Source organism: Sciurus carolinensis, unplaced genomic scaffold (genome assembly GCF_902686445.1).
Source record: "Sciurus carolinensis unplaced genomic scaffold, mSciCar1.2, whole genome shotgun sequence".
Taxonomy (NCBI): domain Eukaryota; kingdom Metazoa; phylum Chordata; class Mammalia; order Rodentia; family Sciuridae; genus Sciurus; species Sciurus carolinensis.
The window spans coordinates 1000438-1072526 of record NW_025920121.1 but is presented as its reverse complement, the minus strand read 5'-3'; the positions used below and the strand labels follow the sequence as shown (position 1 = coordinate 1072526).

At 45.3% G+C, this 72089-nt stretch overlaps 1 protein-coding gene and 2 pseudogenes across 20 annotated transcripts; 1 reads left to right on the top strand and 2 right to left on the bottom strand.

The window, feature by feature from the left end:
- LOC124973760 (high affinity choline transporter 1-like) overlaps positions 1–5257 on the bottom strand; it is an 18499-nt pseudogene extending 13242 nt beyond the window's left edge.
- An 18923-nt stretch (positions 5258–24180) lies between these two features.
- Positions 24181–41156, top strand: LOC124973773 (ral guanine nucleotide dissociation stimulator-like). Of its 20 annotated transcripts, none has more exons than XM_047537510.1 (13): positions 24181–24400; positions 24566–24776; positions 26802–27396; positions 27532–27651; positions 32150–32233; positions 33208–33416; positions 33650–33879; positions 34978–35092; positions 36887–37002; positions 37171–37401; positions 37492–37734; positions 38728–38842; positions 40836–41156. In XM_047537510.1, exons 3-13 carry the CDS (start codon positions 27392–27394, stop codon positions 41042–41044), a joined length of 1677 nt encoding a protein of 558 aa, XP_047393466.1. In that variant the 5' UTR covers positions 24181–24400; positions 24566–24776; positions 26802–27391; the 3' UTR covers positions 41045–41156. The 20 variants fall into 20 exon arrangements, with proteins under 20 accessions (XP_047393466.1, XP_047393461.1, XP_047393468.1 ...); XM_047537505.1 differs by lacking the exon at positions 26802–27396 and adding an exon at positions 25738–26771 and having other exon boundaries at positions 32040–32233; XM_047537500.1 differs by having other exon boundaries at positions 24182–24400; positions 32040–32233.
- Positions 41157–41611: 455 nt separating this feature from the next.
- On the bottom strand, positions 41612–67647 carry LOC124973775 (TBC1 domain family member 8-like; annotated as a pseudogene).
- Between the last annotated feature and the right edge of the window lie 4442 nt (positions 67648–72089).

The window sequence follows — 72089 nt, the reverse complement described above, 5'->3', positions numbered from 1 at the left end:
TTCCTCCTCCTCCTCCTCCTCCTTCTCTTACTCCTCCTCATCCTCATCCTCCTCTCCCTTAATTGGCATAACAGTATTTACAACCTACGGGGGATGAAATTCCATTATCCTAAACAGCAATTAAAATATTTTGACTCAAGATTCCAATATAAAGTTTTTTTGTGTGTTTTGGCCTTGATAATAATATAACATTATTCTCCTGAATAAAAAATCAATTAAAAGAAACATCTACTAAGGAGTCACAGGATGAAAGACAAAGGAGAGAGGTCAATTATTTATAAGTGACTTTAGGTAATTGTCTGAGTTATCACTTTATAGATATTTAAGAGGTTATTTTTTGCCCCTGAAATCCTATTCTTGATAGTGGAATTTTAGTTGCAACTCTTTGCCATTCTTCTTTGGGTGTCATGCTCCACTTTAATAACATGTGTAAGTTATCACCCTGTGAATATGAGAAGTTCAATTACCAGAAGAAAGATCACTGGGTTGAGATTTGCAGTCCTGGTAGATACCATCATATATTTATAACTCAGTGATCTTAAAGAAGTCACCTTCCTGTTTATCACTGATAAGATTGGGTTGAATTTTTTATCTAACATATTTTCTGAAGAATTATATCAATGGTAGTGAGTAAAACAAAGGTATACTTCCAGTTCTACTGAGAAATATACTCTACTTATGTAGTTACAAAATAAATACAATGTAAAGTTATGAAAAAACTTTCTTAATATTCTACTTCTCTTAGTAGTAGAAGTATACATTTAAAAGGTGTATACCAAACAGATAGTTTAAGATTCTCCTGTACTTTGCTCTCAGGACAAGATGGCAAGAATGCTGTCCTATCAACATTAGGCCAGGAGCTGCATAGTAATCAAGAATGGCACTAGAACTGGGCATGGTGACGCACACTTACATTCCCAGTGGTTCAGGAGGCTGAAGTAGGTGGATCAAGGGTTCAAAGCCAGCCTCAGCAAAACTGAAACACTAAGAAACTCAGTGAGACCCTGTATCTAAATAAAATACAAAATAGGACAGGGGATGTGGCTCAGTGACTGAGTGACCCTGAGTTCAATCCCTGGTAACTCCCACCAAATGGCACTAGAATTCTGCCGGATTCAAGAAACCAATTCAATAAACCACAGGATTTATCAATGTGAGATGTTTTACCAGGATGAAGATGTAAAAGAAGCCACATGAAGGCTTGGAGAATCTTTGATGACAGGGCGTTTCATGTTAAGAGAGCAGTGGACTTAACTATGAGACCTTGGACCTTGCCTCAAGAGCAAGGGACAAAATATGAGGAGGATAAATTCTACCTTGAAACAAATCCAAAAGAGGCTATTCAGGGTGAAAAAGAAAAACAGAGACAGGGAAGAAAAGGCAAAGATATTATCACACAGTTGACATCTGTGAATACAGTTGTCCTCAAAATATTTTGATGTAATTTGCTAAGGTTGTCTTTGAACTCATGGTCCTCCTGCCTCAGCATCCCAAGTCACTGGGAAAAAAGCTGTGCACCACAATGCCTGGTATAAATCTAACTCTTAGTTGTAGTGTGTGTACAAACAGGACCCTGAGGTTTAAAATCCCCATCTTTTTTGAAAAAATATTTTTTAGTCATCAATGGACCTTTATTTTCTTTATTTATGTGCAGTGATGAGAATCAAACCCAGTGCCTCATGCAAGCTAGGCAAGCACTCTACTGCTGAGCCACAACATCACCCCACAACTTTTTATATTGGTCATTAAGCATGCCTCTGTTTTCTTAAGTGAGAAATTATCCTTTGAAGTTGCCCATACACATTCTTAAAAAAAAAAAAAACCAAAAAACTCTAGAACAAATGCAGATTTCTTTTATGAGGGGTAAAACCATAGAGACACATGGAATATTACCTCACAGCAGTATACAGGAAATATCCTATAAAATTAGTAAGGTTTGAGTATGTACCCTATCTCCCCTCTTTTGCCCTGAGGAAGAGTTGGTTTCACTTACATTTGACTCTCCCAACAATAGTTAAAGGCAATCTGTGAGTTGTGACACACTTCCCACACACACTTCCCACACACACTTCACACACACACACACATACACACACACTCACACACATACATACCTACCTCCCTGCCTCAAAGCTTATTTAATTTAGGCTACACATAAAAAAGTAAGCTAGATGATTGGCGGCTCTGCAAAGGGAAGGCCCAGATCTGTGCTGTATCCCAGAATATTGAACAGTACCTGGCACCTAGTAGGACATCAAAATATATCTGTTCAATGCATATATGAACATAAATAACTGACTTCCCTATAGAATACTGTGTTCAGTTGGATGCACCATTTAAAAGTGAGATTTCCAATCTGTGAAACTACAAAAAGGCCTGAAGACTGACAGTTCAGGAAAATGCCATATGAGAAATAGTGAAGATACAAAATGTTTGTGACTTCCCAGGTGTTATGGTTTAGCTAGTAAGTGTCCCCTAAAAGTTCATGTGTGAGACAGGGCAAGTTATGAGAGCCTTAACCTAACTAGTGCATCAATCCACTGATACGGATTAATTGGCTGGTAACTGTAGGCAGGTAGGGTGTGGCTGGAGGAGGTGGCTCCCTCTGAGTTTGCCCTTAGGGTTTATATTCTGTCTTGGTGAGGGGAGTTCTCTCTCTCTCTCTCTCTCTCTCTCTCTCTCTCTCTCTCTATCTCTCTCTGCTTCCCTCCTCCATACCCTTCTGTGGTAATGTTCTCTACTCTGATGAGTTGTTCAAAAATCAACTCAAATAGACTATTGATTGCCTTTGTCTTCTCGAGGTCTGTGCACCTTGCTCAAGCAGCTGGTCACTAATAGCAGCCTCCCAGAAAGAGATTATCTCCTCTCAGCTGCAGCCTGAGTAAGGATCAGGATGATCACTTGGCAGTTTCTTAATACAACCAAACATACACCCATCATTGAAACCAACAAATCTCACTCCTAGCTACTTATTCTAGAGAAATAAGGTCTTAGGCTCACACAAAAGCCTACACATGAATGTTCAGATAGCTGTCTTTGTAATCACCCCAAAATGGAAACAAATTCCCAAGTTCTTCAACTGTTGAATGTAAAACAAATGGTGATACATTCAGACCAGTACCAGGCAGCAATAAAAAGGAACAAATTACTGATAAGTGTAACATCTTGAATAAATCCTAAAGGCACTGTGCTGAGTGAAAGAAAATAATCTCAAAAGTTTACTTGCTGTTTTTATTAATGTCTGTTCAAAACTATTGTAAAGAAGAATAAACCATGTTTGCCAGGGATTATACAAGTGATGGGCATGTGGCTACAATGGTGGATTGTGGTGCAGTTTGGGCAATAACAACTTTTTCTGTAACTGTATTATGCTGCTCTTTGCATGCATCTCAATGTACATTGGAACTCAAACAACTGTACGCCAAAAGGAAAGTTCATCTACAGTAGGTCAATTGGGGGGAAAAAAGGAGAAGAAGACAATAGTTTTCAAAAATGTTAATTTTATAAAGGACCAAGAAAGTCTGTGGAAATGTCCAGGTAAAGGAGGCTGAAGATACATGACTAATGCAAAGGACAAAACCCACAGTAAAGGGAAAAAATGATATAATGTCCTTTATAGGAACAGACAGAAATATAGCCCTGACGTTTCAGTTCTAAACTTTCTTAAAACCTGGAAAATGTTGATTAGTGATCTTGACTTCTGTTCCAATTATCCTTTTTTACATTAATTAGTTGATTCCCTTAAGTACCCATGTATACATAAATTATGTCCTCTCATATTAAATGCAATGTATTTGTGGACATAAGGCAGAAGAAATTCCTCTTTTCCTTTAAGACTGTTGAATACGTCATGCCAAAACATTTATCCACTCTTTTTTAAGAGAATTTACTATCATAAATGTATTAAAAATTCTGGTGGCTCTTAGTTTTCTAAATAATCATTTGAGATTATTTTTCTAATCCCACAGGAAAGTTCACACAGTGCAGAATGTGCAGCTTTGTGAACATTTTTTCAAACAGTCTCACTATTGAGAGATCTTTGTTTTGCAAGTTGGAAAACTCTTCTTCCCACAACGTTCTATACACTGACCAAGTAACAGGAAATCCCACTGCTAATTGACTCATTTACCAAAAGGAATTTATTGACTCACTGATCATAGATGGACATGGACTGCACCTTCACGCCTCTGTGGTGGTCTTTATCCTGCCTTATTTCTCTTAGAAATTTTGTCTTCAGTCTGTCTTCTACTGTAGTGGCAAATGTATGCTAGTGCAATCAGAGCTGCTGTGTTTCTTCAACCATATCCAAAGGACAAAAAACATTATGTCTAAATCAAAACATTAAAAGAAGTCCTGCACCTCACTGTCTGTATACCTTACAGCATGTGTTATCCCTGAACCAACAACAGCTAAACACACACTGTAGAAGACAAAAGACAATATCAGGGAGGACACCATCATATCTCTCTGCAGGAATAATCCTTTCTCTTAGTTGACACTTCCTTTTCCTGGAAAAGTAATCAGCTACCATTTATTTGATCCCTACTCTGTGCTGCCTCTTTGCATTCTTTGGACCATTTCAAACTACAGGGAACTGAGTTGTCTTTCTGGGTTCCCTTAGTTGATGGGAGTGTAAGGGAAACATCAGTGGAAGGTCAGGGTGACAGCCAAGCCTTGAGCAGTAGAGCAGGAGGGCTTCTGGGGAACTGGAGGCCCACCAGGACGCAGCAGCAGCTCTGACAGCTCCAAGGCCAATCTCATGGTGTGCCTGGGGAGGGAGGGTCCTGGCTGTCTCTTGGTGCAGGTTCTCCAGGTGCTTAGTGCCAGCACCCTGGCACAGTGTCTGTTTTCTACCACATCCTTGTCAGTACAGGGCCACCGCTGGGCAGTGCTACCCAGAGAGACGTGCCTGCTTGAGGGAAGGTCCCACTTCCTACCCGAGGCTGGGGCTGAGCTGACAATATATGCCAAAGAAAGCCCTCCCAGCACCTGGCTGTGCCAGAGGCCTTGGAGGCGGTCTGCGCACAGCCAGCAGATTGGCAGGCGCCCTTCCAGGCCCCTGTCGCGTGCAGCCCTCTCACTACCCTGTCTTGAAAAGCTGCTCTGATGGGAACCCGAGCATCGGGGGTCCACACGGTCTGGCCACGATGAGGCAGCCACAGGACTCACACCAACGGTGTTTGTGTCCAGGCAGGAGGCCCGATCCTGCCTCACCCTGAGTCCGCCAGCTGAGCTGACAGCCAGGCAGGCGGGGCATCCCGGGGAACCGCCCCCGAAGGCAGAGGTGGAAGTGGAAGCACGGGGAGCCGTCTCCACGGAGACAGGAGGGGAGGGGCCTAGCCCAGGGCGCGAACTTGACCCGCAGTGGCGCCTGGTCGCAGTCAGGCGGTGGGTCTTCGGATTGCTGGCAGGTCCCTGCGGGCAGCGTGGAAGGTGAGCGGGCGGGAGCGGCCACGGACCCTGCGCCAGGCCTGGGGACGGGGTGGGACCCGGGAGGGCGCCGCCGCCGCCTTCGCAGGCTCGGTCCACGCTGCCTGTTCCTCAGGCCCGCCTGGTGACCTCCGCACCGACGGCCGCCCGTCCCGCTGTCCTCCTTGTCCCAAGGGCGGGTCCTCTGCGTGGACTCCGCTCACAGCCGGGTGTGGTCTCGGCTGCAGGGTCCTGTCCAGGGCGGCGTGGCCGCAGCAGCCTCGCTTGGGACCCGGACTCCAGGTGAAGAGGATGCCCGGCCAGCAGGCGCCCTGGAGAGTGGAGGGCGATGGAGGAGGACCCTCCGCCAAGGCGAGGGAGGCCGCGTGGAGAGGAGCCGCCTCCAGGTACTTCGGTGTCCACTGACGGCCATTGGCAACCCGCCATCTAGTTTCTCTCGCGCGTCTCTCTCTTTCTTCCTCAACTTCCCGCCTCGAAACCTCTCCTGCTTTCTTCCTGCTCCTGGCTGACAGCGCCAGGAGACCCTCTGGCTTTAAGTGAAGTAGTGTAACATAGGAAAGTGTCTTTAGTGGAGCAGCTGCGAGAGCAGTGTCACGAGCACATCGTAACACTTGCGGCCTGTACTGGATCGGAACCGGGTAGGAATAAGATAACACTCACGGAGCCGGTTGTTGGTCCTCAGATGAGGTTTTATTGATGCTTGGTTCACAGCAAACGGCAATCAGTCATCGGAGTAACAGCATGCAGCGATCAGGGGCCTCGAGCTGGGGAGCACTATCTTGTCACTTGTCAGCGGGACATAGTGACAGACTCTGTCGGTGGAGTAGTGCCCGCTCGCTCCTGATCAGTCTGCAGTTTATATAGTCACATCAAAACAAGTTCACACATTACCTCATTTGTTTTTCAAGTCCTGAATTCTGCAAATTCATCTAGTAAATATTTTTACCAGTTTTACCATTAAAACTAATGTAAATTTGGTGTAAACAAACTGCCAAATGTTTTTCTCAGTGACTGCATAGTCACTGTGTGCGTCACTGCTCGTGACTTTACTTATCTTAACGCTACACACACATTTTGTTTTGATCTATCACAGCAAACAACATGTTTTTTTTATAAGTTTCACAAAATGGGGTCAAAAAGCAAAATGGGAGTTGTTTGGTTCACTTCAGCAATGTTCCATACAGTCCACCCCCTGGCACGGGAGACACTCTAAGGGGTGGCTTCCGCGCCAAAGAGAGCAGTCAAGTCTGAGGAGAGATCAGGTTCCGCGTATCTTCCGACCTTAAAGGGCTGCAAAGTTTGTAACAAATTGTCATGTCCCGGTAAATGTAGGATGTCCAGGGTGGCGTCCCGGCCTTTGTACTCCATGAACCATGGGATATGATCGGGCATCCTGTGGGTCAAAAGGATGCAATCATATACAGAGCCTGCGACGACGATGTACAGTCCTGTATTTTGTTGTATGTCTCACAGAGTCCAGTGGCGGTTCCGGGAACGGCCTATTACATAGCGCCTGAAAAGGTCGTCCATTATACCAGAATGAAGTGAACACCCAATGGGTTAGGAAGAGCTGCGAAAGGGAAAGTAATCAATATTATCCCGGTTGTCAACCTCCGAGGCGGTGAGGGCAAAATTGGGAGGAAAGAGAAGGACGGGGAGATCATGGTGATGCTCAACATATTTCCAGAGATTTAGTAAGTATGGCTGCAGGACAGCTTTCCAGCAGAGTATTCGGAGTGTAGGAGCAGTTTTAATCCTATAGGGGACAATCTGGTTCCTGTGGAGAAGGGAGAAATCAGGGAAGTATCTTCTCCATGGTCCTTTCCTTAAAGAAAGATGAATATTGATATACCATTGCCAGGCATTAGAGAAGCCACGGTGCTCATGGTCAGATTTCAGGGCTTCCGTGAGAAGGCCGAGAAGAAGTTGGTTATGCCTAGGGTATAGGCGATCACATGAAAATAATCGCCAATGATTGGCAAAAAAGTGTTGATGAGTCCATAAATGACAAAGTAGAGAAGCTAGATGGGGCATCGGGTCATTATAAAGGAATCTGAAGGAATCTGAGCAGAGGAGGCATGTCTCCCCTCTGGGGGAGTAAAGTCTGGCTAATCTATATAATGTGTAGAAGGTGTCAAAGTTCCAAGTTTTGAGGGCTGCAAGCAGAAAGAAGTTCCTTACATGGAACTGGCAACAAAGAGGGCAGTGGGCAAAGTGTTGTAGATTACGTTCGTCCAAGGTGTTCTCGGAACGGGGGAGGTGACGTCTGACAGTTCTGGAAGATCTCTTACGTGGAGGCATTCTGCAGGAGCAAAAGGAGATGGTTAGGCCTGTAGGGAAGGAGGGGCATAGATGATGGATTTTTCTCTTTTGAGAGTCACATCCTTCGCCACAGATCTACAAAGAAGTAAGCCAACCTTACTGAGGATCCATGCACATATAATAAATGCCACCCATGTCATGACTTCTTTCATCCAATGCAACGGATTCCATCGGGTAATACAGGCAAAATCCTTTGTAACGATTCTGCGGATTGTATTCAGCAGACTGCAGTCCTTAGACATGGTGTGGGAAGTATGTAGCAGAGTGAGCAGGTCATGTTGGACCATAAGTTCCGCTTTCTGTACCTCATGTTTGAGGTTAGCAATGCCATGGACAACAGAGTTATGAAGATTTTCCAGGACAGGCTTATTTTGTTGGAACAGATTGTCCAAGGCATCCATGTGTGCACGAATGTTGCGGTAGGTTTCAGATTCCACCTCAGGGGTTCTGAAGAAGGCATGTAGGCCAAAGGTGTGATTGGAGATGTAAGAGACCGAGGTCAGCACTTGGTTGCCTGTTGCAAGTCCGTGATGTTTTACCATCATTACATTGTGATGTATATGGCAACCAGCTATCAGGGAAAAGATTTCGCTGTAGGATGCGTTGTGCCATCTGGTGATGTTGTAGGTGGAATCATCACAGGTAAGGATCCTGTAATTGCCTAAATCTTGTATTTTGGTGGCGGGCTCATACAGCGTGATCCTGGAAGTGGGAGGTTCATTATTAAAAGCATTAAAGGCAATAATGGTATTCTTGCCAAAGGAGTAAGTATTGTCCGCGGGGAAGAACCAGTTCTTATCCCCCCACTGAGTCCAAAACATTTTATCATAAGGAAGTACCCAGGTGGTGCCAATACGTTTTGGAATTGCAATGGTATGATAGGCAACAAGGGCAGACGAAGTAGAGATCTCCCAAAGGTGTAGTTCACAGGATCCAGCCTCACAAAAAGATTCCTGTGTGGGGTCCAAAATAGTGATAGAAGAAGAAGTTTCTCTGCCAAGTCCAGTCAGGAAAAGGTTCCTGAGATCTTCCTGTGAGGCTTGCAAAAGGGCTTCTATATGGTGGCATTCCTGTTGTATTCAAAGGTGCTCCAGTTCCTTATTGAAGGTTGAAGTGGTGAATTGTACCTGCTCATAGAGGGCAGAGAGTTCCTTGCGCATAAGTTCCTGTTCCAGATGCATTTTATCCACAAGGATAGCTGTGGCATGGAGGTTTTTAGAAATCCCGTGTATGACACGGGTTTGCGAGTCCACAAGATGTTGTATGGAGTTAATCTGGATCCGTAATTCCTCAGTCATAGCTCCGGCAATGAGGGCACCAATAGCAGCTCCAGTCAAAAAGGCACCAACAGCCGCAAGTTGCAGAGGGCGTCTCATGCTGCGGCTGCCATGGAGGTTGAAGTATAAGTCTGGAGTGAGGTAAGGCTTACGTTCGCCACACATTTGGAAGTCATTAGCAGAGAGGGCAGCGAGGTTGAGACGCAGAAAGATAGGTTGGATGGTTGGCTTCATCAACATTCTGACAGGTTGGTAGGTCAAGGGAAGAAAACCCGGGGCTTCCGTGGAGAACATGGGCTTGTAAGGTGGGAAGATGACAGCACGGGGGAAGTGCGCAGTAATCCAGGAGTGGGACTCATTGAAGCCACCTCTGTGAATGAGACAGGGTTCCAATCCATGGGTTCTGTAGCAGTCAGCATGAGTCATCTTGTATGAATACACATAGTGTCTATGAGCATAATTGTCAAAAAGATCTGTGTGGTTCCTGAGAATATTGTGGGACACCATGTCAAAGGTGTGCCACCTGTTGTTAGGTCCAGGAAGAAGCATGTAAGAGTAGTGTGGTAAACGTCCCACCAAAGATTTGTATTTCCAGCTGGAAAAGTTCATTCCTGCAGTGGACCACCACGCCAGAGTCTTGTTGTCAGCAGCTTCAATGTGGTAATGCAGGATGGTATCAAACAAAGACAGAGGAGAGCATCCAGGTGGCAGCTTCTCATAAGGTTCCCGTGGAGGTGGATGTTGATCCAGCTGGATTTGTACTTCTTCAATAGTGGGATATGTGAATCCCAGAATAGAAGCAGTTGGTTCAAGGTTGTACCTAGTGGACCTCTCAATGGCATATGAATAGCTCACCGCAGTTTTGTTGTAAACATCCAGGGGGACGTCATAGACAGAATAGTTGTATTGCATGGACCTATGCACCCCCTGAATCCTTTTCATAGCAAAGGGGCCCCAGTGGCAGCGCTTCCATTGCCATGGGGTGGAATAAGGTATTCCTAGAGTGTCCTTGTGGGGGCCAAATGAAATAGAAGGAAGGGTCACATTATGGATTTGAGAATGAATGATAGGATCAGTCCAGTTAATGACGGGGATAAGGTCAGGCAATAGCCGCTGGTTGGATCTTGGTGAAGGTTTGGAGGCACCCCACAAAGCGGGCCTAAGGAAAGGGTCTGGGTGGAGGAAAGAGATATTCATCCGCTGAGACCAAATGAGCAAAGGGGAATAATAAGAGTAATAAGGAGAGCACCCTTCACAGGAACGCACAGAGGAAGAAGAATTGGCATAGTTGAGGAGGTAGATATGAGTAAGATTCCAGATAGGTCTGGCCTGTTCAAGGGGAGTTGAAAAATTGCCGAGCCATGTCCAGGACATGACAGTGTAATTCATATCTTTGGAAAGAAGGTGAAAATCTGGGAAAGAATGGTCACTATCTCTGTAGGAAGTGAAAGAAGAAAGATGGTGGTCGTATGCAATGATAGAATCAGTTGTGTTATCAGCATACATCAAGTAGGAGATATGAAAGAGGGTATCCAACACTGCAGGTTTGGGGATATGGCAATTGAAATCTTGTAAATTCACCGAGGTAGCATATCCCTTCAGATATACTTTCATAGAGCACCTTTCAGGGGATTTATCAATTATTGGGAAGCAAAGCCAACCCATAGCGGCGTGGCCTTTGCCAGATGGTACCACATCCGCAAAGATGGAACGGATGCAGAGAAGGACACGTAAAGGGGAATATGAGGGTGCAGAGTATTTAGGAGTGCCTAAAAGAGAATTAAAGGGTTGGGGAAGGGGATCGGTAATTACCATGGGATATCTCCACGTGTGGGTACCCAATGCCATAATATCCCACCAGGAAGAGATGGGCGGAAAGGAGTCATTGGTAATCAATAGTCCGGTCTATAAGCATTAAGCAATTCAAATCTACCAAAAATAGGCAGATTGGGGTAATCAGCCACACAAGAGACCTTGGCGGGGTTCTGTTTGCCAATCAAGTCATTAACATCATCACTGGCATTATAAGGGAGGCGGAGTTTCCACACAAAAGCTGAAATGTTAATAGGGCAGTAAGTTCCAAAGGGTTCCTCCAACATAGGAGGCCATCGGAAGGTGGGTTTGCAATAGTCAATGGAAGTGCCAGTGGCACACATATCATAGGACTTAAAAGTGGGGACCTGTTCGGTGGAGGCGGGGATAGGGGCAGTAACAGTAGGAGTATCAATAGGATTTGCAGTCCTTGTGTCCTTCTTCTCATCATTATCTTCCTTATCCTCATAGAAGTATTCCTTATGCACATCATCTTTCTGGGTATCACCCCTAGGGTTATAGGAATTCCATAACTCAAAGGTCTGGGCGGCCAAGGAGAACTGGGCAGCCTTTTGACATGTAAAGTGGCCTTCATTATCCTCAAACTGTTGCAGAATAGTGACATTGCAACCAGTGAGTGCCACCTTATGTATATAGTAATAAGGGGTTAGATGTTTATAATAGTACACATATTGAGGCTGGTGGGCCCAGGACTCCCTGACAACTTCCAGTAAATGACATCGAAGGGGGTTTTCCTCCAAAACATTAGTATCCCCAATATCTATATTGGTGGGGTCTGAATCTGTGGCATGCCAGACAGGTGAAAATTCACCTGTAACATTAGCTTTATAGTATTCACTACATTGGTCTGGTGCAATTCTGCGAGAGAATTTAGTACAAAAGGCATATTTATTCCAAAACAGTTGGGCCGTGGCTGTTTCATTACTGAGCCACTGATGACTCCTAAAATACCATGGAAACACGGAGTCAGGTCTGGATAAATTCAGGTAATGGTGGATCCATTTCCTATGTACCATCTGGATGCTAGTCCAGTCCGCGCGGTTTTGGAACCATCGCGTAGGAGGAGGTGTGGGGAGTGGGGTGATGATATCGCCCTGAATCACAACAAAGAATGAAAAAATTAAGAGGATGAGGATCCTAGGCATAAGGTGTTGTTTGGGAGATAGCCACATTTGTACCACAGGGGATCGAGGCAGGCAATCACAGAAAAATTAAGTTGATAAGAGCCCAGTGAGTGAGAATGGTCAGGGGAGATACAAGAGTTAGGAGCAGGGGAGTAGGTGGAGCAGTCACGGGACCTGCACCACGTGAAGTGAGAGGCTAGCCACACAGCGGCCAGTAAAAGAGTAGTAACCACAATAAACTTACACCCAAATGCTAGTGCACAAATACAGGAACGGGGCATATCTACATTGGAGTAGCGTCTTTCACCTTGGTAAGGCGAAGATCACCCTTACCAGATGTAGTCCAATAAGAGTTCCCTGGTCCTGAGGCAACAATGTTGGCAGGAGTGAGGCTAGAGTCCAGTCTGTCCTTGATGAGGATTCTGTCAGATGAAGGTGGTGGATCGGGTGTTGTCCCGTCGAGAGGCTGGACATCCGGAGGGTAAGTTTCCTCAAAAGGGGAGCGGCGGTAAGCTCGTGGTCTAGAATTGAGTTCGAAGGTTGCTATAAGTAAGGCTTTATGCAGTGGGGTGTCAGATAATGATGATAGCTTAAGTTTTAACAGTGCATTGAAACGTTCAATGTGTCCAGATGCTGTTGGATTGTATGCCACATGGAAGTTCCATTGTATATTGAGATCAACAGCAAACTTCTGTACCAATTGTCCTGTAAAGTGTGTGCCCTGATCAGAACTAATCACATGGGGGATCCCATGGTGAGCAATCCATGTCCAAAGGGCAAATATAGTGGCAATCTGATTAGGCTTGGAGGACATGGTAGCAGACCCCAGGCCGGTGCAGCAATCCACTATAGTGCAAACATAGTATTTCTGCCTGATGGGTCCTATGAAGTCTATTTGTAATGAGTGATTAAATGCTCTTGGAGATGATAAGTGTGATGGGGGATTTCTCCTAAACCTTTGCAATAGGTTAGGGCAATTAGGACAGCGCCTTATTGCCTCCTTACAGGCCCTCCAAGTGGTCTTTAGGTTTCTGTCATTACACCATTGGTATAGTCCATGGGTGCCTATATGTCCCATCTGTTTATGGAGTGTTGTAAGTTCAGGGCCCAAAATCTCCAGGTTATCTACTGGAGGTTTGTGCACCTCCCACTGTGGTTTTCTTTTTAAAGTTACTTTGGTGTCTTCATGTTTTACAACCTTCCAAGGTGCAGCATTAGTCAATCTTAAAGCTGCAATTTTGGATATTTTGTCTACTAGATCATTATTTTTAGAATTTTCATCCAATCTATTTGTATGTGCATCTACATGTGTTACAAATATCTTAATACCAGAGTTTGCTAATTCCTTCCATACAGTCTGACCCCAAACGGGTTTTCCATTGATATAATAGTCAGTACGTTTCCACTTAGCTGACCATATGGCTATGCCATTACAAACGGACCATGAGTCAGAGAAAATATGAATGTGCTTTCGGCCTTCCATAAGTGAATGTTTCACAGCCAAATTCACTGCTACAAGTTCAGCCATTTGTGCAGAATCATCCACCCCCTGATCTGTCAAGATAGTCTTATCAGCTGGGCGGTAAGCCGCAGCTTTCCAATGGGTCTTGCCATTAACCACAGAGGAGGAGCCATCTGTAAACCAAGCATTGGCATGGCTGTTTGAAGCTCCCCAATGACCGATAGGGGAGGAGGGCTCTTCCTTTGGAGAAATGGGCAACTTGACCAGGGGTTGGGCACAAATTTCCTCAGTCAACCTGCCAATTGCAGTGTTAGACTGAACCAGGGAATCTTGTAGAGCATTTTGAAGATACCATTTCCATTGTAAAACTTTAGATTCAATGGGAAGGCCTTTTAATTGGTCCTCACTCATTTTAATCCAGTTTATGAGTGGGACAGGAGTTCTAATAATCAGGCGTTTGTTAATAAGAGAAAAGCCCATTGCCTGTAATGCTTGACATAAAGTCCAGATATACTTCTCAAATAGAGAGTATCTGGTGGGTGCATATGGGAAACGTTTGCAATAGAAGCCAACCGGTCGTGACACACCAGGGGTTTTAGTATATATCCCCCAGTTACCATAATCATTCATGAACAAAATATCCAATAATAGGACTTCACCTGGTTGTGGGACATATAATTGTGCATACAGGGAAATATATTCCAAGGCAGTTGTAAAAGCTAATTGCTGTGCTGGCCCCCACTCAAAATACAAGCCTTTCTAGTTACTTTATACATAGGTTGAAGTATGAGCTGTAAGAAAGGAATATGCAGTCTCCAGTACCCAAATAGGCCAATAAGATGTTGGGCTTCAGTTTTATTTCTGGGTGCTGGGATAGCCTGCAGTTTGTCCAGTACCGGGTGGGGGACGGAGGGCCCTGTGGAGGACCACTGGACACCTAAAAACTTAACGGATTCCAGTGGGCCTTGCACATTATCAGGATTTATGGTCCAGCCTTTGGATGTAAGAGTAGAAATTACCACCAGTTTAGCTTTGTCTGCTGCCTCTTTGCTATGTGCACAAATAAGTATGTCATCCACATAGGTGAAGACCTTCACATCAGAAGGAAGTGATTTCCATGGCATAGTTTGTTGGATAGCACCATGTGCTATAATGGGGCTATTCTTATACCCCTGTGGGACTCTAGTGAACTGATACTGTTGAGCATTCCACGTAAATGTGGTATACTCCCTAGAGTCCTCATGTAAGGGAATAGCAAAAAACATGTCAGAGAGGTCAATAGCTACAAACCACTTAGGTGCATAATCCCTAATTTCCTGAAAAATACCTTCTATGTCTGGCAAGGAGCTGGGCATTTGAGGGGACAGCTTATTAATATTCCTATAATCCACTGTAAATCGCCATGACCCGTTAGGCTTGCGGACGGGCCATATGGGGCTATTATAATTAAAGGATTGGGTGCGTTCTACTATGCCTTTAGCGAGGAGATCTGACAAGGTTTTAGAAATATCCTCATGGCCACCTTTAAGTGGATATTGCTTCGTGAAGGATGGCGGGATCCGGGGAAAATGAATAGGTTGTATAGCCACAGTGGGTAGAAGGGTAACACTGCAGCATTTAAGTCTTTTAAGGGGCAGCCATTTTCCAAAAAAGGACGGGATATAGTCCATACCAAGGATACAATGGGGGCTAGGGAGGACAAGCACAGTGCAACGTAAGGGTTGCCTGTCATAAATAAACAAGGTAACATTATAATGAAAAGCAGTAAGTATAGTGCCAGAGATGCCCTGCACCTGTGCAGCGGTTCCCTTGCCCATGTGAGCCTGAGGGATGATAGTAGGATCTATTATTGTAATCTGGCTACCGGTGTCAATAAGGAAGCGGGAAGAGAAGGGAATGTTATCACAGACACCGGAGATAAGAACAAAAGGACGGTTCTCGTCTAAGGAAATGCTCGTGGGAAGCGCCGGGAAGGGCGGTTCCAACCGTTGGGGGTATTGGGGGCCCTGGGTGGGTTGCAATCGTGATTCCGACCCTGGGGCCTTCTCCCAAAAGATTGTTGTATCCCAGGGTTTCTCCGGAAAGGATTCCTTACTTGGAAGCCCAAAGGTGGGCGAAACCTTTGCTGAGGGGGGAAGGGTTGCCCCTGGTGGCGGGGGGGGGGGGGGGGGGGGGGGGGGGGGGATAGTGGCCCTGGACGGGCTGCTCCACGTTGGCCAGACGGGGGCGCCCGAGCACCGTTTTTTGGAACAATGTTCCGAAACGGCCCACGAGGGACAGGGCGTGGGGTGAAGGGACGTGGGGGAGTTCGCTGGACAGCTAAGGTGAATGGGGGCATCTGCTGAAAGGAAGCACGTACTGGGAAGGACATTTTATGGTCCATCTGAAGGTCTCTGCACTGTTTGAAATGTTCAAAAACCTCGAACAGGGTGTGCATTTCTGCAAGAGCCGTAGAGAGCATATATTTGAGGTTGTCTGGTGCTCCTTTCAAGATAAGACGACGAATGGAAGGAGTAAGTGGGACCCGCAGTGGGTTAATTTCGGGGTCCGGATTATATATTTTGCAGAGGACTCCAAGCTTCTGTAGCAAATTAATGCCATCGGCAGGTGTATGCCAGCAAGTATGGCTATCAAATTGACTGAGATCCAAATGAGGAAAAGCCAATTTCCAAGCCATAGCTATCCAGTCAAACAAAGAATGCACATCTGTGGGCATAGATTCCAGTAAAGCCATAAGGGCTTCACAGACTGCTGGGTGCTCAATGGTTATTCCCGCAGTCCTCATCTCAGATGCTGAAAGGCGGGTGTTATGGGCACCTTTCTGCCATAGCATGAGGAGGAAATCTGCATCAGACAGGTTACGCTGGGAAAAGTCCTGTCTAAGCTGCATAAGTTCACTTCTAGATAATTCTCTAGTCTCCACTACGTGGTCAGCACCGGCAAGAGAAAGACCATGAGAAGGTGTAGAGGTCTTAATTGTGGAGACGGGGTCAGAGCTGTAGGTGACCTTTAAGGCTTCAGAAATGGATCGATCTTGGGAGTCATATATGTCCTGCAGGAAAGGATTTTTAGATTTCTGAAGCGCTTCCCTTACCAAGCGTTTGCCCTTAAGTCTATCAGAATCAACATCATCTATTACTTTGCACAAAATACTAGGGATCTCTTGTTTATCTGCCCGGGCTAAAATAGGCTCGACAATATCCAGACTGCTAAGGCAGACCTGGACAGAGTTTCCCTTATCACATTTAGGGAATTTATTTTGTACAATGCGTTCGCATTGCCTCCATGGAGATTGTGGTTTGAGTTCATGTTTATCAGACTTGCCAAATGTGAGCTTCTTAAAGAGCTTATCTATCCCTAGTCCTGGAGCCATTTTATCAAGCGGCTTGTACAATAAAGTTTAAATAAAATCCAATTCCACTTTAGAATGCTAGCACTATCAATAGAACAAACAAGTGTATGCAAAAGGCAATCGTATTTGGTAAGGAGGTGAGTACAGAGGCTAGATTTTAACCAGCACCGAGGCATAAAAGAGAAATGTAAAGCCTACCAGGTTTACAAGTTGGAGTCCAACAGGTCGCGAAGTTCCTGGGTTTTGCTGTCGATAAGAATGTCAAGGAGGCCAATAATCAATTCAAGACAGGCCAGGAGCACAGTGATATGTAGGGGAGCCAGGGTGGAAGGCGTCCGACTGCCGACTACGCCAACTGTCACGAGCACGTCGTAACACTTGCGGCCTGTACTGGATCGGGAACCGGGTAGGAATAAGATAACACTCACGTAGCCGGTCGTTGGTCCTCAGATGAGGTTTTATTGATGCTTGGTTCACAGCAAATGGCAATCAGTCATCGGAGTAACAGCATGCAGCGACCAGGGGCCTCGAGCTGGGGAGCACTATCTTGTCACTTGTCAGCGGGACATAGTGACAGACTCTGTCGGTGGAGTAGTGCCCGCTCGCTCCTGATCAGTCTGCAGTTTATATAGTCACATCAAAACAAGTTCACACATTACCTCATTTGTTTTTCAAGTCCTGAATTCTGCAAATTCATCTAGTAAATATTTTTACCAGTTTTACCATTAAAACTAATGTAAATTTGGTGTAAACAAACTGCCAAATGTTTTTCTCAGTGACTGCATAGTCACTGTGTGCGTCACTGCTCATGACTTTACTTATCTTAACGCTACACACACATTTTGTTTTGATCTATCACAGCAAACAACATGTTTTTTTTATAAGTTTCACAAAATGGGGTCAGAAAGCAAAATGGGAGTTGTTTGGTTCACTTCAGCAATGTTCCATACAAGCAGTGACTTAGGGAGGCAGCAAGACACTGGGTCCTGTGGGCTCCAGGTTCCACACTGGGAGAGAGTTGGATCAGATCGCTTTTGGCCCCATGCGATATGTAACATGGACTGATACCCAGTGACTGAGCCTTATCGCTAAAATGTATTGTTTGCATGCCACCTTTCAGGCTTGCCTGAGCACTCGGTTCCTTTATTAGACTTCAGGAAACCATGAAATAGTCCAGTTGCACTTTTTGTTTTACAGATGAGAAAACTGAGCCCATAGGTGTTAAGCAGTTTCCAAAATGGTGAAGCCTAAGTTTTTATTGAAAACCTAAATGTTTGCTGATGCATGGTGTGTGTGGAAATATGCTCACATTGCCTTGTGAGCAGGGATGTGTATTCAGCTTGGATGAGAATGAATTTGACAGCTCTAAGGAATGTGAAATAACCTGTGTTAAAGAAATGAGGATCTAGGAAATGTCAGTCCTAGATTACAGCAGTGTGTGTAAGAGGTTAGGCTTGCTTTTTCCCTAATAATGAATCCTTTTTGAGTTGAAATTGCATTTGCTAATTTTGAAATGTGGAACATAGTATGGTGTTTGGTCCACTTCAAGGTTAATTCTTTTTTGTGGCAGTGTGGAAATGTGAGAGCAAGTTGGTGACATCTTTCAGCTGGATACACTGCCCAAAGAAGACCTCATATGTGTGCCAAGAAGCCAGTGATTCTGTTGCAGAGAACTCCATGGAATGTTGAAAACATTCATCTTGGTTAAAAATGAGGTACTTTAAAATAGTATATTGTCCTTCTTTTTTTGTTGTTTTCCAGTGACTCCAGCTGCATCTTGGTCACTGTGATGGAATCTCATTACTTTACATTCTGTTTACTCTGTTTTGTGTGTATGTGTGTATGTGTGTTTTAAATTTTATATGTCTAAATTGCTGTTACCTTTATGTTGAGAAAATAAAATCAGGGAGTCATATTTTAAAATTTTTTTGTAAAATGAAGCATTTTTTCCCCCTTCATATAGATTAGATTGTTGTAAGTGTTCTCTAGTGGAGTCAAGTTGAAATGTTACAGAAACAAAGTTGTATGCCCAAAGACATTAGAGCCCTGCAGTAGAGTAATAAAAGGATCCCATTCCTGGAAATCAGACATGTCCTGAGTTGGTTGATTCTCTATTGCATTTACCTTTCTTTCTTTCTTTCTTTTTTTTAACCTAGAGGAAATAGATGGTAGTGCTTTTTACTAGTGTAACTGGGTAATCTATTTTTTGGGGGTGGGGTGCAGACCATGAATTAAACTCAGGGGAACTCAATCAGTGAGCAACATCTCCAGCCCCCATTTTGTACTTTATTTAGAGATAGGATCTCACTGAGTTGCTCACCACCTTGCTTTTGCTGATGCTGGCTTAAAACTTGCAATCCTCCAGCCTCAGCCTTCTGAACCCCTGGGATTATAGGCGAGAGTCAGCATGCCTGGCTGTAGATAAGTTCTTGAACAAAAGAAGATAAGAAAACATTTTCCTGAGATAGAGGAATAAAGTGGACCATGATTCCAGTAGGACATGATGCATAGTTTGCCATGGATTCTGCTTCCCAACATCCAATGTGGTGTAATGGATACCTTTTTCTAGCACCTTGTCATCTAATTTCTTTCCAATCAGTTCTGCCATATTTCTGCCAGCTTCTGAATTTCATTCTCTGCACTCTATGATGAGAGTCAAGAGAAAAGTGAAGATGTGATATAAATTGGTGAGTGTGGAAAGAATATAGAAATGGATTAATGACAATCACTGATAATGTATCATTAGTTAGAAAAACAGAGCACTTATGTCCCAAATGGTCAACTTTCTATTTCTCTTTTGATACTGGGAATTGAAAACAGAGGGGCCTTTACCACTGAGCATATCTCCAGCCCCGCCCCCCGTTTTTTTTTTTTTTTTTGAGACAGGGTTTCAAATTACTTAGAGACTTGCTAAGTTTTTGAGGTTGATGTGGAACTTGTGCCTCATTTTTAACATGTCACTGGATGCTATTTTGTTTTCACTAATTGGGAGTAAGTAAGCACCTTTTCTTCTTAATATGTAAGCATTAAGCAGGTAGAGTCATTGAAATGTTCACCAGACATTGCTGTACAGTGCCTGGTAAATGATTCTCTATGAAATTGTTTTCAGTGCTCTGTCTGGAAGTCCTGCTCTGGCCAGGGCATCTAGGTCAGCTCTGCACCTAAGGGGGAGATCCCGTTGACTGACTCAAAGGAGGTTGTTATGTGTTTCTGATAGAAATGTCCACATACCATGAAAGAGTCATGTCATGTGGTGTCAGGAGGCAGGGGGAGATTTTCATGTCTCACAAGACACCCCTGGTTAGAGAGTCTGGAGCCCAGCTTGATGTGGTGTTGAGGTGTTGTGTGGGGGTTAGTTCCACCATAACCACTACTGGGTCCTCAGAGGGACGCACAACTGTGTGACACAATGTGGCTATCGGAATCCCCTGAGGAAAGGGATAGTAGGAAGGCTTAGCCTGAGCACTGTGTCTGAAGTGGGCTTCTGCTCTAAACCGTGAATATCAAATGTGCTTAATTTCACTGGGCTCCCAGAATGAGAATCAAAATGAGTAGTGTCACCTGTGATCTATGTGTGAATTACCGTCAAAGGTACATTTTAGATGTGATCACAGAAAGAGTTTGAAAGGTGTTAGGGAGTCAGAGTTTAGGTTGCCTATTGTAATAAAAGCTTCTTCTTGTTACTCATAGTGAGTTGCATATATTCCTAAATACATATCCTCTCTGACACTGCTCTGGTGCACAAGGCAAGGTGGACATTAACTGCAAATAGTTTTCTTATTCTAATTTTCATATGTAGACTTTCCTTGCTGACATCATTGATCTGGAACATCTAGTCCTAGAAGAAGAAAGTGTGTTAGTAACTTATAAGTTACCAACAAAGTATTCCTTAATCTGGAACCTAAGCTGTGATGTTTATTCAAATCCCCTGAGAAGATATAAAACTCTAGATTCTGACTTACCAGGGCTGGATGGGTGCCAACCGCCCATTCAGCCATTGTGTGAAGCACCTGTAGACTGTGAAGACTTTTGATGATGAGTTCATGTACGGAGGCTGAAATTCTTCATAGGTCTTTGCATTTGGCAATTCACTGACAGTATCTGAGAAGGTAATCATTTACAACCATGTCCACAAAAATCTCCTGTAGTATGCATAACAGATCTTTGATGGTTAAGATTATATTTCCTTTTTTTGTACTTAACAAAGCTAAAAATGACATAGTATTAAACCCTTTTTTCTTCCTTTAAGTATCCCTATATCTAGAACAAGTATTATTGTTGGTAGGTAAGAACTTGAATTCAGGAATTTTACTGGCATGTTTTAATCTCCTGTTTCTAAATGATTACTTTTAACATATTAAGATTTGCGTGCACTACAGTTTTAGCTGTTGACTTTCCCAGCAGTAGGCATCCAGGTCATCCTCAACTCCCCGTCAGCACAGGTCAGGCGGCTGCATGGAACATGAGCATAAATATACTTTCCTTCTGAAACTGCTTAAGCATCATTAGGTTGTGTACCCACAGGTGGAATTTCTGGATCAAAAATGTATGTTTACTTTTTTTAAAATTTATTTTTATTGTACACAAATGGGATACGTACTGTTTCTCTGTTTGTACATGAATTAAAGTCCTACCATTTGTGTAGTCATACTTTTGCATAGGATAATAGTGTTTGATTCATTCTGTTATTTTGTTCTTACCCCCCCACCCCTCCCATGCCTCTTTTTCCTCTATACAGTCCCTCCTTCCTCCTTTCTTACCTCCCTCTCCCCCCACCTATGTCATCATCCCCTAATCAGGAAGCTCATTTGTCCTTTGGATTTTTGAGATTGGCTTATTGCACTTAGCATGATATTCTCCAATTTCATCCATTTACCTGCAAATACCATAATTTTGTTCTTCTTTATGGCTGAGTAATATTCCTATATATATATATATATATATATATATATATATATATATATATCACAGATTCTTTATCCATTCATCAATTGAAGGACATCTAGGTTGGTTCCAGAGTCTGGCTATTGTGAATTGAGCAGCTATGAACATTGATGCGACTGCATCTCTGTATTATGCTGATTTTAAGTCCTTTGGGTATATGCCAAGGAGTGGGATAGCTGGGTCAAATGGTGGGTCCATTCCAAGTTTTCTAAGGAATCTCCACACTGCTTTCCAGAGTGGCTGCACTAATTTGCAGCCCCACCAGAAATGTATGAGTGTACCTTTTTCCCCACATCCTCGCCAACACCTGTTGTTGCTTGTATTCTTGATAATAGCCATTCTAATTAGGGTGAGATGAAATCTTAGGGTGGTTTTGATTTGCATTTCTTTTATTACTAAAGATGTTGAACATTTTTTCATATATCTGTTGATTGTGTGTAGATCTTCTTCTGTGAAGCATCTGTTCATATCCTTAGCCCATTTGTTTATTGGGTTATTTGTGTTATTGATGTAGAGTTTTTTGAGTTCTTTATAGATTCTGGAGATTAGTGCTCTATCTAAAGTATGAATGGCAAAGATTTTCTCCCACTCTGCAGGCTCTTTCTTCACATTGCTGATAGTTTTCTTTGCTGAGAGAACACTTTTTAGTTTGAATCTATCCCATTTATTGATTCTTGCTTTTGTATGTTTACTTTTTTGACTAAGCACTTCCAGGTGACTCTTCTGAATATCTCAAACTGTCCACATGTCACCTGCATTCTATCATCTAGCTTTCTACCTTTCAATGTGTAGTGGATGCAAAGTGACAGCACACTGTTTTCATTGGTATTTTTTCTTAACATGTCTTCAAATGCTTTTCACTTTGGGGGGATTTTCTCTTGTGAAAATGAGGTTCCTCCTGATCCCCATGTCCATTCCTCTACTTAACTACTTTTTTTCTGCCCACTCATGAATGTTGTCTGGAGTATGTGGGATCGTTTGTCCATTACAAGCACTATCAGGTCCTCTAGAACTTTCAATTAGTAAAATTCCTAAACAGTAAGTAAGCACAGTAATTGGTGTACAAATTTGAGAAGAAAAGTGTTGGATGATAGATTCAAAAGACAGTTATATTTTATTATTTACAAAATAATAACATTATTTACAAAATAAAAGAATGAAGCCATGACATAGACTGAGATAAAATATATCATCAGGATCTTAGACATTCTGTAATAAATCTGTATCGCTTGAAGCATGGAATTGATCATTTTTTGGTAATGAGAGGAAGTAAAGGTAGCAAAGCAAATGATTATCTGTTTACAATTTTCTGTGATTTGGCTGAAGTGGTAAAGTTGTATGAATTAATTAATGGGTCAAATAAGTTGATAATTGTTTTAGGCAGCCATTTAGGTGCCATCAAACTGAGGTTTGTTGGCTGTGCATCAGGTTTCTGAGGAAAGCTAGGACTGTTCAGTAACATGGAGCCATCACTATTGGGATAGCCAACTCAGACTCCTGCAGCCTGAGTGCAATCTTGAACAGGCAATGTATTCGTTCCTTTTCCTAAACTTCAGGCTATATGTGCATACTAAGAATGATTCCTAGCCATTTTCTCATCCTTTGGGTCATTCCACCCACATATTTTGTGAGACATTTTATGTGTGAGGCTGAAAAAATAGCAGAATATTTTATTTAAAAAAAACTTGACTTCTACCATATAATATTTAATAGATTTGTTCAGAAATCAAAAATTCTATTCAAAGTTATTTGCCTCTGAGCCAGGTAAAACATATTTGTAGGCATCCTGGAGAAGAAGAAGGTTTTATCTTTAGATCTGTCATTGTGTGTTTTTTTGAACAAAATTCACAAATGCAGACCATTATATCAGATGTGTAATTGGACACCATTTAAATGACCCACTTTTAGATTTTAGGTATTTTTCCATTAATGCTGCATTTTATCACCATTTTTAAAAGCAGAAGATCTAGGGCCAAACTACCAATGGTTAGGTGGAACCTGGTCTTCAGTTTGGCATATCCCTCCCTCAGTATGCCTGAGGTCATCTGCCTAGTCAGCTTCCTCACTCCTATTACCTCCCCAGCTTCCATAGTTACCACATGCAATATATGAATAGGGGACCTACGAGGTACAACATTGCATTCTCTGATTATCAAAAGTCCCACCTTTCACTTAGCCATGCCTGACACAGCCAGTAATATTTACAAGCAAATGTTAGATTTTAAAAGATTCTATTCTATGTGCTCCTTTCTAAAAGAGCATTAGGCAGGACTAGAGCACACATAAATATTCATTAAAGAACACAGTGTTTTAAGTGTCCTTCATTGAAAAGTTGACTCATCTCTGACACACTTTTTATTTGGGGGGTATTATTTATGGGGAATTACAGCAGGTATGTGATAGTATTCTTTTCCTCATCATTTTTGTGAATAAGGATAAGATAGTTATTCCAAGTGCAGATGTTTCCCACTTGTATGAATGGATGCTGGGTGTCCCCTGCTGCTTGCATGTGTGCATATTATGCTTGACACTAATATTGTACTTGATGAGTGGCAGGAAGTCAGTACTGAAGTTGAACTCTTATTTTCTAGCAGCTGGGCTCAAGATCCTTGGTGTGCCTTCTGCAGTTCTGGCTGCGCTCTTCAAGTTCTTCAAGGTGACTTCCTGGTCATCAGAATCATGGTGTCTGCCCTTAGAGCATGTAAAGCATTGTTTCATGAGTGTGAAAATGGTCATGTGCAAGGTTCCTGGGAGGAGAGATCGTTGATAATGGACTCTGTGTGCCTCACCAATGAACTGTTTTTTCTTCTTTGGTTTTCAGGAAGAAAGTGCCTTCAAACACCTGTGCACCTGGGAATCCAGGCATCTGCTTCACTTCAGAAGAAGCATTCATGATTCATTTCAAGAAGACTTGAGCAGGAAGAACTGAGCTTCAGGTATACCGCAGGTACCTTGCATTGCAGATGGGTTAGAAGAGAGAAGAGCTGCTTCATGGGATTTTATCACATTTTTCCTGAAAGTCCCACACACAGGTGAGTCCCCACAATATTTAGAAGCCATTTCCCAACCTTTTTAATGGAATTGAATCAGAACCCCTGATGATGTGGAAGAGCCATAATTAGTTTGGATGTTAATCATGTATTTCGTTCCTGAGCTCATTGCTCAATCCAACCATTCGACCTTGAGTATGTGAGCTTCTCAAATCACAGGCAGTGCTCTTGCTTTGTGAGAACATCACCCTGATTCAGTGAGCCTGATGCAGGCTGCAGCCACTCAGTGTTCTTGTGAAGGCCTATTTGTGTGACTGGTCTCTGGCATCCTTGTCCAGCCCTGCTTAGAGTAGGGGGTTAAGGGTCCAGGCAGGTACCCTGTTACTCTTGACCTCCATTGCCATTGGGCCTCTCCAGTGTCCCTGGACTACAGCCTGCTCTTGTGGCCTGGGCTCAGTGAATCTGAGGTTTGGAATCCCACTGTGTGTCCAGATTCCAGGCCCTCCAGGAGCCTTATAACTGGTACAACCTTTCTTAATTTTGTTTGGGAGAATTCTCCCACCCATCCTCCTCCATTCTTATCACACATTTTGTAACTTCACACTTGAGGACCTTTATTCATTGACTTAGTTCTCAGTGATGATGGTTGCTAAGACTTTGTCGCTCATTCAAGGTCATACCACTTGCATGGTAGGTCTAGAGCACTAATCTTCCTAATATAGTTTGCAGGACTCTCTCATTTAGGCTATGACTGCCTCTGAAACACACACACTACATTTGGAGTGTCAAAACTCTTAATATTGTTTCTTTGGCAAGTATGCATTCTCTTCCAATTTGGAATGTCTTAAACATTCCCATTTGGATGTTTGTAGAGGTAATGCAGGAGAAATTTCATTTAAAATATAGAAAACACAAAAATAACAGTCCTATTTTTTACACTAAGCACCTGTAATTAAAATCCCTTTTTTGTGCTTCTATCAGTTGCTCCTTTGAACTTTTGCAGAAAAATTTGCTGGAGTGCAAGGTCTCAAGAAATAAATGTCAATCATTCTGTGTTTTGAAGTGAAGAATGTGTTCAGGATGTGAATGCTTTCCAGCCAATGCCCATTAATGGCTTCATCACAGGTCAATCAGAGGGTTCTCTCGGGTAAACTGTTTTATATCAGTAACACAGGCACCAGCCCCTGCAGTGTGTGCCTAGCCATTTCCCCACGTGGGCTGACTTGGCACTTTTCATTCCTCATGACTGACACTGTGTAGTCATTTGAGTGTGTCTGTGGCCCAGATGTGATCTGTGCGGCCATCATGCTACAGTCCTGGTGCAGGCAGGCCCTAGGCTGCTCCAACAAACCCTGCAAACTAGGTGCCATACAGCAGAAGAGAGGTCTTCTGTCTAGTTCCAGAGGCTCCAGGCAAGAAGTGTGGGCTCTCCCAGTGCCACAGTCCCTCACAGGGTTCCCAGGTAGTGTTCTCCCCAACTCTCCCAGCTCATTCCCACTATCCTGCTACTGCCCACAATCTGTTTTCCTTTCTGGGCCATCCAGTCTCTGCTTCAAACCTCAAACAGCCTGTTTACCCCAGCCTTTCTGGGTCTCTTTGTCCAAACTCCCATTTCTACAAGAATTGCAGACATTGGATTTGGGACCTGTTTAAACTGTGTTCCTTCATGTGACCTCTCCTTAGCTTCATCAGTGTGTAAAGACTGTTTCCCCACAAACTAGCACCCACTTTTGGGTGAACGAGAATTTTCAGGGGACACTCTTCTCTCAAGTACACTGGCCTTATTTCAGAGCTCTCCAAACTGAGACTTCCTGGTACCCCTTGTCCTTATTGGTGTCATGGTAGGTTTCATCTTCCTGACTGAGAGGATCTAGTGACCTGGCAATTCACTCTCTCTGAAAACAGCAACACTCTGCAGTGTTCCCCAAGGGCTCTGCAGAGCTTTGCATTTGAGCTACTCTCTGACGTGTGCAACATGTCCTAGAAAATGGACTGACCCCCTCCTGCCTGAAAGCCCAATGCTTGATACCCTTTGAAGTAAGTTGTTTTTTTGGATTCTTTCTTTAGTGGGCAGGTGCTTGAATCCTCTCCTTGAAGGTTTGCAGGCCTAAAGACCAGATGTGTCCGGATGTTGACTTGAAGGATATCAGCTCCTATAAGCCCTCATCTTGGTGGTAGTTGTTCCTCCCCTGGATGCAAAGCAAGAAAATGCAGTTGGCCCTGTGTCCATCCTCCTCCTTCCACATACCCAGCAGCTGCAAATCAAAACTATCAGGAAAGAAATTGTATCCTGTGGACATTTACTTGTCATTGTTTCCTGGATCATACAGGGTTATGGAGAATTACATTGCGATTTTATTGTATTAGGTGTCAGAAACATCATTATAGTAGAAGATATGGAAATACTCTGGCATTTTTAAAAGAGACTTGAGCATGTGAGGACTGTGGTGTTCTCTGTGCACTTGGAACAGACCTCCTGTGTATTTCCTGTGATGTTTCTGATTTCCAGACTTGAGAACCTTTAGGGCTTCACTGTGAGTCAGCCCCATGGAAATGCAGTATGTGGGCAGTCAGAGGTGGTGTGCAGAACCTCAGTGAGGGCTTGAAAGACCACATCCCACACTGCAACCAGGAGCAGAGAAGGGAGCCCTCTCCCCATGTTGTCACTTTATCTCTTGTTTTATAACAAGATCATGTCTTATGAAATTTTGCACACATTCTGAATAATTCCCATACGTTTGGATGATCTGGGAAGCATAGATTTCATTGTTTTTTCTCCCATATGATGTGTTACCAGGTGGGAACTTGAAGACATGATCAGGCCATGGAGTCTCCTCATTTGGGAAGGGGCTACTCAAAGAAATCCTTGTTCCTGTTTTACCTTCTGCCACAGGAGGACACAAGAAGGTTTTCAGATGTGGGTACCTGACTTGCAGCCTCCAGAATTCGAGAAATAAATCTTGTGGTATAAATTACGCAGTTTCCTGTATTCTGCCATCACAACACACACAGTTCTTTGAGAGTCGATCAGCAATTCCCTTATTTTTAAATTCTGATAAAATACACCAAACATCCCTTTTTAATTCAGAGGCTTTAAGCATAGGTAAGTTGCAGTCTAGACATCACCACTGTCCCTCTCCAGAACTTAGGTGGACATACTGACCAGACTGACTTTGAGTCCCTTCCGCAGGCCCAAGAAAGGAACATTCTTCTTTATGTTTTTATGAACAGGATTATTGGGAATCTGAGTTAAATCCTACAAAATTTGTCTTTCTTGGACAATGTCATTTTCAAAAGGGTATGGCTCACCCCCACTCCTGGGAATCCAGGTCCACTGCCAATTCTGCAGGCGTGTCAATCTCGGTCTCAGTGTCAGGCAGTGGTAATTGTGCATATGAGCTGTGTGTCCAAGTCAGTGGGCAGCTGTGACCCCAGGATCTAGACTATTGGATCCCAGCCTGTGGGTTCCCCCATTCTCCAGGTCTTTGCAGACCGATGTGCACCAAGGCCGTGTGCATGGTGGGTTCAGGAGGTGCTTGTAGGATGAGTCCTGAGGTGGTAGGAGGGGCCATCCCAGTGGAGGAGAGGACACTTTTGCCTAGCCAGGTGTTGTGTCGTGGGTCATGTTAGACTAGAAGTATGAGCAATGCCTAGATTGTCCTGGTCTCTCTGGGCCCAGCCTAGGAGCTGACAACTGGTGTGGCCTCCTAAATACTAAGACTCAGGAATCCCAGAGTAAAGGGCTAGTCCAGAGCCAGTGGAACCTGAGTGTCTTTAAGAGCACTTTTGTGCTGGGAGGCAGGGAAACATTATTGTGATGACACCTGAGGCAGATATGCGTGCTTCAAGTCCAGGTGGAGATGCTGAGGAGCAGCCTGGGATGGCATGTGGCTTCCCCACATCCACACACCTGGGGCAACCCGGGGCTCTGAGAAGCACAGCAGCAGGATGAGTACTGAGGGAGTCCACTGTCTCTGCAGAGTGAATGGGCTGTCTTCAGGGCCCCCAGCAATTCCATGTCACACCATCTGATCCCAGAGTCCTGAGCATCTTGTTGAGGCTCAGTCTGTTGCCACATTTCTCTACCTTGCAGAACCCTCTTGGCTCCCTCTGCACTCATTTCCTTGAAAATCAAACCATGTAGGGTGGGCTACACATCATCCAGAGCTACCCAGACATATTCCACAGTGTCACCATCTCTTTGTGGGACATGAACAGTTGACCATAGCAGATTGGGGTGGGCCACAAGCACCCTGGGATCCATGTTCAAATCACATCAGGACAATCAATAAACTGAGGAAGCAGAGAGGGAGGATTGATCAAGGCAGAGGGCTCAGAAGGTCAGAGTACAGAGTGCAATGGAGAGTTCTGGCAGGGGCCGTTTTGAGGTTTAGAAATGGTGTGCTGGTGGTGGCTGGGGTGTCTCCATGCTTCCCAAAGCCTTCACAGGTGGAAGATGCCCCAGAGTGTTCATGAATAGATACAGTGGAAGGTTCATCGGTCACCTTTTTCCTGTTGAAGTATGATACCCCCTTTGTGTTTAGGAGCATTCTAAGGGAAAGCCTCACTTCTGCTTAAAAAAAAAATTGTGGGGAGAAAAAAGGTGCATGGGCCTGTGACCGAAGGACATACATGTTCCCAGAATTTTCTGGTGGACTTAGTTGTCCATTCGTCCATCCATCCATCAACCACTAATGTCCTTGGGTCTTTCGAAAGTGCTCTCCTTTTCCTGGGTTTCCTGAAGAGAAATCATCTTGGGGTCTCGGGGGAATAGGGACATGTGTTCAGCAGAGGGCGTTGGTACACTGAGTATCTCAGAGGCAGTCCTTTTTGGAACCCAATGGTCCTCATTTTGGAATGCGCTAGGGTACTAACCATGGTTAGGGTGAGGACACCCTGGGGCCTGCAGAGGGAAAGAGGGACAGTGGAGACTGATATTGCTCCTGGATTTGAGAGGACTTAATTTTGTGCGTGGGAACCTGAAACCTCATTACCTTAGGACACACACACTCAGGTCAAGGTTTTGAGAGCAGTGTCCTTTCTGGGGTACAGGGCTGGTTTTAGCACCAGGAATTTCACTGCTCTCCATTGTAGTGGAGCAACTGGATGCAGGGAAGAGATCCTGTGGTCTTGCTTTGTCCACAGTAACCCATGTCATGGGTCCTCCCATCACCAGCATTTCTGGATAAAAGAAGCCACTCAGACAGGGCTTTCCAATGAATTCTCTTCTGTTCACTCATTACTGTGATCTGGCAGTTACACATCCAAGGGTCTTGTCAGCATGGATATGACTCAGTCACCACCATGAGTTCTACCTACAGTGGCTGCAGATATGCAACATCTGAAAGCAAATGCACATGAAAGAAAAGAGCAATATCCAAGACCAAAATAGGATCAGGTGTGACAAGGAGAGCAGGAGTCACTGGGGTGTGGGGGATGGGCTCAGTGGGGTGGCATTGCCTCTGGAACCAGAATGACATGAGGGGGTCAGCCCTGCTCATTGTGGGAGCAGTGTGTTGGGGAAGGTGTGGCCATACAGAAAATGGGAAACAGGATTGAATTTGGCCACAGGAGGAGGTTGGATTCATGGCCAATGTGGCTTGGAGGGCACAGGCAGACAGGGATAGGCTAGTGCACACCCCAAAGCATGGAGGCTGCCTTGATGTCCTGAAACACCAGCCCTCTAAGCCATGACTAACAACTACAGGCATTGATGAGGTCAGTTTCTGTGCACCTGCATCAAAGGGGCTCAGCTGGACACCTGTTTTCAGGAGGCTGGAACTATAGCCTCCTTTGAGGCTCAGCTGGGAGGATCTGCCTCTGGGCTTATGCCTGTGTTCTTTGGAGGATCCCATTTGGCTGAGCCTTAGTGGTTCTCTGATGGGAGGATGGGACACTGTCTTGTCATTCTCACAGGACGGTGTCCACAGGACAGCTCATGATGGATAAATGTTGACTGCCTGGATCAAGAATGAAAATGAGACTGGGAAGCAATACTGGAGATAGGGATCCAGAAAGAAGCCATAGGCTTCCCAGAACTCCATCCTGGAGATGATATGCCATCACCATTTTCTGCTTCTAGTCCAATGGATCCAGAGACAGAGTCTGATCCACCTCCAGGAGAGGATGTACTGGCTTTGGGCAGCAGGGTGCTGTGGTACCACAGAGTATCTGTGAGGCCCCCACCTCATAGCCTGAGAAGAGGCACTTGGGCAATTTGAAGTCTCATGAGAGGCCTTGGGTGGTCTGTGCCAGAGAGGTCTGCCTCTGAATCTCCATCCGCTCCAGCTTGTCATGATGTAGAGTGGAAACAGCAGCCAAAAGGGACGGACCTTGTCCAGAATTCTATGTGGGACACAAGCCTGATTGAGTTGGGGTGCATTCTTTCTCTGTCCCTTTCTTGTGATTGTACCATTTCTAAGTTTGTGCCTTCATAAGCTACGATTCCTGTCTGTTGTTTTCAGAGATAGTACAGGTATTTATAGGCAAATATATCCAAAGTCAATCTAGAAATCGAAGGCTACATCCATACCCTGAAATGTTGGGGACACTGGGGAACCCAAGGGCGGCACAAAGTTTGGTCCAGCGTCACACAGCTGGTGAGAAGGAGGGTCTGCTTGTGAATTCAGATTTGAATCCTCACGCTGGAACTCTATTGGGAGCCAAGGTGGGTAGGGTCTGGTGGGTGAAGTTGGTGAACATGTGTTCAGTTGTGCACTTGATGTGTGTTGAGGTGGGAGCAATCAGCAGCCCTTGCGGTTTTGGGAGTAGTCTTGTGTGAATATGAGGCTTGGGTAGAGGCAGCACAGGACGTGACCTCAGTGCCTTGATGATGGATCAAATGGAACATGGAACCCTGGTAACCAGGCACCCACTTCACTGAGCAACCCATCCCAGCTCAGTCTGTTGGAGACACTGGAGCGAGAGGGATGTTCTCTTGTTGTTTCAAAAAACGTCGAGCCTTAGGCCCCCAGGAATCTCAGGGGGACCACCTTGCTCTTGTGTGGGAAGAGGGGGTGAGGTTTCGTCCTAGACGCCAGAGTCTGGGGACACTTTCCCAGAGAAGCTCAACAGCAACACTGAGCAGCACAGGACAAGTGAGCAGAGCAGGCCCTCATTTAGGATCCCTCATGAATGGCCCACCACTCACACTCTGGCTCTGTGTGTGTGTGTGTGTGTGTGTGTGTGTGTGTGTGCCAATGAGAACTGTCCCATTCTGATGTTACTTCATTATATTGGGATAAAGCATTTTTCTGTTTGCTACCATTTCCATTTTTGATCCCACCATTCTTGGTCCCAAACCAGGGTGAAAATGATCTGTTTCTGAACACGGATGAGCCCTGTGGGATAGAGACGCTTGAAGGTAACAGAGAGGCAGAGCTCATGAACCAGCTGGTGCCTGTCTTTTTTGGTAGGAACCCCGACTGGGGCAGCACCTTCAGGTCTATTTACTCAGCTTTCATCACCAGCCAGCAGGTGCTGGAGCTGCTCTTCCCAAGGTAAGACCATACCTCTGAGACCAAGTGTACCATCAACTCATACTTGGGTCTTGAGGAAGTCATGTATCTCTCAGAGAACCAAACACTTTGTGAGACCTAGGGGGATCAGAGGACCAAGCTCATAGTATACTGTCAGCACCAAGTGGGTGGTGGTGGGGAGTTACCTTGTCTTCTCAGGCAGAAGAAATCACCCTCTCTCACCACCTGGTCCACAGAGGTGTGTGGAGCAGCCTACACACATTGGGCTCTGGTGTTTGAGGCTGTGTACTCAGCTCAATTCCAGGCGGGCTCAGTGAGCCCTGGGGTTTCTTTCTGGTTGCTTGTTCCCTTCCTGCATGGAGAAGCTCTGTGCTAGGGGCCTGACTTTCTTTAGGCCTTGGGGAAAGCACTTTTGCTTTAGAAAGGATGTTCCAGATTCCATAGTGCTACAGAAATTCCCTTCTTAATTACAGCCAGACAGGAATTGGTGGCTGGAAGCTCCCATGCCCAGTGAGATATGTGCAAAGTAGATGTTTGGTCTCCCTCTTGAATGAACATACAGAAAGCACCCACTGTGGGAAGACACGTTGAAAGGCATTATGACAATTCAGTTGAAAATGTGGTAAAAATCTGTTATCTTGTCTCTTTTGATGGTATCAGAAGTAGGCTATCTGCATGTGTCACCATCCGTTCCTCCTTTAGACAGGACTGCATCTTGTCCTACCCCAATGAGCATAGTAGACCAAGAGACCATCAACATGAGGTGGAATGTGGCCAAAAGTGAGGGCTGCTGTTTCCAGATTAGTAAGCTGCCAGGTTGTAAGTTTTTTGTACAGAGAGTTGCCTGTCACTGTGTACAGCCACAGTGTCTTGGCTATGGTGGACTGGCCTGTGCAGAGACAGTAAGGCAGAGGCTGCCAAGGCCAGTTTTGGTGGTGGGGGCTGTGGGGAAGAGCGTCTAGGCTTCTGCTGACTGCACACCTGCTTGTTCACAGTGCCGTGCCCATCAACCCGGGTACCTGGATGGAGCAGTACAGCGAGGCTTTCCATCAGCCTCTAGGCCTCATGATTCTCCAGCTGCTGCTGCCTTACCTTCAACTGTACATGGGTGGCTTGAATCTGGAGCGCCAAGCACACCACCTGCTGGCACAGCTGGAGGATGGCAAGTCCAGCGAGGCAGAGCCTGAGTTCCAGGAGGCCTGGGGTGTGTACATAAGGGTCTTCATAGGTCAGAGTTTGGTCCCAGAGGGTGGAATGTGTATGACTGCTGTTGGGCTGGGAACAACGAGAAGCCACTTTCCACTCAGGCCATGCCCCTGTCTGAGAATAGGTCCACCATGGGCTCAGGGGCTGAGATCTTCGTGGGAGACAGTGTGGATTGTCTGTTTTTGCAAAGCTCACGTCCAGTCTGTCATGTTGGAATCTTTTCTCCTCTAGCTACAGACTCACTTCCAATGCCCACCCCAGGGCTAGAGCCTCATCAAGGAGCTGCTCTTGTGGCCAGTGAAGGAGCAGCACCATCGCCAGAGGCAGAGCTCAAGTCCAGTACCCCCAAGGTCTCTGCTCCGAGCTCCACAGTACCTCTGTACAACCAGCGAGTGGGAGACAGCTGCTCCATTCATGTCCATCTAGAAAATCAAAGGCGAATGGAGTATAAGAACATCGTGGTGAGCCATTCAGCAGGGGATCCCCTGGGTGCCCTCACTGGGGAAGGCAGAGAACATAGCTTAGACTAGGCCTGCCTTCATGAATTAGAGCTTCTGGAAGGTAAATAAGATTGAAGAGGATGAAGAAGACAGAGCTCAGTGTTAAGAAGCTCACCTGAGATGAGGGAGAGCAGCTGCATGCCCCAGCTCCAGGTGTGAGTGGGCCTGCAGGGTGTGGGGTTTGCAGTATGGAAGTGCAGGGGTAAGTGCTTGCTCAGATGAGGTCAGAGGAATGCATAGGGTGCAGGCTGCACTCTGAAGCCTGGTGTCTAGAGTGTGTTGGACCATTGGAGGTCTGTGCAGAGGGTGCAGCAGTCATAACTCCTGTGTGCTGGAAGGCATATGTAGAATGGAAGGGATCCTCCTTAGCATAATGAGTTTACATTATTGCAGGTCACAGACAACTGGGGTTTTTCAAGAAAACATATGTCCTACTTTGCACAGACCTAAATAGGGAGCTAGCAGCTCCCTTTGCACAATTTTTCTGGATGTGGGGTTTAAGCCCTAACTCTCCATGTGTCCAGTGACAGAGAAATCCTGTTCAAACATTGCCTCAGTGGGGTCCATACCGCATTACAACACATCAAGGAATGAGGCCATGGAGCCCAAAAGTCTCCTGGCTATCATAAAAGAGTCACAAGCATACTCTAGTTGCTGAGTCTGTTTTATATCCTGTCTGTCAGAACTAAGGGGTCTAGGGTCCTGCCTGGACTACCTACAAAGGTATCATGATTCTCAGAGCAGAGATGGGATACAGGAGCAAACTCACCATTCCTCCCATCTTGTTGGGCCAAGTGTGTCTTTAGAAAGGCTGTTAGGTATTTGCACCCTTTTTATCAGAAGGACATAGCAGGGACAACCTGACTGTTGTACCAAGATGGGGCTAGAAGCATATAGGAAGATCCCACATGAACTCTCGAAGGCCCCAGGTAGCATGATAACACATGGTGCCCTTATCTTAAGAGCTAAGCTGTCTCCTGAATGACTGACCAGTCACCCAGTGCTCTGGGTGGCTACTCCAAAACTCATTCCCTGATGAGTTTCTCCAACCCTGATCAGGTGACCTGCCAGGATAGGGCACCCGCGGTCATACGGAGGGCCTTACAAGAACACTTGCTCAATGAGGAGGATCCAGAGGACTTTGAGCTGCTTCAGATTGTGTCGGAGCATAAGAGTAAGTGGGTCCACTTGATGGTGGGGAGAAGTGACTTCCTGTGGGCTCAGGACAACTCAGCAGCCAAAGAAAGTGCTGTGGCCTGAAGAATAACCAAAGTGTGTTGGGTCATTTGTAGAAACAAAGTGCAATGATGGGAGTGTAAATCATTTCACCCTGGGACTGCTGGGTCTCCCTATCCAGTGTCCTTCCCTGGACCTGATCAGGCTTTGTAAACTTCATATCCATGAGGGGGAGAGGAGATAAGCAATGCCTGGCTGTCTATTTAGGCAGCCTTTCAGGACAGTGACACATACTTGAGAAAAGTTCTTGAATGAAGAAATCTTGCTTTAGGCACCTGGCTTCCAATCTTTCCATTTGTGTGAATGGACACCATTTAGGTGTTTTGGGACAGAGGTCATATCTGGCAGAAACATGTGAAGCAATAGAACACTTCACAGATTGGCAAAAGGGCATTAGAGAGAGATAAAGGAAGGACAAGAAGCAAGAAGAAGAGGAGTAGGTGGACATAAAGGAAAAGGAGTTGAAGTAGGGAAAAATGAAGAAGAAGAACATGAAGAAGACCACACCCAGTTGTAGAAGATGAAGAATAAGAACATCATTAAGTAGAAGAAAGAGAACAACAACAACACAAGATCAAGAAACACAAAGAGAACAAGAATATAACAAGAAACAGATTGAATATATGCATTGTTCAGTTCTCTGAAGGAGACTATATTGATGGTATGAACTCCTGTACATTTCTCACTTCTGTACATTACCAAACAAAATCTCTGTACAATTTTATTTTCCTTTCACCTTCCTGATATCAGTTGCCCAAAAGTAGTTAGTAATCTCATGAAGACTTGTTCTAAGTCATCACAATTGAAAATTTCTCAAGTGTTTCCTTTCTCTTTCATTGTTAAATTAACTCTTTGGGGGTAAGTGTATGTTAGCAAGAAGCTATTTTGGTTGTTTGTCAGAGGAGTCCTCTTCATTTGTGTTAAGTAATGTTTACAAGAGCAAGAGGTGCTGATAGAATAATTGTGTTATAAAAAAAATGGATAATAAGTTATTCAAAAAAAAAAAGAATAATTGTGTTATTCTTCCCACTTCATGATTTCTCTATTATAAACATCGTTTGTATTATTGGGCTCCATGTTTCTTTTTCTCATCAGATGTTTTAAACATATTGGTCTAATTGCCTGAGACACTGTGCTCCCATAAATTTAAATTGAATTTGGCTTGAATAAATTCTGAATGCAAAGGAGAATGATGAGGAGGAAATGAAGAATCAGCTGATTCAAAAAATAAAAAATAAAAAAATGGTTCCTGAAGGCACAAGCTTCCTGTAGACATCCTCCGTCCACGCCCAACACACCTCCAATTTATACCACCTCCCATTAGTGTCTTCACGTATGACTGGATTATTCCAGTGCAAGGTCAAAGCATCTACCATCACATGATTTTCTGAACCCCGTATGTGATCACTGCAGCTCCAACACAGGAGCGACTGATGGCAAATCATGATGCAAACTCCAGCATGGTCTCCATGGTAGGTTCTACCTGAACAGAGAGGTCCTGGGGTCCAGGGTGCTTTCTGTTGGAAGCTAGTAGATTGGTTTAGATCCTGTGCATACTCTTTCCTCAGAGAAAGTCCCTGAAGATGCTTTAGGTGTAATATTATCTAGATTGGAAGGCCCTCAGGTCTAGAGCTCAAGCCTGACCTGCCAGAGGCTGTCAGTCTTGGGCCGTGTTCTGTTGTGTACTCCTTGAGTGTCACTCACCTTCCAACCTCTGCCCCACCCTATCCAGTGCTGAGGATCCCTGCTGATGGCAATGTGTTTTATGCCATCAATCCCCGCGTGGACTTTGATTTTGTCCTCAGGAAAAGAGTCACCAGGAAGTGGGCCAACAGCAAGACAAAGGAGGTAAAAACCTACCTTACTCGCTCTTTACCCCTGGTGCTCCTTCACATCCACCAGGGTGACAAAAAGCCTCAGCTCCTGGACATATGTTCTAGAATGCCCATAGAGCACCCTGACAGGTGGGGGTGGCTGAGAGTTTCTGGGCTCTACTGATGTTTCCATCCCCCACAGTTCTTGGAGTCCACTTCTTTGGTGACTCCCAGGATACCACAAGCTGTGAGCAGCAGCTCTTCAGTGGCAGCCAGACCACTGCCCCAGGCCACTGAAAGCAAGGACTCCGGTACCAATAGTGTCACCAACAGCAGTTCCCTACTGCCTCATTACAACGAGCAGGCAGAAGACAGCAGCTTCATACAGGTCCACCTGGAGGAGCAGACCAGGAGAAATTCACAGCACATCCTGGTAAGCCTGCTGGCAGGGCTGTCTCCTGCATGAGCACAGGTGGGGGTGGTTGTCAGTTTCTAGTCTTTGCTGATATTCCATCCCCCACAGTTGTCAGAATCAACTTCTGAGGCCTCAGCCATGGAGTGTACCATCAGCCCAGCCTCCAGTCACATCTCTTCTCAACAGGCTAGGCCCAACCCGACGGCCACAAAACACATGAAGAAATCCAGGGCCATCGGATACATAACGGGCAGATGCTCATGGCCCCGGTCCAAGAAACAGGTGAAAGACAGCTGCCTCATAAATGTCAGACTGGAGCACCAGAATGCAAAGGATGGCAAGACTATCCTGGTAAGCCTGGCGGAAGAGGTGTCCCCTGTGCTATCCCAGGGCAAGGAGCAAACACAAATCCCATACCATGGGCCACTCTTGCCCTCTTGAATTGGGAGTTTTTCAATGGTCAGGAAAGAGAGATGGGAATAAAGAAGAGAGAGGTCACTGTTAAGGGTTTGACCTGAGTTGAGGGAGAGCGTGACCATTTCCACCCCCATTTGTGAGGGAGTCTGTGTGTTACATGGCAGTGTGCAGACCAGAAGTGCAGGGGCAGGTCTTGGTGGGAGATGAGAAAAGGACAGAATGCAGGATGCAGGATGCAGGCTGCACTGTGTGGGATAGAGAATGCTGGTGCACATGGAGGAGGAGAGCAACACGACATTCTTCCTACCCCTTGAACAGGGCGCCGAGTGTCTCGTTGTAGAAGGAATATTCATGTGGATGGAGCACACTCCACCTCCAGGGAGGTGCTGTACAGGGGCCCGTTCCCATGCCACCCTGGCTGAGTGAGGTGTCCTCCTCCATCCCAGGCAGTACTGAGCCTCTGGAGGCCAGGAGCTCTCACGGCTATCATTGGTCTTCCCTCTGAGTGTGTTCTGTGCCCTGGCAATCACAACCAAAGTCTCTCGGTTTCTGCCTGGGCCACCCCAAAATTCACCCTGCACTCTGCAACAGCCCTGGGAGAGAGGAGGTCACTGGTCCATTCCTTCCATCGTGGTGGCATGAAAGTGTTTCTCTACCCAGGCTGTGGCGTCCTTTGACCCTGAGTGAAATGTGGCTCCACAAAGGGCAATGGCAGGGCCAGGCAGACCTTTGTAGGAGGATTGGTGTCATAGCCCTGAGGAAGGCCCCAGGCAATTACCAGGAGGCTACCCTCAGGTAGTGGAGTAGTGAGTAATGATGGTGCCCCTGTATTTAGAGCTGAACTTCCCCCTGAATGTCCCTGACACTGTTCTTGGGTAGCCACACCACGACCCATTTCCTCAAGGCCTATCTCCCATGTTGATGCAGGTGACATGCAACGACAGGGCTCCTACGGTCATTCGCAGGGCCCTGGAACATCACTTGCTGATGCAGGAGAAGCCACAAGACTATGAACTGGGACAAATCATCTCCCAACAGCACAGTAAGTGGGACAATCAGATGGTGGGGAGCCATATTGAAGAAGTGCAATTAGGTCAACTCGTAGCCCAAAAGAGTAGAATCTGACCAAAAAGAACACTGAAACAGGTACTGATGGGCCTGGTGCACAAAGAAAACCACACTGGCACTGCTGGGAAGGTCTCTAGGTTCTCTGATCAGCCCCAGGGGCTAGTGTACCTATCCACCAGGTGTCCAACCCTGGACAACAACAGGCATTCAATGCTGATATCACTGAGGAGCGAGGAAGAAAGCATTCTTGCAGGGGTCATGTGGCCCCCAGGGCTCACTGAGAGGAGTGTTTGCAGAGGAAGATGGGAACACAGGGGCTAAGGATGCAGTTGGTGCATTTGTGGACTGAAGCAGTACTATTGAAAGCCTTCTCCATGACCAGAAATCCACTCTCTGTGCAGAGCATTGTCAGTATTCTAGCAAGCAGGAACAGGACTAAATGTGAAAAAAAACAGACTGGGAGACAGCCTCAACAGTCTGACACTGCATAAATGACCAAGCCTTCTGTGCCTGAGTCCACTTGCCTAGATGGAATCAGTAGAGCCAGGTTATTTTCCCTTACTAAAATCAGATGAGGGCTTCCTAGGCACGTATGCCACAAAGCTGACCTGTAATTAATGCCATTGCTGTTTTCTTTTCTGTGAACCAAAACCCTAAAGCAGCTATGATCCCCTTTCTGTCCACACTGAAAACCGCATCCAAAACCAGCCTATGAAACATTCTCTCATATCCGAATCCACGAATACTGTTAAGTGAGTAGAGTTCATGGAAGTAGAAGGCTAAACCTTGGTGGGCTCGGAAATTCATAGCACAGGTACATCCATCCAAACCCAAATAGAGAACAGGCCCTTTTTAGAGGAGGGTGGCAAGAGACAGGTGTTCAGACCAGGGACTCGCTGGCCATCTGAAACCCACTGGGGGTTGTTGCATCCCTGGACCATAGGAAAATGTGGGAGTGAAGCCGTTCCTTTCCTGGTCTTTGGAATGATTGATCTCAGTAGGGCAGCATTTGGGATGTGGCCTCCCTTGTAGGATGCCTGGTCCACATGGAGCTGACTAGCAACAATGGCAGAACATGGCTAACACGAGGTGTCTCAGTTGGTCATACTTTCCTCCCTGTCAAATACTTGGGTAAAATAAATTAGCAGGGGACTCCTGCTTTGGCTCTGAGTTTCATAGCATTCCATTTGGTTCTGAACTGAGACTGTGCATTATGGCAGAGGGTGTGGCACCTGCAACCTATGGAGCACTTGCCAACCAGGTGATAGAATGGGATATAAGGGGAGTGAGAGAGGGAACGAGAGAAAGATGGGAAGAAGAGGAGGACTACTACTAGGAGAATGAGGATTAAGAGGAGCCCCCAGGCTGGGGATACAGCTCAGTTGGTAGAGTGCTTGCCTCCCAAGCACAAGGCCCTGGGTTCAATCTCCAGTAGTTTAAAAAAAAAAAAAGAAGAGCACCCAGCAAAAATATGTGTGCTGAGGACGTCTCCCTCTTCAGGTCTTCCTCCATCCATGCCCAAGCTTCTTCCATTTTCTCCCACTGCTTAGTGTTCTCTTCATCTTGACTATTTCATGATCACATCAGAGCACTCATCATGGAATGCTTCCCCAAAAACCCACCAGTAAACCTTGCTGAACTGGGGGTGAAACCTTGAGCACATGAGTCATCTGTGTAAGTTTTCAGATGTAATCCCTAGGGGTATGCTTTTGCACAATCAAGAGGAACTGTGATCTTCTGGAGCCCAAAACCTTTGGAGGCAACAGGCATTAGTCCTGGTGAAGTCCTAGACCTAGTTTTTCCTCCAGGAAGATGGTTGAGGATGTGTCTGGTGGTATTGGAGCTGATCTGGACAGCTCTCAGGTCTGTGGCTCAGGCCTTTGCTGGCAGAGGCTGTCAGATGTTGGGGTGTCCTGCTCTGCACGTCTCAAGTGCCACCTATCCAACCTGTACCCCTCTCTCCCCAGAAATGAAGATTCCAAAGAATGCCAACGTCTTTTATGCGATGAAGCCACATGTCAGGAGAGACTTCATCCTGAGAAAGAGGACCTATCCTCAGGATGAAAAGGATGACTGGATCCCTCCCCAACCTCCCTCTTATGAGGCAACTCAGGTGCGACATCACCGCTGGAACCTGTGGACAAGAATCTGCTCCTGTCTCTCTGGGCAGTGCTAAAGCATTGCATCATGGATGATCAATGAGATTGATTTCTAAAATGTTTACTCATCAATTCCATACATAATTGGACCTTAAGTCTTTGTTATTAAAATATGTTTCTGTATTCTGATCCACTTTCATGATTTGAATCTATTCATTTTACCAGTAATTCCTAGCGGAAACATTCAACCCTAGATGAAAGAATGTTTCATTTGATCAAAATGACATTTTGGTATTGGGAGTATGGCAGATTGCATTTTCTGACTCAATTTCCAATGGGAGAAATGAAATATTGGATATTATGATACTCACATGCATGAAGGCACACACACGCACACACTCAACAGACATACAAGCACACACGCTCAGAGAGAGTTTGAGTTGGTTATGGTGAAATGCTTTTAATAACCTGCATTCTTCAGCAATGGGAGGATACATATATGCTCAATACTTAGGAAATTATAGATTAAGGAAATAATTATATATATATGTATACATATGTATATATATGAATGTGAATATGTATATATACATATATATATATATACACACACACATAATGAATACACACACACATATATATATATACCCATACCTCCAATGTGTGTGTGTGTGCATGCATCACATCTGAAAAGAAAGGTTCAGTCTGGATCACTAAAAGTAACAACTGATGCTGCAGGAGCTGCAGTAACTTAGAAGGAGTGTGGGGTAATAAGGTCTGCAGCCACACCTGGTCCCCAAGGGAGTGACAAGGTCAAAACTAGTCTCTTCACTGCCACATAGAGTCTACTTACGAAATTGGAGTCTATTCACCTCAAATTTTCCATATAAAGAAAAAGTATGAATGTAGCAAAAATATTTTTAGTTCTTAAAATTAGAGGACAGGCAGCCCTTTGTCCCAGGACACACACGCGGGAAATTGACACTGAGATGCTCACAGATGCCACCGGCCAGTGGGAGGAACACTTGGTTGACACCTGAAAACCCACAGGGCCGGCATCACCCACTGCCCAAGTCACACAGCAGGAATGACACGAGAGCCACTAACGGACAGGGGAAAGGCCGGCTCCCCCTCTGCTGTCTGAGTCCTCAATAGAGCCCTTGCTGCCCAAGATCCACGGCCACCTCTCCACCCAGGTGGAGGAGCTGGTGCTCAGGTGCCACACCCTCCATGGTCATTGCCCAGCCTCCAGTGTCCATGGCACACCAGGGAAGGAGTAGCTTCAACAACCAGGTGGGAGTCAGGGTTCTGGCTGCCCAAAGGCTGGAGGACCACGGTCAGGTGTCCGGGGTGCAGAGGTGGGCTCTTGTCTTCACGCTCCTTGCTGCTGTGACAGGACACCATTTCAAGATCCCCAAACTTGTGGTCACTGCACATGCTTGTCAAGTACAAAACAGGTGATGTGTGTCCAGCCCTTAAAAGAAAACAAAAAGTAAGAGGAAAATATGCACCATTATTAAGTATTAGTTTAAAATGTGTTTTTAAAAGTATATGTCAATGAAAGTTCTAGAAGGTGAGGCTCTGGCAGACCCAGGTCCTTTTCTGCAGTCATCCAACCCTAAGAATGAGGGAGGATCTCTCTCAGCAGGTTTTGTCTGTTCCAAAGGGCATCAACCCCTGCAACCTTGGAGTGTGGCAGCACCCAGCCTGTGAGGAAGGTGGGGGTGCCTGACAATCCCTCTGGATGTGGAGAGGCGTGTCTGCTCCACACCCACCCAGGGAGCACACCACCAGCCCCCCGAACCTGGGGGACACCAGATCAACCCCTACAAGCAGTGGTGTGATTCCCGACCAGCCACTCTATCGCGTTCAATGCCCACTCGGGACACCCAGCCCATCAGAGGTGACACAGGACTCACACCCCCGACTACTGGAGGCCAAATCATCTCTAGCACATTGTGTGTTCACACCCAAGGGGGTCCCTTCCTACACATGCCCTCTGGAGCCCACTGACACAGAGGTGGTGAGAGGGGGACTGTCACGTCACAGAAAGCCACCATACTGCAGGCTCCTACCATGTCCTTGTCATTGGTTGAGGTGTCATAGTGCACAGGATGGTTGGCGTGGACCTGCTTCAGTCTCTCAAGCAGGGTCTCTTCCAAGGTCTCTCTATCCTTGAGCTCGATGAACTGGAAGGCCATCTTGCTCCTGATGCTGATGAGGATGGGGCTGGGCAGCAGACTGGTGTCCTCCATCTTCTCCATGCTCACTACCTGATGCAAAAGACGGCACATGAAGGGGAGGTGCTGGAGAACGGAACTGACTAATTACGCTCTGTACATGTTCCAATATGGAACAATGAATCCCACTGTTATGTATAATTGCAAGGCACTAATAAAAAGATTTGAATCACAGTAAGTACTGCAAAAAAGAAGGAAGGCAGGCCTCCACGAAATGCTCACAAGTTAATCTAACATGGAATAATGGCAACAAGGACCTGATATAAAGGTTGAAAAGTGTGCAAGGGAGCATCAATCACAATCACCAAAAGGTAGAAGTAACCCAAGCTTCCATGCACAGATGAATGGATAAGGGAACTGTGGTTTAGGCTACCATGGAATATTACTCAGACTTCCAAAGGAAGGGAATTCTAACAGATAAGAGGTGGATCAACATTAAGGACATTGTGTAGTGGAAGAAACAAGTCACAAAATGACAATGCTGTAGGATTCCACTTACAAATTGGTTACAAGGTAAATTTGATGCTATGCATAATTCAAAATCAATTTTTAGGTATGTAGGTCATCATGTTGATTTCTTGCTCCACTGATAATAATGCTTGCAAAATGAAGACATCTATTGCAGAAGGAGGGGATGGAGTTGGGAAATCATATGAGGAAAAACACTGAGTTTCTAAGCAATCAGGCTCAGGACCTATGCTACGAGAAACGAGACCCCAGAGGTCTTGATGTGTAACAGCTGTGGTACCCCCTCAGCAGAGATGCCTGAGATCAAGGACAAGCTGCTTGCATTCAGAAGCAAACTCAGGTTGCCCACACTCCCGTTTCCAATGAGAGAATCACAGAGTTATAGGAGGGACCTGATCCTAACACAAGGAGGCATTTTTAAATCTTTCACAAGTTCCACGAGAGTATAAATGCCAATTTGCCCCTATTTTCTAAAGGTGAAGCTTTTTATAGTTTGTCTTTTTCTTTGTCTTTTTTTTGGCAACAAAAGGGGAGGATCCCTTCCTAAAGAGCTGTAGGAAAAGCTTGAATTGCGAGGCATGTACTTTGAATGACAGCTTTATCAACAGTGTGGGGCTTAGGGTATGTTGTTCTTACCATCACTTCTAGGCAACCTTAGGTTGCCATAGCAACAAGAGAAAAAAGGAAGGCTGAAGGGGTAATGGCATAATTCAGCCCACACTTCCCTCCTGGAGCCTGGCCATCAGATGGCCCAAGTTGCTCTGGTTGGGATATAGTTGGAGTGTGTCCCCCGAAAGTTCTTGTGTTGAAAGCTTGATCCCCAATGGGGCAGCATTAAAGGGTGGTGGAACCTTAAGAGGTGAGGTCTAGTAGGGGATGGATGGGTCACTGGAAGAATAGCCCTCAGTAGGGATTATGGGACCTGGTTCGTTCCCACAACAAGGATTGTTACAAAGAATGGTCCTTCCCCATTCTCTGGCTTCCTGTCTTCACACATGATGTTTCCATCTACTCATGCTCCTGCCATGGGGGCACTGTCCACCACAACACCCTCACTGGTGCTCACCCAACACCATGTTCTTGAGCCTCAGGACTGGGAGTTAATTAAGCCTTTTCTTCCTTTTTTTTGGTTAATAAGTAAACCTGGCATCATGGATTTTGTTGTAGTAGCAGAAAATGGACTCAACCACATGGGTTAAAAGATGAAATGGTGTATCAAAGTGTGCACGGCAGGTCAAGCAGAGGGGAGAGGCAGTGTGTACCTCTCTGAGGAGAAGGACAACATTGTAGCAGCCATCTTCTATGCTGGCAAAGCAGGTGGAGCTGTCAGAGGAAAACATGCGTCTTGCGGTGTGGAACCGACTGAAGGGCGTCCAGAGGAGCAGTCCACCACAGTGTGCAGCTTCTGTTTCTTGGTAGCCTGAAAAAGATTCGAAACAGCTCCTTCTGTGCTTGAGTTTCAAGTTCCCTGGTGAGAGGTGGGGAGAGGTCAAGATACGGAAAGGTCAAGAGACACCAGATTGAAAAGAAAACACTTCCCAACTCGCTGGCACAACGTGATAGTTTAGTGACTGAAATTAAAAAAAAGTCATGTCCCTCCAGAGTCTGTGAGCTCCACAGTCCATCCAGACATTCAGTTGCCCTTCCGAGCAAGTGCAAGGAGCAAAGTCCGCTGTCCCCACCAGCAAGACATTCATAAACTCATGAACTCAAATAAGTATTCCATTCTGGTTTGAATAACTGAGAAGTACTCCAAAAATGGCAGCAAAGGCCACGAGTGGAGAAGTTACATGACAAGCGAGGTGAACATCGGTGAGACGTGGGGAAGGTGGAGCCCTCGCACGCTGCTCGTGGAAGGCCAAATGACGCTGTCACGTAGGCAAACAGCCAGAAGCCCTCAAATGTTGAAACCGGACCTAGTGTTTACCCAGATATTCCCTCCCAGGTGAATGCGCCCAACAGACTTGAGAACTGACGTCCACTAACTGGCACACAAACACAGCAACAGATTCATAGTCGAAGGTGGAAACTACCCCATGTCCACCAGTTGATCAATGGACACAGCAAATGTGGCACATGCCCTCAAGCAGGGTAGATAGTACTCAGCCATCAACAGAAAGTGTGCATGGACAGAGCTGGAAACCTCAGGCTGAGTGAAAGAAGCCAGACACAAAGACCACAAGGTGCCAGGTTCATTTACATGAAATGTCCACACAGGAGGCTGACAGACAGAAATAAGGAGTGGCTGCTCATTAATGTGAGGCTTCTTGGAGGGTAATAAAAGGTTCCGTGGCTGTAGTGATGATTGTGTGGTCCTGTGAATATTGTAAAACCTCAACTACCCATTGAAAGTCTTAACTGTTCAGATGTGAATAACCGAAAAGGAGCCTGACTTTTCTCCAGAGGAGCACCAGGGAGCCAGGGGAAGGCAAGTGCACTGTGCAAGTTCACACACTGAATCACACACAATTTCCTACGTTTGTATAGGAATATACGCCTGGTGTAGCTCCACATCTTGTACAACCACAAGAAGGGAAGCTGTACTCCATGGATGTAGGACATGTCAAAGTACACATGACGGTCAAGTATATCTACAAAGAACAAAGAAAAAGAAGTTCACATACTGCAAGAATGGAAGGTGAGGTCCCTCAGGGGTACCACAAGGTCCCTGAGAGTCAACAATGCCCAACGCACTTACATTTAACTCTAAAAATGTTGCTGTCATAGCGATGAGAGTAGAATGGTGGAAACCAGAGGCCAGAGAGGTTGGCTCAGGGGCTCTGAGCCAGTGAGAGAAGGAGCAGGAAGTTCCGGGGTGCTGCCGCAGAGCAAGTGACTACAGGTGCCAATCCCACACAGAATGCTTCAGACTACTAGATGAAAGGATTTAGGGACCAGGAAACAAAAACAATGATCAGAGCCCCAAGAGTATCTTTTGTAAGGAAGAGATAAGCGCCATCCATCTTCCAAAGAACTATCACACATCAGAGGTGACCCAACACCACATGGAGTTGAATTCGGGAAAAAAGAAAAAAGGAAACCTACAAAGTGCATTTCTTTTTCTATTTTTTTTTTTTTGTGTGTGTGCCTTTTGTGGCAACACATGACCAGTTTGAACTGAAGGACGGGAAGTCATTCTGAATACATGAAAACCCCAAACATGTTGCTGTTCAAGGACCACTACTGAGAAAGATGCACCTCCACCAGACAGTCAGAAGAAAGTGCATGTGTTAAGGAGGAAGAGATCTGCTGTTTTCAAAATGACTTTCTTTTTATTAGCACTGAACACTAGACCTCATGGCTTTGAATGAATTCACTACAGGTTGAGTTGGACTTATTCAAAATGCTTGGGACCAGAAGAGTTAAAATTTTCAGAGTTTTTCAGATTTTACAAGATCTATGTAAACTTTAGCAGTTGAGCATCCCTAATTCAAAAAATCTAAATAAAAACTGCTCCAAAATTCGGTTACAAAACAAGAGTTTCAGATGCTGTAGTACTAAACTGCCTCATGAACAAAGGCATTATAGCTATGGTTTACTCATCTCCTTGGATATTTTAAAGAAACATCAATCGAAAAAAAAATACAGGAATGTTAAAACAGATAAACAATTTTAAAGTAAAAGACTAAGGCTGTTTTTAAGATTAAACATAGGATTATATGATTTGGCTATTCCATTTCTGGGTAAAAATACTCGATAGAATCGAAAGCAGGTGTCAGAGAAATTAGTGTGCCCAGTTCACGACAGCATTGTTCACAATAGCCAGAAGGTGAAAGCAAAATAAGCGTGCATGGACAGACGAGTGGATAAACACAGTGAGGTATGTACATACGATGGATTATGATTCAGCCCTGAAAAGGGAAGGACATTCTGACACATGCTGTGACAGAGATGAACCTTGAGGACATTATATTAAGTGAAATAAGCCCAAGGCAAAACATTGAGTCTTGTCTACTTACGTGAGGGATCCAGCTGATTCCACAGAGACAGCAGAATGGCGGTTGTCAGGCAAGGTTGAATAGGGTGATAGTGTCTAGTAGATAGACTTTCAGCTTAATCAAGTCAGAAGAGTTCTAGAATGGGCAGTGAGGATGGTCATGTATCAGTGTGAACGTACTTAATGCCACTGAACTGCATGCCTGAAAATGGTGAGGTCTGTGTTATATGAATTTCACAGTTAAAAAAAAAAAAAAACTCTGTTTAATGACTAGTAGTATTTGATCAGTCCTGATTCTGTAAGTATGTCAAAAATTGAATCCAGAACAGTACTCTGTGGTCTCTCATAGGATCTTTCATAACGGTTTACCTTGACATCAGAGCTGTGGTTAGTTACCCAGTTATGATCTGCAAACCTAAATCAAAGTCCAGCTCAAACACCGTGTTTGAACTTCAGATGATAAAGCTTAATTCCTTAGTGACATTGCAAGTAACTAGCCTGACAGTCTCCGTGACTTGTGTCGCCATGGGCCAAATAATACAAAATACTGACTTACGCTATTGATGACAAAGGTATCGAAATCAGTTCGGTTGCCCTGAAAACATTTTCTACCATGTGATTTAAGATGAAAAGATGAGAACTTGGTGTAGCTCGGTGGTAGAGCCCTGGTCTCACATGCATAAGGACCTGGGTTCAACCTCAGCACCACCAGAAAACCAAAAAAAAAAAAAAGGTTTCTATACAAATACCATGCCATTTTATGAAAGAAACTTGTGCATTCATGGGGTTTGCTATACACACAGGCCCTCGAACCAATGCCCAGGGACACAGCGAAGACCTCACAACCAAAAGGTGCTAAGCAAAGCACATGAAAAGGTCAAGCAGCTGAGGGACACCATGGGACTGAAGCTCTACCTCTTGGTGATCTGGCTTGGCTCCTGCACATCTGGCTCCAGACCTCATTATCCAGCAGCCTCCGCAGCATCACATCTACCAGCTGCTCCATGATCTTCAAGACCGCATCCAGGATCAGAAACATGGAGGAGTCACGCTCCTTATTCTGTGTGGTGATCCGGATGGTGTCTGCCACAAAGACGTTGGCTGTCCTTTCCAATTTCTGGATATCAACCCAAGGGATTACAAGTTGAACTGAAAGAGAAAAGATGCAAATTCAGATCCCCCATAAAGTGGGAGCCAAACTTCAAGCATCAGCAAATAACAATCCAAAGTTCTATTTGTTTCTTTTAAGCTAAAATGCAAAAGTCTCAAAGCCTGTGCAGGGGAAGAGTACACAACTGCCTGACAGCTGCTGGTGAAACCCAACTCATGGGCCAAGGGTTTTCTTAAAGATTGAAGTGTCATCTCCCAGGTTGCTGGCTACTGCATACTTTCAAGGACCAACATTTTGCAATCCAACAGCATACATCTTCAAGAATATTTCAACACTCATGCAAAAGTTTGTCAATCACACAAATCTACTTTCAAAAACAGCACTCACTCATCAAGGTAAACGAAAAAAGAGTGTGCAAGAGCGTTATTCATTTCTCGTTCATAGAAGTGGGCTGAGCATCGAGTCTGTGTCACATGACTCTTATTATGCTTAGAAGACACTACAAGCAGATTCTATGAAATGCTAAGGTAATACAGTACAGTCAGGCAGAGCATATGTGCACCTCCCAGCTACCTGCAAGCCTGAGGCAGGTGGGTATCTTGATCCCAGGGTTTTAGGTCCCATCACTGCCAGAAAGAAAGCCAGGTGCTGTGGCACAAGCCTTTTAGTGCCAGTGACCCAGGAGGCTGGAGATCCCTCCTTGCTAGGGAGGTAACTTAGCTAGTCCTTGTCTCAAAAAGCAAGGTTGGGGTGGGGGCGGGCTCAAAAGTTAAGAGCTCTGGCTTCAAGCCTCAGTAATACTGCTACTAATAAAGATAATATAAAATAGTGCAGGTTATACATTTTTAAACAAACAAGCTAGTCCCAGATTTTTTTGGGGGTGTGTACCAGGGATTAAAGTCAGGGGCACTTGGCTACTGAGGCTCATCCCCAGCCCAATTTTGTAATTTATTTAGAGACAGGTCTCACTGAGTTGCTTAGTGCCTCGCCTTTGCTGAAGCTGTCTTTCAACTTGCTATCCTTCTGTCTCAGCCTCCTGAGATGCTGGAATTACAGGCGTGTGCCACAATACGCTTCTGAGAATTACTGTGGATACAGTAATAGGCAGTAGGCTAATGCAGAGGAAAAGGGGAGAAGATAAAGTTATATCTGTTAGCCGATTCATCATACAGATAACAAGTGGAAAAACATGATAGAATAGTAGCAATAATTAATTTTTTCCAAATACCATCATCCTAACACAATTAGGTTTAGTAACAATCCTTAGTGTCCAAAATTAAATCATTTCCTTTTCACCTCAGAGAATGAATGTCATATTGTAACATTTCCTTCCACTTACTTAGCCATAGCATTTTCGATGCCTTTAGAATTGTAAACAGCCTCATTTCTATGTCAGGCCTGGGACTACTCTTTTCCAGCTATTCCAGCTCTTCTGCCCACACTAGTTTCATCTACACTGCCTACTTGAGTTCATTAAGTGACTGCTCTGTGAAAAGCCCTGCACTTAAGCAGCACAAATAGGAAAAACTAACATACAAGCAAATAAGCAACACCAACTTGGCGGAACCCAGCCCAGAAACAGACATGGCGAACATTATAAGGGGACAAGGAAGGCGTGGTGGACGTGACCAATCTGAACTGGGTTTTGAAGGACAAACAGGAGTTTCTAAAGAGGCTAAGGACAGAAGGAAAAGCACAGTGTTCATTTGGAAAAGCATTTCAGAAAGAAGGATGGCCAAGGTTAGGCTGGGGCCATTCCAAGCAAGGTGAGGAGAGGACTGGGCACACAGGGCGGGGTGCTGAGGTATCAGAAGGGAGTCTGGTGAGACTGAAAGAAGAAAACAGCATGTGCAGGAGGATGGCCACAGCAGACATTCAGGAGGAGGCCTCCCTCTGACTACTTGGAGAATAAATGAAGAAAACCACACATACGTGTGCATCTCCTGTGCCACCCAGCACGGGCTCTTGAAATGGCTTCTGAAAGTGCTTTAAATGGCAATGGCTTTTGAAACCTTGAACACACAACTGACACCTGTGGCCTTGCCTTTTCCTGTGGGAATGCCAGTACTGAGGACAGTGCCCACTGCTGGTGCGATGTCATAAATTCTTTCTGGATTTGAAGTGGACCCAGGTAAAGCGTTCTGCAAATACAACAGTCATGATATTCAAGGACGGGTGTTCAGGGGCTCGGGAGATAGCTCAGTTGGTAGAGTGCTTGCCTTGTAAGTACAAGGCCCTGGGTTTGATCCCCAGGACCCAAAAAAAAAAAAAAAGAAAGAAAGAAAAAATGACGGGTGTTTTAAAAGATGTCCTTCTGCATTAAGAAGCAGAAGTACATGCTACTCCTTTAGAAGTAGTCACCCATCAGATATGATACTGTATCTTCAACATGATCTATGGTAGTAAAAGGTTTTAGAAAGCTATTTAAATAAGTTACACAGATATGCTCCTTAAGGTAGCAGAAAAATGAATTGTCTCCAAAAAACAAGCAAAAAAAAAATCAAGCTCCTTCATTGTAGCATGTATACTTCAACTTAATTATCTACACAAATCATTTGAAAACAAATCCAGTATCACCTACTGTCATCTCAACCTCCCACTTAAATCTTTTGCTGTGGGATTTAACCTTTAATGGCTTCTCTAGGGAGCCATGATAATCAACCCCAGGGCCAACTTTATCTTGAAGGACCAAATACTGGAGATGCTGGCACTGGCCTCACATGACTTCCTTGCCCAGGGGAAGGGGTAGAAGCAGAGGTGGTTGATGCTGATGTACAGCCACCCTTGGTGGGGCACCCGGCCCTTACAGCAGCAGGAAGAGCAGTAGGTGACCACCTTCTCTGCCTCGAGGAGGACGAACCTGGCCTCCAACGTCACCACCGCTTCTCAGAACTTCTTGGGCTCCCCTCCCTGCTCAGCCAGCCTGCTGCTGCTCTCTTAAGCAATCAGACCCTGACGCACAAGAAACAGGGCCTTCATCCAGGGAGCTGGGCAAAGGGAAGGAAGAGAGCACAAGGGATAGGAAGCAGGAAGAACAGATGCACCCAGGCACTTGAGGAATCTCTGTTGCTTCCACGACAACCACTCCTGTCCACTACCCTGAAAAGCCACAGCCAGAGAGGGAAAAAAAAAGGCAGAGATCGATTAACCATCACAAGGTTGTAAAACACAAAGAAAAGTCTCTCAGTCACTTACTGACCATGAAGCTGTGGCTGAATCAGCTGACTTCTAAGGTTTTGAGAATTTTAATTCACAATTATTTCCTAAATCCTCCCTACACTCATGCTACAGTTTAGATCTTCAATGCCTCCCCAAAGTCCACGTGTTAAAGGCCTGATTCACAGCTAGTGTATTGGGAGGTGATGGAACTGCACAAGGTGGGGTCTGGCAGGAGGTCCTTGGATGACTAGGGGTGTGCCCTTGAAGAGGACAGTGGGACCCCAGCCCCTTCCTCTCTGCTCCCTGGCTCGCCATGAGTTGAACACTTTTCCTCTGCCATAAGCCGCTGCCTTGATGTGCTGTCCCATCACAGGCTCACAAGCAAGGGGGCCGATCAGTCACGGACTGGAACCTCCAGAACTGGGAGCCAAACCAACCTTCCCTAAGTCAGTCATCTCAGGTATTTGTGACAGTGATGAAAAGCGAACCAACACAAGAGATACGAAACCCAGTGACTGGCTCTGGTGTGGGAACTCACATCAGCCCCGAAGAACTACGCAACTAGGACCTAAGAGTCTCTTTAAAACATGAACAAATGTCTTCATTAGGTTCAAAAAGGTCAGTACAAAGCCAACTGCAGGATCTGGAGAAGACTAATGCCGTGCACCACCATCGTCCACTCTGTACTTGTTGAAGGTGGAAGGGAGGACCCTGGTCAAGCTTCCAGAGGCTGGAAGTACTCCTAAATCCCTGGGGAGTGCCGGAAACAGCAGAGGGCACAATCTGACACTGCAACTCTTTTGCCAAACACCAACAACAAGAAGAGACCTCTGTGATCTGCACTGGTGACAGAAGAGTCTAGAATAAAAGGTGTGGTCCATTTCTCAAGGGTGACAGTCTGTCGTTACCTGTTCTGTTGTTTTTCTTAACATTTTCATTTGTTTTATATGACTGTCTTATGAGAGCCTATGTTTCCTAAGATGAGGCTGTTTTCTCAGGGGTGTTACCAAATCCTCACTGTATAAGTCCTTTTAGAAATGAAACCTGGGCACTCACGTTAAAATAATCTAATCCTAATTACTATAAAATAAACCTCAGTGCTGGTGAACTGTACTGTTTTGACATTATTTATTTATCATATTTATTAGAGCCGACTGGCATGGCAGAGAACAGGATTCAGTGGCTCTAAGCAGACATGATGGTAGCCATAGGGCCTCCCAACTGTCATGGCTGCATGTCTGGTCCCAGGAAGAGCTGAAGCAGAGGGATTTTTCAAGTTTTATGGAGCAGTCAAGGGAAAGGTTTCCAAGTTGATAAGGTCCAACTCACACACCCTGTGGATCTGGGCCGAGGAGTGGGGAGAACAAATGCCATGATGTGCTCTCGCTCCCCAGCACTGCCTCCTCAGCTTTCCTTTCTTCCTTCCTTTCTTTTTTTAGGGCATACTAGCTTTGAAATGTCATGGATCAAATCTGTCACCCCCAAATATGCCACTTCAGCATAAGGATAACTGAGCCAAAGATAACTGAGAAACAAAAAAGATGGGGTACCAGAAAGGCTGTCTGCCCTGATCCATCTGCCTCGAGTCAGGAGGGACTCTCCATCTGCACAGGTGTGTCCCCCTCGGTCCTGGGAAGACACCTATGACCTCTTGAACTCGGCAGCATGAGGGGCTCACACAGCCTCATGGAGATAGCCCTCCACTGCCATTAGTTTCCCCCATATTTACCTCCTGGACCCTGCGCCACCCCAGAAGATGGACCCCTTTTCCTGTCACTTCAGTCCTCAACTGGTTGCTTTCCCTCAAGGTGCTGTGCAAGGTCGATTGTAACCACCCTACCAGTTACATGGCTGAGTTTCTGCCACGTGTATACACTCTGTGTGCATTCAAATCAACTCTTTCTCTCTTGCTCATCTGCTGTATAGCGATGTCATTTTCAGGGCCTCAACTACAGAACCTAGGGAGAGGACATTTTTCCTTCTCCTACAGAAGGGTTTCAGGAAGCAGCATAGCAGAAATCAATTTCCTCCCTCTCAAGCAAGGGAAATACCTCCAGAAAAGAACCACTACAATTCACGTTAGGCCAAGAGAGGCAGGTCAAGTGTTGCTGATGCTCAGTCCCATCTGACACAGGACACTGAGGCTCAGTCCATCGGCAAGGATGAGGGGTGTCCCGAGAGCTGTGTGTATCTTTTACCATAGCCCAGGTCAGTTGTGACCCCACAGGTAAGGGGTCATGCCCTGGCTGCCAAGCACTGGATGGCCTCGGTCACTCCTGCTCTTCACTCATCCTGCTCACATCCCCGAGTCCCCAAACAGAAAAGAGTGCTTCTCTTTCTTCCTCTAAAACCAAAAATTCACTTTGACACCCGATAGGAAAAGCTGGAACTCTTCAGGTTTGTTTTCAAAAAAACAAAATCCATGATCTGGGAGATTCATGTTTCTATTAGTGCATTCTACTTATAAACAGTAGTGGGGTTCACTCTGACATCATCATACAGGCATGGAATAGAATGAGCTCCATTTCCCTCCCCTGGGCTTCCTACTTTAGTGGGCTCTCTACTACGTATTTGGTCTTTAATTAGTGCTTTATAGGTATGCATCGAAGATGGAATTCACTGTCGTATATTTATGTATGTATACAGCACTATTTTGACAATTTCTTTCCACACTGGGGATCCTTTAAATAGAGGAAATGAACTGAGGGGGAGGAAGGAGGAACAGGAAGAGGGAGGAAAGATGGATTGCTTTGGGGAGGTTTTATCCCAAGGGAAGAAAACTGCACTGCAGGTTTATGCGTTCTAATGTGTAAGGAGAGTTCACTGAAGAACGAGGAAACATGTCCCTCCCCAACAGAATCTTAAAGCACCAGTCACCATCGTGTCCTTGCAAGGACACCAGTTATGTAACAATGTAACTGGCAGGAGGTATGGACAAATACCTCCCAAGATTCCTCTCCTGCCTTCTCACACCTTAACTGGCTGTAACTCCATTTAATTAACATCTGCAGAACAAACATCCACTATTAGTGGGACCAGAGCACTAGGTCTAACGTGGTGACAAATGTTACAGCTAAAGAGAAAATGAGTCACAAATAACTAATTTGAGGAAGACAATAATATGTTGCTCCGCAAAAACAGAAATCTTAACATTATGGTATCCCACGAGAAAAAAAAAGGATGATTATATCTGTAAAAGATAATAGGAATTAGGCCTGAGGATGAAGCACCACCCCTTTTTATCCCTAAATTTCAGGTATATCTTTATGTGCCACAAAGATTGACAGGTAATAAATTGAACTAATTTCCCTTTGCACATTAATCCAAAAAGTGTAATTGGACTGGTGAAGACTGTGGGTATGTGGCAGAGTTCAAAATGTCATGAAGGGTTACCCGAGATGGGGAGAAAGGTCGAGATCAAAGGGCCTACCTTCACCTTCCACTTGACAAAGCTGGCCATGTTGTCTTTATTATCAAACACAGACAGAGTATGGAGGAGATTCTGTCCCAGCGAGTTCCAGTGCTGGTCGATATCCTCTAATGTGGGACCTGGATCAGAATAGAGAGAGAGAGAGTGAAAAACAAGAGTCATCGTTTTGCCAACATTAAGTCTCTGTGTTAATGTTCCGCAAATGTCCCGTGCCAGGGTTCTCATACCCCGAGCCACAGATTGTCACTGAAAGCTGGCACTCTCCACTGGTGCCACGGTCTCTCCTGCCACTGCATTGGGACTTACAAACTTCAGTCCCATGGCCACTTAGGCCAGCTCACCAAGCAGGAAAGCCTTGGAACTGTCCTGTGAACACTCTGCACACCTTGATCATGTGCAGAGCACCTACCACTCAGGTGTCAGAAGCCTTTGCAATGGTACAGCTGTTCCACCATGGAACATAGACCAAGTAGCAGACGATTCTCAACAGTCTCACTTAGTGTCTCCCGGGAGAAGAGAGGCCCATGGAGAAGTACCAAAGTCACGTTCACAGGGGAAGAACCTCCTGGGAAGGTCCTCACAAGGATATTGTCGCTGCAACAGACACTGGTCAACCAACAAGCAACAGCTAGGAATTTCACAAGTTTATAAATGGACAATTCATACCATTTACAGCAATATCTCTAAAAATTATAAGATCAGGTATACATTAAAAAACAAAATAGCATGAAGTCAACTACGGTAAGTTAATTCCTTTCAAAGGCAACTAAGAAACTTCACCATATTTTTGGAGCATTGAGCAACACCATTAACCAAAGGCACGATCATTTCAGTCATATCTTTCTTTACAAGGAGGTTTCCAGTCATCACTATTGCATGATGGCTACCCAGCATAGGAGAGCACATGCTCAGCTCCCAGTACAGGGTCCTGTACATAGCAGATGTGCAGTGAAGTGCTCAGTAAAGCAAGCACAATCCTAAACAAGAAAAGGCATGTGAGGACCAGGCAGTGTGGCTCAGCTGGTATTCCAAATGGAACATGGGACATATTCTAAACTCAGAGAGTTAAAAGATACCAGACAGGAGCTGGGGAGATAGCTCAGTTGGTAAAGTGCTTGCCTTGCAAGTACAAGGCCCTGGGTTCGATCCCCAGCACCACAAAAAAAAAAAAAAAAAAAAAAAAAAAAAAGATACCAGACAATAGTACACAATAACTGAGCCACTGTAAGGCACAAAGGCCACTAGAGTCATAATATCCAAATGCCAGATGTGTGTTTTCAAAACTGAACTTCCTTTCCCACTCTATCCCACCTGCAACCTTCCTCTCCTACACTACAGATTCATGTGAATATTGTGTAACACAGGTTGATCAACCCAATCTGGAAATCCAATTTCTGAAATGTTCCAAAGTCTGCAACTTTGCAGTTCCAACATCATGTCAGAGGTGGAAAACCCCATACCTGATTTCTGGTTCAAAGGACACAAACTACTTCATGTACAGGACTGAAAATACTATATAAAAGTACCTTCCAGCTATGGGCACAAGGTACATATGAAACAAATGACTTTCATGCTTCAGTTGGGCACCATGGTACTATGTACATGCAAATATTCCATCATCCTAGAAAATCCAAAACTCTTCTGGTCCCCAGGATTTTGAATAAGGGATATGCAACCTGTATCTCACAGGGAAAGGGCCAGAAGGCTCACTTTGAACTTGCAGATTAAGGTCTGTAAGAAAGAAGAACATCTGTATTAGGACTGCTCTTCTGAGTGGGCACTTGGGATGGAATTAAAAGAAGTACCCAGAAGTACCTCGAAAGGAAAAAGAAAAGCTCAAGACAACAGAACTTGGTTCCTTTGTGATCTCCCAATGCTGAGGCACAGGATGGCCTAAGGTGACATCTTTGGGTCATCACCAAAGCCAGTCTGTCAGGACTGGGAGGCTGTCCCTGTCTCTCTCCACCCATGTCTCTATTCCCAGGTAATCAAGAGGACATGACCAGAGACCTTCTCACCTCCCATCTTGCTCTTTAAGAATCCAGAAGCCTAAGCGGCAACCCACTTGAAACTTAGAAGGAGCTACCGCTGGGGTGAGTGGTGAGGATCTTCAACTACTAGGTAAGCTTTCTTCAAACTATTGTAGATCGCTCCTCAATATTTGTAAGGGATGGGTTTTCGAACCCTTCAAAGATATCAGAATCCAAGGATGGTCAGGCTCCTAAGATAAAATGGTATGTAATATTGAAGTATGACCTGGGCCCATCCACCCATACACTTCCAGTTATCTCTGGATTACCCATTAACCTCATAAAATGTAAATGATACATAAACAGCTGTTATACTATCTTATGTGGGGAATAATGACAAGAACAGGAAACTACATGTTGAGTACAGAAGCAATTTTTTTCTGAATACTTTTGATACACAGTTGATTGACTCTGCACAAGCTGAACCCCAGATACCCAGGCTAAAGACACATACCACCTCCCACTATGCAGACATGCTCCTGCACACCACGTCACAATCACATCTCCTCTGCTTCAACATCCTGCACACCAGCCCATGAACTCCAGCTCCTGACCCTCCCACAAAAATAGAGCTCCTTCCCTTTTCCCTCTTTTCCTGTTTCTCTCACTTGCCTCCAGTCCATGCCACAGATCCTGCTAGCAAAGGGAAAACCCTGCACTTAGGCTGCTACAAGCAAATTCAAAACTACTGTGAAGATCAGAAATCCAAACTCAGCTCTGTAAAGGCATGAGTGTTATTATCTCTACAAAAGTCTGGCAAGTTTCTGAGAGCCTTTCAACCTTCACCATGTTCCATGGAGGACTCTTCTCCTGGCTGTGCCTCTAAGTTCTCTTTTGGGAATCAGAAAAGTCCACCTAAGCCTTCAATCTACAGCAACAGGAATCAAATGACTACATAAGAAAATCCACTCTTGGAATGATTCTAAGCAGATAACTCAAACTCCTGCAGTTCCTGCCAATGTTATTTCTGCATCCTGGAAAACAGGAAGAGACAACAAGGTGTTTAGTGCTCCGGGTCATGGTGAAGAATACAGCGAGTGTTTCAACAACACAGCAATACCACTGAGAGCTATGTCTCACAAGGGAACTTATAAGTCCTGCCATGGCCTGGACTTCTCAAAAGCAGAACAGGACCATGACTAACCAAGACCACCAGGCACACAGAACCAGGAGCAAAGCCTCCTTGCCCTCCCATGGCCCCAGAGAATTTGTCACGGCTTAGGGTCAATACAACAGGTTTGGGTCCTCTCATCACTCCTACTCCTCTCCACCTTCTTCCCCCAGTCCCAAACTGAGTGGGGATTACCTCCTGGTATTTGGCCCTCCTGCTTCCATGTACAGTGTCCTGAACTCTACTCACGGGACAACCATTATATATGATTCTAAAACACAAGCAGACGTACAATGGAGTCTCATCCAGTCTTAACAAGGAAGGAAATTCTGACATATACAGCAACATGGATGAAACTTGAAGACTGTGCCAAGTGAACCAAGTCAATCACAGGATAAGGCAGTATGAGTCCGCCATATAAGGTTCCTCGCCAAATGCAGAGAGAGGAAGTGCAATGGCAGGTGCCAGGAGAGAGAGGAGTAGAGACTTTAATGGGTGCAGAGATTCATTTTGAGAACTTGAGGAGTGTTCTGGATATGGATGGTGGTGATGCCCATATTTCATTGTGAAAGTACTTTATGCAACTAAAAATAAAATAATTAGGATGGTAAATTTTGTATTATACCATTGAGAAGAAAAATTTGTGTTGAAAGCAAAAAACACAACCTCTATCTTGAAGTTGTCTGACTGCTCAATGTTCATGAGCAGGCCCGTGCCCTGCCTTTCCACAAAGGACCTAAGAAATCTTAATTGTGACTACACATGCTCCTCAACTGACAACCAGGATGCATCCTAATAAACTCATCGCGAGATTGAGAGTGCTATCAAAAACACCCATATTTAATACCAAATCCACCAAGTATCACAGCTTAGCCTCCTGGGCAGGGATCCTTTGTCAATGCTCAGCACAAAACGAAGTATGAAGGTGAGTCAACAACATGCAAGACGCCTAAGTAATGCCTGCACAAGTATCTCAGTCAACAGCACAATCGCCACACCAGAACATACCCATGCCTCCCATCCTCACTCTCCACAAGAGAACCCTGAAAAGAAAAATTCACTACTCAGGACCTTCTGAGGGCAGGACAATGGTAGAAAACAAGCCACTGGCAAACCTGACCTGTGTCGGCCCAAGGAAAACTTCCTCAGCACCGGGAAGCCCAGTGATGCAGTCTCTTGGGACGGACATGCAACATGGGGCGGAGACTGCCTAAGTTGGACACAGCCCTTGCACTTTGCCCCCGGCTATTACCACACATGCATATACCTGGGAAAACCCTGTTAATCAGACACCAAGACCATAAAGAAACAGCCACTACATACCCAACAACATGTTAGTGTCCTGAAACACACCCCTCAGAAGCCTGGCTCACTCACGCTCACAACTCAGTGTGCTTCCAATCACTAAGAAAGAGACAGACATGTGGAGGAGAGCACAGAGCTCCTGAAAGCAGGTGAGGCTCCCTGGGCGTTACTTGCAGGCTCACCAACAAGCAGATGCTCCGCATGCTCAGACCTCAGGGTCTGGAACATTCCAACAGGAACAAGACTCACCAGTGGCTATGGCCCAGTGAAGGTTGCATCCATCCAGGAACTCTCCACATGCTATGGGAGAGTACACCTGTGAGTCGAGAACTTGAAGCAGAACTCGAAAGGGAGCGACCTCAGTCTTGAAATCCAGCACTGCCTCCAGAGCACCCACAAGGCCAGCTACAAGGCAAAAGAGAAGCAAACATACCTGTGAGCTCAGGGACATGCAGACCCGCAGCCAGTGTGCAGCTGCCACTCCCACATGCGCAGACAGCATGGTCACTTGTGAGAGCCCAGGTGCAGCTCTGACACCCCGCACAGTCAGAGCTCCAAGGGGCCCAGAGCTCTACCTTCCTCACACCCATTTCCCCAGCATCTGCTGTTGGAGTCAGACTGCCCAATTGGAACCACAGCTCTACCACTTTCAAGCTGTGTGGCCTTAGGAAAGTTACCTGATTTCTCTGTGCCCTGGTCTCTTTGGAAGATAAAGCAACCACGATATGCCTCCAAGGGTAATTATGGAAATTAAGTCATCATTCAAAGTATCTAGACTATTGCCAGGCCCTTCAAGCACCAGGTAAGTGTTGCCTGTTAGGATCCTCATCATATCCACATCTCACATGGAAGAATAATCCCTTTCTACTCCAGAAAGGTACCCTGAGAAATATGACAACACATCCAAGACCCCGCAGGACAGAAGGCACAGGTAGCAGGTGAAGGACTGGCATTCTGCTGTGATGAATGGCATCCTGAATCAATGGCAGGTGAACAAACCCACTCCCTCCTCCCAGGAGGAGCTCAAGCCTACACCTTCCTTTGCCCATGCTCCTTCACTACTAGGCCCAAGAGGGCCCTGAGTGGCCTGAGGAGTTTATTTTGGTTTAAGACCCCAATGTTAAAGGAAGTTGAATCATTAAGGAGTATGTCACTGACCTGCCACCCCATCACCCCAGAGTGTGCAGCATGTTTCACACCAGCAGGGACGTGTGCCGACACAACAGTACACCCCACAATTCAGAAAGTTAACGCTGGGACATTCCTACCCTCTGCTCCTCAGATCCCACCAGTTTCCAAGTGCCTCACAAAACCGTCCTAAGGGGACAAAAACACACGACTCGCAAATGCATGGGATGTATCCACTTGTTCCTCCCGCCTTGGCAGCAGGGCACACTCTGTCACTGGATGGCCCTCATGATAACAGGCTGGCTGGGGCCTGCAGCTCTCTGCAACTATCCCACGTCAGAAAGGAGTAGGGCACACCCCCAGGAAAAGATCCAAATTCAAAACTACATATATGGGGCTTCTGGCTGGGGCTCAGTGACACAGAACCTGCCTGGCATGTGGGAGGCACTGGGTTCGAGCCTCAACACCCTATAAAAGTGAACAAATAAAATAAAGGTCTATTAACATCCAAAAAAATAAAAAAAAAATGCTTGTATGGTTTCTACTGAACACAGGTTGCTTTTGCACCACTGTAGAAACAAAGGCACTAATGCAGCCCACAGGAGTTGAGAACTGCTTGTCTTGTGACTCTACCAAACTGGACCTGTTCAGAATCACCCACTACTGCCTTGAGACGTCACATCTCCGAACACACCTTTGACTTTCGTGAGCTTGACAGCTTCAAAGATTACTGGCCAGTTCTTCAGCAGCAAATCCCAGTTTTGGCTTGCCTGAAGCTGATTAGATTCAGGTTAAAGTCTCTGGCCAGCCTCACAGAAGGAATGCTATGCATCACATCCTCTCAGGTGCACACAATTTCAACTTGTTCCACTCCTGGTGATGTTCACTTGGTCTCTTAAGTTAGTGGCTGCTTGGGCTCTGCACCATGAACTTATTCCTTTTTCCCTCGTAACTCACAAGCCTCCTACAGACAAATAATGAAGTTATGCAAATTTCCCATTCCTCAAACTTTCAATTTATTCACGTTTATCGGTATGGTCTCATCTTTCCTGCTTTTCTTCAAAGAGTAAGAATTCATCACTATTATTTACTCAGATGATTTAATTGTCCCAGGTTTGGTAGGTAGGAATCCCTTCAAGCTGTGTTCTGTGTCCTTTGGACATGTACTCATGGTTTTTCATAGTCTCTGCCATAATAAAATATTCCAACATCGTCTTGTACTTTCCCTGTACCAGCCCTGAAATGGGACATTTTTCCCAGAAATTCTCTTTCATGAGGATTGCTACACAAAAGCCACCTGGCTTCCAGTGGCTTGGGAGGCTGAGGCAGGAGGATTGTGAGTTCAACAACTGCCTCAGCAACTTAGTGAGGCCCTATGCAACTTAGCACAACAGTGCCTCAAAATAAAAAAAAAAATAAAAAGGCTGGGGATGTGGATCAGTGGGTATGTGGCCCTAGGTTCCATCCCTGCTATAAAATAAAAATAAAAAGCTGGTATCTGGAAGCTCATTGGTAACGGGGTCTGTGTGTATACATATGATTCATGTATTTGCACACAGGCATACACATCTCTAATGCAATGTGTATATGTATACATAATCTACATACAGAAAAACTGAGTTCACACAGATGCCTCCTGCCACCCACTCCCCGTGTTCATTCTTACTTCTTTCCTTGTTCACAGCTCTCTTCTACGATAGAGAAGTCCAGCCTCCACCACCCTTGATATGTTTACTTGCACATCAACCCTCTATTGCTGCCAACCTCCACACCCAAGACACACCCTGATCACCCTCTGAAACCTCTTCCTAGATGACCGGCACCTACACCTCCCTCACCTGCCCTACGGGATGACTTTCCCCAGCAGAAGGAAGGACATGTGTGTTTTTATACCAATTATTCTTTGGCTAGTACCCTGACCCTTTAAGGGTTTGTTATTTGGTGTCAGATAATGGAGCTTGGGACAGGAAGGCTGTCCTGTCTGCTAGATGGAGAGCTGACACTTAATACAGAACCCACAAGCAGCTTAGCAGAGCTCAGTGGAAGAAAACAGCAGGCTGGGGTAAGGGCACTTAAGGCTGTGTTTTCAAAAGACCGGTGAAACGCCATGTTTGTCTAGCAAAGATAAAAAATCCTGGTGGAGACACCGAGGAAGACTAGAAAGGAGCCCATCCCAGGAGGCGCTTCTCAGACATCTCTGACAGAACCCATGCAGACTTTGTAACAGCAGCCTGGGGGACTCTAGGTGACATGGAAAGAAGAAAACAGGGAGGTTGTGCAGCACCCGGACAGCCACAGAGGTGTGCCGAGTTTTGATGCAGAGTGGGGATTTCTCTCACATGCTTCTGAAAAGGTCAGGATGTCTGTGTCAACCCGGACCCTTCAACTGGTGGGCAGTTGGGCAGGGCAGCAATCAAAAAGCTACAAGGGGACTTCCAGCTTCAATTCCAGCATGCAAAGAGCTTGGGAAGCACCCTTCCCATAAATACAAGTAGAGGCCAAGCAGACTGCAAATCACAGGCTTTTCTTGGTCTCATTAGAGAACTGAGGTCACGGGTCAAAACATAACCCCCAAGCTAAAGCTGCACAGGTAATCTGAGGGACACAGCTGGGACCTGCTCCCCTAGTACTGAGGTCATGAACTGCAGGACACTTGAGTCATGAGTCTCATTGCATGGGTGCCTGACTGAAAGAGAATAAGAAAGCTGGTGCTGCGATCTTAAGAAACCCCAAGGCAGCACAGGTGTTCTCACCAGAACCCCACCAGTACCTACTGAAAGACCCCAGGGACACCTGCCCAGTTCTCTGGACAAGGGAAGAATAAGGCCATGAGGCATCCTGAGGGCCTCACCCCAGCTGGGAAAAGGCCTTCTCTGGCTCCTATGTCCCCTCTGGCTTTCCTGTCCCCACAGGGGTGGGAGGAAGTGGCTAGAAAACACTTGGGAAGGTCACAGGCCGGGGTCACATGTCCACTGATGACTGAGACTACTTGATGTTTCGAGGACCCTCCCCCTTGCCAACAGCAAAAGCTCCAGGATAAATGAGAGCACATGACAGATCAAAGAGCAGGGAGACTGGGAAGTTCTTAACCCAGGAATAGAGAAGAGACACAACCAGGGACATGGAGGAATGTGAGGCCTCTGGTAACCTTCAGCTACAGGAAACTGCAAAGAGCCAAGTATCAGCAGAGTAGCAAAACACACACAGAAGATGATTTCCTCACTTGTTATTATTTATAGAATATGTATAAATTTATTATGTATAAATTATAAGTTGTTTATATACCCTAATAAGTTTTCTCTCTCTATATATATAGAAAAACATGCCAGTAGACAAGAAAATACACATGATTAAAAGATAAAGCATGCATCAGAATGAAACACAGATAAGACAGATCTTGGTACTTTGAGAGAACTTTTAAAATAAGTGTGATTTATAGGGGAAGGGCTCTAAAGAAAAGGTATAGAGTATGGAAGACTAGGTCATGAAAGAAGACAGATGGAAACTCTAAGAAATGAAAAACAAAACAAATAGAAATAAACAAAAATGAAGACTGCCCTTCATGGCTCATCAGTAGATGGGACGGTCAAGAAAACAATCAGTGAAGTTGAAGACAGATCAGCAGAAACCTCCAAACCCACTGAAAAGCCAAGAGAGAGACAGAGACATAGGAAGTACACAATATCTGAATGCTGGGGATAATTCCCAAAGATACAAGGATCCCAAACTGGAAAAACAGGAGAAGAGGAAAGCAATCATGTGAAGCAATAATGACCAAGAATTTTCCAAAATTAATGACACACTCCAGATCACAGTTGCAGGAAGTACAGAAAACACCACGCAGAAAATTATAAAAAAAAAGGAAAAATATTTACAAATCTACACTGAGGTATATCATATTCAAATTGCAGAAACAAAAAGAAAATCTTTAAAGAAGAGGGGGTGTGAAGCAGACAGCTTAGGAAGAACATGATAATTATAGCAGACTTCTCCAAGAATGTGATCAAGGGAGTTGACATAAGGTATTGAAAGAAACGAATCACAAACCAATAAATCTAAATGAAGTGAGGATTTTTTTGGGGGTGAGATACCTGGTATTGAATCTAGGGGTACTCTACCACTGAACCACATCCCCATTTGTTTTATTGTTTGTTTAGAGACAGGGATTCAACAAATTGCTGAGGCTGACCTCAAAGATGTGATCCTCCTGCCTCCTTCTACCAAATTGGTAGGACTACCAGCAAGGACCACCATGCCAGGCTGTGTCCAGTGAAATTATCCTTCAAATTTGAAAAAAAAGACTTTCTTGAAAAAAAACAGGAAGTCCATTTCCAGCAGACCTCACCATCAAATTCGTCAGAGAAAGAAAACACATAGATCAGTAGCTCTGAGCAAAGTAAAGAGAAGAAGTGTGTCTCAGGAAATGAATGAGGGTAGATTCAAATTTCTTATTTTTCCTATCCCTAAGTAATCTAAAAGAAATGTTTGAAAGGTTAACAAGAAACTTACTGAGTGATTACACTATGTAAATAAGTGAAATGGATGCCAATGTCAGAAAAGATGAGACAGGATCTGGGAATACTAGTATATCTGCATCTCGGCCAAGCATGGTGGTGCACACCTACAATCCCAGTGGCTCAGGAGGCTGAGGCAGGAGGATCACAACTTTAAGGCCAGCCTCAGCAACTCTGAGACCTTGTCTGAAAATAAAGTTACAAATGGACTGGGGATATGGCACAGTGCTTAAGCGTCCCTGGGTTCAATCCCAACTACACGAAAAAAAAAAAAAATCTACATTTCATGTGAAACAGCATAATATTTGAAGGTAGACACAGACTAATCTGGAAATTACATTCCAAACCAGAAATATATACTACAAATTCTTTTCAACCTACTGTTGGCAAGCTAACAGATAAATGGCATCACCAAGCATTCAACTGCGAAAGAAGTCAGGAAAGGAGGTTCAAAAGAAAAAGAACAGAACAAGGAATAGAAAACAGTTACCAACCTGGTAGAGATTCATCTAATAATGCCAACAATCACTTTACATGGGAATGGCCTAAATACACCAACCAAAAACACCCAGGAATTTTCAGAATGGATTTAAGGAAAAAAAAAAAAAAAGGAAGAAAAGAAAACCAAGGCCCACAAGAAACCCATGTCACAGTCACACAAAGTAAAAGGAAAGGGGTGGGGCTAGGGATGTAGCTCAGTGGCAGAGTGTTTGCCTAGTATGCCCAACTCCCTAACTTCAATTGTTCACACCACAAAAATTTCCACCAGCAAACAGGATCCACCAACATATAAAAGAAATTATACCTCATGCCCAAGTGGGACTTGCTCCAAGCAGCATTCGAAAATTCATCAATATAGAAGTGGGGGGGGGGGAGAATCACAAACTTATTCCAATTGATACACAAAGCATTTGATAAAAATGGAACACCCGCCCATTCATGATTAAAGGAAAAAAACATAGCAAACAAGGAATCAAGAACTTGTCTAACTTGATAATATCATTTACCTTCTCGCCACAAAACCCTACAGTTAACATCATACTTATGGAGAAACTCAACACTTTCCTGATAACCAGGAACAAGGTAAAGACAACTTCTCCTATCACTTCTATTCAACATCACACTGAAAGATCCAGCTAATATGCTAAGACAAAAAGAAGAGAAGGTATACAGAGAGAGAAGGAAATAAAACTTTGTTCAAAGATGACATGATTTTCTTTAGAAAAATAAAGGGAAGAATCATGAAAAACTTAAGGAACTAAGAAGTATAGCAGAGCTGCAGTGCTGAATGCTCTGACATGACCGCTACTTTCCAACACTCCAGCAAAGGCCGGCTGTAACTTGGGGGGGAGGGTAGACACCACTGACAAGCCAGAGAACTGCAGAAGAAAGGAAACAAACCCAAGGAAAGGCCATCCTGACCCTGTGGCTCCCAAGAAATCCACACCTCCGACTCAGCCCCAGGCTGGGAGCTGAGGCCGGCCACCCCCCACCCCCCACCCAGCTCCTTACAGCTGAGGCCACCGCCCCCCTCGCGGTGCCCGCCGCGCCGCCCTAGGATGAAGGAGCCGCTTTTCCACTGGTTCACCCAGAGCTTCAGGGCGTCCTTCAGCAGCACCTCCATGGGCTTGTTTCCCTTTCTTCTGGTGCCCCGCTTCACGTAGCCTTGGCCAAGGCCGCATGTAGCCCAACTCGCTCAGGAGGAGGCGGCGGCAGCGGCTGCTTGCAAAACGCAGACCCGCGGGTGCCCAGCGCTCGCACTTCCGCAAGCGCAGCAGGAGGAGCGCTCCCTGCGAACGCTGCGCAGCGGGCAACGCCCGTCAGGCGCACCCCGCCCAGGCAGCGCCGGAGCAACCCCCAACCCCACTCAGCCCCGCGGACTGCAGCGGCGCCTCCCGGATTTCCGGGTCCCAACCCCGGCCTGGAAATGGCGGGTGCTGCAGGGAGCGAGACCCCAGGCCCGGCCCACCTCCGCCACTCCCTTACGGGTGAGATGACCGATCCCCTCGCAGTGCCCGCCCCACCGCTTGGCAAGAAGTACCCGCTGCTACTCTGGGCCACCCAGAGCTTCAGGGTTCTTACCAGCACCTCCTCGGGCTTCAGCCACATCCAGGGCTATCCGGCTGCACTGTGGGGAGCCGCTTCACATCGCCCGGCCACCAGCAGCACCAGGCCCAGTTCCCTCAGCAGGAGAAGGTGGCAGCGGTAGCAAGGGAACCGCATACTCGCAGGTGCCCAGCGCTGGCAGATCCGGGAGCGCAGTGGGAGGAGCTCGCCCCGCGCGCCCCACGGTCGCCACGCGCCGCCCCGCCCCTACCCGCCCAGCCTCGCTGAGGCCGGGCCGAGGCCGCCCCCACCCCGCTGACTCCCGCTGCGCCTTGGGAGGGCGGGTTTCTGCATCCCAGCGGCCTGACTCATGGTTCCCAAATGGAGGAAGGAGGTCCCATCCCGCTGCCAGGTCCTCTCCCTCCCGTGCCCGCACAGATCGCGGGGAGCGCCTGGGCAGCGGTGTGGCTCCAACCCCCGGGTGCCGGTTCCTGGGAAAGAGCTCAGGGTGGCGGGAGCCGCCCTGACACGCCTCATTCCAAGAGGTGGAGGAAGGACCTGGGGAAGAGACCTCTTGCTCTCCAAGCTGTAGGTTGACCAGCCCAGAGCCCTTTATCTCAGGAAGGACAGAATGCACTAATGCAAACCAGTAAAGCAAGTGTGTTTGGGTTTTAAAGAACATTTTGGAGATCTCCCAAAAATAGCATGAAAATAAAAACAGTTATGTTCGGACTTGTTAGCACACTTTCTTAAAGATTTATTTTAATTCACACATCATAATTTTCCATATTTATGGGGCACTGAATGATATTCCACTACATTTATATGATGGGTAATGAGCCTCTCAGGACAACTGGCATATCCATCACCTCAAACATCATTTCTTTGAAGGCACATTTGGGAAGCTGTCCCAAGTGAGCCACCTGAGCTGCAGGAAAGGCGCTTGTGACCATCAGCTAATATTCCTGAATGTGCTTCTGATGCAATCCATACACATTCACCCATACTTTCAATATTATTCCGTTTTATCTATCAAATATTCAATAGGAAAGACGCATGGAAAGACAGGAATTTGAAAATTAGTTGGGAGGAATGGGAAGAGGAGCTTGGGGTAGTACAGCCTGACTCCTCTCTTCCCACCCACCAGCTCCTGCCCATGTCTCCCATTACTCAAGTCTGACAGAAGCTCATAGGAGGTCAGGATGCACCAGGATGCAGTTTTCAGATGTCAACCTTCCAGCACACAGCAAGGTGGAGAGTGTTGGAGAGGGTAGCTGGAACAGGGGATGGAGAGCATCCAGGACAGGTGCTGACAGCTTCCTGTTGTCACTCCTTTGTGAGGGCTCACTACCTCTTGATGGTATAATTGCATTTTGTCCCCCAAAATCCATGTGTGGAAGTTCTCAACTCCAGTGCCTCAGAGTGTGACCTAATGGAAATAGAGTCACTACAGATGTAATTAGTTGAAAATGAGGTTATTAGGGTGGGTTTTAATTCTGTATGATAGGGGTTCTTACAAAAAGGGGACATTTGAACAGCCAGACCTACAGGGAGAACATCACGTGCATATTGGAGATATGACCAAGAAGTGCCAGAAGCTAAGAGAAAGGCCTGAAGCAGTTCTTACCTAGCACCCTCACAAGGAACCAACCTGGATCTCAGACGTCCAGCCTGTTCCAATGCTGCTTCTGTGTTGAAACCTCCCGGTTTGTGGGACATTGATAGGGCTGTCCTAGCAAAAGATTACAGGTGCTTCCTAAATCCTGCTCACAGCTGTTCAGCAGCACATCAGTTCCAACATTCAGAGAAAGATTCTATTTGCTGCCCGGCGCTGGTTGATAGCAAGAGGGACCAGAGTTCCTCAATGTGGTGTTCTGGCTGGGTTTTGCACGTGTCTGTGCCCATGTAGGCAACAGAAGGAATGCTAGTAGCCCATGCCATTTCGCAGCAGCAGGAGGACCCTGTTAGCACTGATGGCAGGAGGAGCAGTGGAGAGAGGACGAGGCCTCAGGGTCCCTGCTGCTGTTCAGCGTGATTTCTGTGGCAACAGTGAACATCACATAAGATTGTGGAGTTAGATGACTGTTCCCATGTGCCGTGGAAGTGTTACAGAGAAACAACTGAACATGAACTATTAATTCTCATGTGAAGGTCACCAAATGGCAAAATTCTAAGAATCCCTTTTCTTCATAATTGCAGGATACACAGATCTTTTTCAGATCCTACAGAAAATCGTTGCAAGGGGGACATGCTGAACCTCAGCAGTTCCTCTGCAAAGATGGGGACCCTGATGGAGAAGAAGTAGGACCTTAGATTTGTGAAGAGAACATTTGGTCAGATGCAGACAAAGCTGGACTGCCAAATCTCAGCTTTCTTTGCTTACAAGGTAGCTTCTCCTTGCCACTGGAGGAAATTTCACTTTATTACAAGAATTCCTCATGCAGCTTCACCAGGGACTTTGCATGAATGCCTGTTCTCCAGACCTTCCCCAGATGCACCTCACTGACTCCAGGAGCAGCATAAGAGAACTCCCAGCAGAGTCCAGCAGCAGGATTGAAAGTAGCCAGGTGTTAGGGAAGTAGAAATAGATCATATCCTGAGCCACTTGGATGTTGCCCACATATGTATATTGGGAACCAACTGAGGATCAGGTAGAGGAGTGAATTCTAGAGTGTTCCACCAAGAAGGGTGAAGTGTAAGATTGGATTTAGCGATATTTGCAAACATGCATACATTCACCTGGGATCCATGATTTAATATATTACATATTGGAGTGGTAAAAATATTTTAAATGTGGTATGAATATACTGTGAGTACAATGAAAACCACTCAACACTTTAAAATCTACTTGGAGAAAGCTGATAGTTTTGGAAATGTTTATTGTCCATAGCAATACCTTGGGCCCATATAGATACCCCTGAAAAGATTAGAAGATTAATGTTCTTGAATTAATATGATTATATATGTAAAATTTGTGTACACTATAAAACAATGTTATAGAAATGAAATAATTATAATAAATTTTTTCTAATATTCATATTTATGTGAATATATCTGTTCTTCATATTCTCCTTTGAATTCATCTGAACATATTACTGGTTTCCTTATCAACAAAGAACTTGAGAAAAATCTCTCACGCATGTTTGTTTCTTTTTTTTTTTTTTTTTTTTTCAGTGCTGGGGATCAAACCCAGGGCCTTGTGCTTACAAGGCAAACACTCTACTCACTGAGCTATCTCCCCAGCACCCATGTTCATTTTGTATTTAATGACAGCCATACTTTCAACCCTTTGAAAATCACACCTAAACAGTTATAAGGGGCACAGGGTTAGCAGGATGCTGAAATTTTTTCATTGCAGTTGGCAGATGGAAAAAGGAGAGAGAAGTCTAAAGAAAAGGACCTTCAAAGATACTTTCCCCCTCCTACCCTGGACACAAATGCTCCACTGAACTTATAACCTGTGGCAAGAAAAGATGATAGTCCCTCAGCCTGGAGCCCTTGGTGAAGCACATCTGGAGAGGCAGGCATGGTTAGGACACATCTGTCCCTGTGGCCATTTGAGAACCATCACAGGGGCAAGGGACTCAGCATGCTGACTTTATGGTGATGAACAGTCAGAAATGAAAGCACACCACCATTCAAAACTTCACAACCATGACACATGCTTGCAATCACATCTATTCAGGAGGCTGAAGCTGGAGTATCCTACATTCAAGGCCATCCTCAGCAACTCAGTGAGACCCTATCTCAAAATAAAAATTAAAAAGTGTTGGGGAATGCAGCCCAGTGGTAAAGAACTGGTCTAACATGTTCAAGGGCCTGGGTTCAATCCTCAGCACCACAGAAGAAAACAAAACAAAACCAGAACTTTATGACCACCATGGGTTTCTGCGACCATGAACTGGGCTGGTGAGGACTAGCTGAAATGACCATGGTCTTGGTGAGAATCCTCAAAAATCTCTTTTCAGAGGATCTCAAAGGCTCCAAACACAAAGTAATGATAAAGAGATAGAAATGTGCTCCTCATGGTGGCTCCTGCCCGTAATCACAGCAACTCAGGAAGTTCAGGCAGGAGGATCACAAGTTTGAGACTATTCTTAGCAACATAGTGAGATCCTCTCTCAAAAAAAGAATAAAAAGGTGTGGGGGCTGAGGATATAGTTCAGTTGGTAGAGTGCTTGCCTTCCAAGGACAAGGTACTGGTTTCAATTTCCAGCTCTGCAATAAAAGACGGTTGAGGATGTGGCTCATCGGCTAAGGGTCTCTGGGTTCAATCCTTGTACCAAAAAAAGAAAAAAAAGAAAGAAAAAAAAAAGATGGTAGAAATATTACCTCAATTTGACCCATACCTACCGTACACCTGTATTAAAATATCATATCCCATAAACATGTACAATTATTACTTGTTCATTAAAATTGATTTAAAATGTTAAGATTTGATCATTACAAACTGTGTACGTGCATCGAATTATAATACTCTACAATATACATTTGTACAGTGAAAATATGTTCTCAAGTAAATAAGAAAAAATACTAATTATGAAAATGAAGGGGAAAAGTGTGTTTCTCATAGAAAGGAGGTACACCACCCTGCAACACTATCTGTGTGATGTTGCTTGTACTCAAGAGTGGCACTGGGTTGG

What these genes read in the sequence shown, in the direction of transcription:
- LOC124973773 (XM_047537505.1), top strand. Translation starts at nt 27,559, where the DNA reads ATGGAGTCTCCTCATTTGGGAAGGGGCTACTCAAAGAAATCCTTGTTC. An exon ending in CTGGAGCTGCTCTTCCCAAG is followed by an intron (nt 32,234 to 33,207) that starts GTAAGACCATAC and finishes GCTTGTTCACAG; the next exon opens with TGCCGTGCCCATCAACCCGG. An exon ending in GAAATTCACAGCACATCCTG is followed by an intron (nt 37,402 to 37,491) that starts GTAAGCCTGCTG and finishes CATCCCCCACAG; the next exon opens with TTGTCAGAATCAACTTCTGA.